General features: G+C 42.8%; 1 protein-coding gene, 1 long non-coding RNA gene and 1 pseudogene across 3 annotated transcripts; all 3 read left to right on the forward strand.

Moving 5' to 3' along the window:
- The first annotated feature begins 1,552 nt into the window (after positions 1-1,552).
- Positions 1,553-11,963, forward strand: LOC311145203. The gene is made up of 3 exons (XR_014614567.1): positions 1,553-1,894; positions 9,494-9,677; positions 9,829-11,963. It is a non-coding gene; the product is annotated as an uncharacterized lncRNA (long non-coding RNA).
- Positions 11,964-16,006: 4,043 nt separating this feature from the next.
- LOC311150538 (uncharacterized protein) lies at positions 16,007-36,730 on the forward strand. Its single transcript, XM_084188018.1, has 3 exons — positions 16,007-16,153; positions 18,174-18,363; positions 31,978-36,730. The coding sequence occupies exons 1-3, from the start codon at positions 16,109-16,111 to the stop codon at positions 33,168-33,170; spliced, it is 1,428 nt and encodes a 475-aa protein (XP_084044144.1). The 5' UTR covers positions 16,007-16,108; the 3' UTR covers positions 33,171-36,730.
- Positions 18,653-19,915, forward strand: LOC311146560 (casein kinase I-like; annotated as a pseudogene). Its single transcript has one exon. The product of its transcript is annotated as a casein kinase I-like (transcript).
- Positions 36,731-58,778: the final 22,048 nt, after the last annotated feature.

The following is a 58,778-nucleotide window of genomic DNA, read 5'->3' on the forward strand; positions in this document are numbered from 1 at the left end:
TCACGTCTGGAGGAAACCTGGCACCATCCCTACGGTGAAGCATGTTGGTGGTAGCATCATGCTGTGGGGATGTTTTTCAGTGGCAGGGACCGAGAGACTAGTCAGGATCGAGGGAAAGATGAACGGAGCAAAGTACAGAGAGATCCTTGATAAAAACCTGCTCCAGAACGCTCAGGACCTCAGACTGGGTCGAAGGTTCACCTTCCAACAGAACAATGACTCTAAGCACACAGCCAAGACAACGCAGGAGTGGCTTCGGGACAAGTCTCTGAATGTCCTTGAGTGGCCCAGCCAAAGCCCGGACTTGAACCCGATCTAACATCTCTGGAGAGACCTGAAAATAGCTTTGCAGCGACGCTCCCCATCCAACCTGACAGAGCTTGAGAGGATCTGCAGAGAAGAATGGGAGAAACTCCCCAAATACAGGTGTGCCAAGCTTGTAGCATCATACCCATGAAGACTCAAGGCTTTAATTGCTGCCAAAGGTGCTTTAACAAAGTACTGAGTAAAGGGTCTGAATACTTATGTAAATATGATATTTTCAGTTTTTTCCAGAAATGTCTAAAAACCTGTTTTTGCTTTGTCATTATGGGGTATTGTGTGTAAATTGATGAGAAAAAAACAACAACAATTTAATCCATTTTAGAATAAGGCTGTAATGTAACAAAATGTGGAAAAAGTGAAGGGGTCTGAATACTTTCCGAATGCACTGTATCCTTGACTCTATCTAAACAAATAACTATTGTTGTTATTATATGTGTATATGTAAATGTTTTATTCTTTCCCCTTTTTCCTTTTTTTCCGTAAAGTATTATTAATATATATAATATATAGTATATTATTAAGTATATATAGTAAGGATTTATACCCCAGTCTACTTGGTGCCGGTAATGCAACATGGATGCCAACCGCCATTAAACCTCACCGATTGTTAGATATTACTGCACTGTCGGAGCTAGAAGCACAAGCATTTCGCTACACCCGCTATAACATCTGCTAAACACGTGTCTGTGACAAATAAAATGTGATTTGATTTGATTTGAAGAAGAAGACAACTTATTTCACAACATGCTCTGCTCTGTGAAGAGCAAGAAAAATGAATGCCTTGACTTCTGCAGAGAATGCATCGCTGTAAATGCTGTATGGCCACTGCAGACATCGTATTGATCATAAATCGGGTTTTACTGGTTCGCTGCATGGATAGCGCAGCGGTAATCCGTCTGGTATTTATGAGGCTACACTCACTGGGCCTCAGCCCAAAAAAATAGTTAGACTCTCCAAGAGAAAGTTGTGTTTGACAGGGGAATGGGGAGTGGATGGTATTTTGGGTGGGGGTGATGGGAATAGTGAGGTTTATATGGAATTATTTTATGTTATTTGAAATTCAGGGTTAGTTAAGAGAATATAGTGGTATAGATGGGTCGTGACCGGACTCACTCTCCAGTACAGTAGGTGGCGGTGTATGCACCTGTAAATTGGTTGCGATTCGCCAATAAAACTTGAAGAAGAAGAAGAAGAAGAAGAAGAAGAAGAAGAAGAAGAAGAAGAAGAAGAAGAAGAAGAAGAAGAAGAAGAAGAAGAAGAAGAAGAAGTTGTTGTTGTTCTTCCAAGTGGCTCTTGGGTAAAAAAGGGTGTTGTTGAACGTTTTCTTGACTTGACTTTTATAGATCAGTTAAACTCTTTATATATAATTTTTCTGAAGTAAGATCAGCCTACATGAGATGTTTATTTGTCACAACTTACATCGTCTTCTGGTATTTAATTAGATGTTTGATTGCTCTGGTCTAATCTTTATCTGAACGCTATGACAAAGGAATAGCGAATAACTGTTGCCTACACATTTCTTGTCATGTGAAGAAACGCTGAAGAAACAGTAGCTTGCTTGATGGATCTGGTAAGTTTGGTTGCCTTTTAACAGTAGTGGATAGCTCTGCTGTGCTGTATAAAATGATACGTTTGGCTAACTTTTAACATTATAGCTCTGCTGTGTGGCATAAAAAGGTGAATTTCGTTAACTAACAGTAGCCTATAGCTCTGCTATGCTGTATCAAATGTATTGGCCTAGTTTTCATAATATTTGATCTTCCGCATCAATGGTTCCATTTGAACTACTCGACAAAAGAAACCATGGCGGTAATTAAAACTTGTTGGGATATTTTGTCCTTCAGCAAAGTAACCTATTAGCCTATCGCACACAGACCCTTACAAAAAAAGATTGCAGTTTTGCAGCTGCAGTAAAAGTGCAGTAACTACAGTCAGTGGTGTAAAGTACTTAAGTACAAATACTTTAAAGTACTACTTAAGTAGTTTTTTTGGGGTATATGTACTTTACTTTACTATTTATATTTTTGACAACTTTTACTAAACTACATTCCTAAAGAAAATTATGTACTTTTTACTCCATACATTTTCCCTGACACCCGAAAGTATTCGTTACATTTTGAATGCTTAGCATGACAGGAAAATTGCCTAATTCACACATTTATCAAGAGAAAATCCCTGGTCATCCCTACTGGCCCTGATCTGACTCACTAAACACATGCTTCGTTTGTAAATGACGTCTGAGTGTTGGAGCATGCCCCTGGCTATCCGTAAACTAAAAAAACAAGAAAATGATGCTGTCTTGTTTGCGATATTTCAGTATATTTAAAACCAAATACTTTTAGACTCTTACTCAAGTAGTATTTTACTGGGTTAATTTTACTTGAGTAATTTTCTAGTAAGGTATCTTTACTTTTACTCAAGTATGACAATTGGGTACTTTTTCCACCACTGACTACTGTCGACTGGTATTTTGGATGCAGTAATTGCAGAATAACTGTAACTGCAGTTATACTGCAATCTGACTGCAATCTTTTTTTGTAAGGGGATTGATACAAGGCAATGGGCAACGAGCAGGTAAAGTCATAATCATGGAGAAATAATTCAGCCTAGCCTACACCTTTTTCTTTAGAATAGCCGGACAGTGAAACAAAAATCACATCAATCATGTAAGTTCAGGTAGGCAGCGGTCTACAACATAAGTAGAAGACACCACAGCAATTTGATATTGCTTTCTGTCAAGTACAAGGAACTGCATGGGCACACATAGCACACATTCAACCTCCCAAAAAACCTACTCACCAAACAGATGTCTGTCATGGGGTGAAAAAAAATAATTGTGAAATTTCAGGCAGAACCTAACCCGAACGTCTATGTTATAGAACATAATAGGTTCTAAGGTTTATAACCCTGACATAATTATTTCAACACTCAAAATCAGCGAATGAGCCCCTTTTCAAATTATGAACAAATTATTATTTTCTATTTTATTGTTTTATTCCATCAAGGTTGTAGTCACGCTGAGTATGCATTAGTTGAAGCTCAATGTAAAATTAAAATCTCCCTACCATCATGGTCCTCTGTAGCTCAGCTGGTAGAGCATGGCGCTTGTAACGCCAGGGTAGTGAGTTCGATCCCCGGGACCACCCATACACAAAAATGTATGCACGCATGACTGTAGGTCGCTTTGGATAAAAGCGTCAGCTAAATGGCATATTATATTATATTAAGCCAATATGACACCAAAACTCGCAAATCAACTTGATTGGAGATACACAATACACTCCCCACCTCTCGTCATGAGCTGTCCAGCCGTTACGGAGAACCATATACCGGATTTCTAACAGGGTCCTTAGCAATTGAGTTTTCAGAGTATTTTCTGTGCCTACCTAGCTCAAATTCTCGACGTCGGATTAAAATGAGACTATAGCATCCATAAAGTGACCATTGGACTTAAAAATGTTTGAATTGACTAAATTTGTAGGTGCAACAATAGTTATTACATTTATAATTTATCGCTCTCATGTGCACATTTGCGTCCGTTAAGAACCAACGATGTGCTACCATTTTGTAGCATTTCTGACAATGCTAACATATTTTCTGCCAAATCTCAGAGTTCTATCTAAGTGGGTCAGCAACTCAGTTGCTCGGCAACAATACAGCGGCTATTAGCTAACATTAGCTTGCTTGTCCAAAGTCCAGCAGCTAGCCTCTGTAGCTAGCTAGCTAACACCAGTCAGCTGAAAGTTAGCTAGCTAGCTAACGAACAGGTAAAGAAAGGTAGCCAGCTATATTTGTTTATGGAAGGTTTGTTACACAAATAACTTCAGCCATTAGCTAGCTAGAGCCAGACAACATCTGAACTCGACACATAAGCTAGCAAATGATACAGTGATGGAAAAAAGTATTTGATCCCCTGCTGATTTTGTACGTTTGCCCACTGACAAAGAAATGATCAGTCTATAATTTTAATGGTAGGTTTATTTGAACAGTGAGAGACAGAATAACAACAACAAAATCCAGAAAAAAGCATGTCAAAAATGTTATGAATTGATTTGCATTTTAATGAGGGAAATAAGTATTTGACCCCTCTGCAAAACATGACTTGGTACTTGGTGGCAAAACCCTTGTTGGCAATCACAGAGATCAGACGTTTCTTGTAGTTGGCCACCAGGTTTGCACACATCTCAGGATTTTGTCCCACTCCTCTTTGCAGATCTTCTCCAAGTCATTAAGGTTTCGAGGCTAACGTTTGGCAACTCTAACCTTCAGCTCCCTCCACAGATTTTCTATGGGATTAAGGTCTGGAGACTGGCTAGGCCACTCCAGGACCTTAATGTGCTTCTTCTTGAGCCACTCCTTTGTTGCCTTGGCCGTGTGTTTTGGGTCATTGTCATGCTGGAATACCCATCCACGACCCATTTTCAATGCCCTGGCTGAGGGAAGGAGGTTCTCACCCAAGATCTGACGGTACATGGCCCCGTCCATCGTCCCTTTTGATGCGGTGAAGTTGTCCTGTCCCCTTAGCAGAAAAACACCCCCAAAGCATAATGTTTCCACCTCCATGTTTGACGGTGGGGATGGTGTTCTTGGGGTCATAGGCAGCATTCCTCCTCCTCCAAACACAGCGAGTTGAGTTGATGCCAAAGAGCTCCATTTTGGTCTCATCTGACCAGAACATTTTCACCAGTTCTCCTCTGAATCATTCAGATGTTCATTGGCAAACTTCAGACGGGTATGTATGCACTTTCTTGAGCAGGGGGACCTTGCGGGCGCTGCAGGATTTAAGTCCTTCACGGCGTAGTGTGTTACCAATTGTTTTCTTGGTGACTATGGTCCCAGCTGCCTTGAGATCATTGACAAGATCCTCCCGTGTAGGTCTGGGCTGATTCCTCACCGTTCTCATGATCATTGCAACTCCACGAGTTGAGATCTTGCATGGAGCCCCAGGCCGAGGGAGATTGACAGTTATTTTGTGTTTCTTCCATTTGCGAATAATCGCACCAACTGTTGTCACCTTCTCACCAAGCTGCTTGGCGATGGTCTTGTAGCCCATTCCAGCCTTGTGTAGGTCTACAATCTTGTCCCTGACATCCTTGGAGAGCTCTTTGGTCTTGGCCATGGTGGAGAGTTTGGAATCTGATTGATTGATTGCTTCTGTGGACATGTGTCTTTTATACAGGTAACAAGCTGAGATTAGGAGCACTCCCTTTAAGAGTATGCTCCTAATCTCAGCTCGTTACATTTATAAAAGACACCTGGGAGCCAGAAATCTTTCTGATTGAGAGGGGGTCAAATACTTATTTCCCTCATTAAAATGTAAATACATTTATAACATTTTTGACATGGTTTTTCTGGATTTTGTTGTTGTTATTCTGTCTCTCACTGTTCAAATAAACCTACCATTAACATTATAGACTGATCATTTCTTTGTCAGTGGGCAAACGTACAAAATCAGCAGGGGATCAAATACTTTTTTCCCTCACTGTAGCTAGTTCACGTCCAAATGCCGGTCGTACATTTTTCCACAAAACATAGCTAGCTAGCGAGCTACATAAGTTCAAAACCTACACCAAACTTTGGCAAATTGTCCAAGCTATGGTAAGAGCTAGCCATATTTCACTGTCAGACAGAACACAACTCAAACTGTAGCTGAGAAAACAAATGCACATGTAAACAGCACGTTGTGCACTGCAGTGTGCAAATGCATGCTTGCTAGCATCAAGAAAAACTCACCCGTTTTGAACATCCAGAATACATTCCAGTATGCTCCTTCTCCTGTCTTGACATTTTAATCAAAATCTGTGCTGATCAACAGTTCCAAACTAACAACTCTGCCATTTGTATTTACATTATAACAGGATCTGGATGCTGGACTAGCCAAACCCTAATTATATAAATGTATAGGATGCATAACTGCAACGCTTTAGGCTAGAAACAAGCTGTAAAAGGCACAAGAAAGACTATTGTACATGGGGATATCTTTGTTTAGTTTCTATGGCTGAGTTATATGACCTTCAAGTATTCAACCTTTAATTCAATGACAACCATTTTCCTTTACTTAGCTTTCAATGAGAATTGAGTCGTATTTTACAATGTAAGACTGTCACAATCAATTGAGCTATTCACCGTCTGAATGCTGCAGACAATTACTTATGACTATCCATGGTCAATTCTAAACATACTTTAATAGTTAGTTCAAAACTGATTTGAGCTATTATAGGGCAACAGCCAGCAGACCAGGGTTTAAACCAGAAACCCTGGCAGTTATGCAAGCATACCACCTGTGCTACTGTAAACTTTTTGGCAGAGGCCAAATTAAAGTTTACAGTAGCACTGCCAATGGCAGACTTGGTTAATGTAATGAAATGTTGTATAATGCACCTTTTTAAAAGAAAATCACCTTCCAGTGTAAAAAGCAGGGAATTTCTATACAAAAAACTAAGTTGTAAGTGAGAAGTAGGGATTGGTCTGAAGCTGAAAAAGAAAGGAAATTCACGAGGTTTGAATCCTAAGCAACCTGCATACACATAGTTGGAAGTACAATAGACCAACGAAGCTACTGTAGTAGGTCAAAGCTGTGGGCTGTAAAACCTTGGTAGTGCATGGGTGGAGTAGGCATTGTGGCACTCGTGAATTTTTTTTTTTTTTTTTTTTTTTACCAATACCTCCTTCTCACTTTTTAAAAAAAAATAGATGTCTTGACTGTGAGGGCACATGAATATAGGAGTGTCTTGTCTACTAAATTGCATAGCGACTGTAAAATAGGCTACTTTAAAGGCAGACTCAGCTAAATGATGCCACAAGCAGCACTGCAGACATTGCAATGAGCGAGATGCAAGACTTCACTCTCACTCAGTCACACACAGTATCTGTGAATGTGCAAGGGTACACTTCACGCTGTTCCAGCATGGTAGCCACTGGACCAAAACAGTGGAGAAGTTTAGCCTCGCGCTTCAACGCTCTTGGTTATTGCGGAAATTGACTCACTATGCTGTTTACTTTGTGCATATAGCCTACGTCATATTGCTGAGTCTACCTTTAAACTCACAATATGCTATTCTGTTCTTATGACTATTTTTGAATGTTTTTAGTTTACTAATGTTTCTTAATTCCTGCTTAAAGATGTATTAGACTGTTTGTATAGGCCTACCTCAAGTCCCGGCAGTGGAAGGGGAGGCTATTTCTTTCCTTTTCCATCTTTCACAGTTTGGAAGGGGAGGGGACATTCGGCCCGTATCTTGAAAGAGGGAGGAGCTCCTCATTCCGGTTCTGCTCCTTGTTCTAGAATCTCTTAATCTCTCCACGTATGAACCCAGAAGTTAATCGAGCGGCTGACCAATTACGTGAGACTTTAGTTCTGGGTTAATCAAGATTCACTCAGGGGTGAAATATGTGTTCAACTCAAATGAATGCTCAATGAAAGGTTCTGAACATAAGACATTACAAGTGTTATAGGTTTTGACATTTGTACTAAGAGTAAAAAAATATATACAGTGGGGGGAAAAAGTATTTAGTCAGCCACCAATTGTGCAAGTTCTCCCACTTAAAAAGATGAGAGAGGCCTGTAATTTTCATCATAGGTACATGTCAACTATGACAGACAAAATGAGAAAACAAAATCCAGAAAATCACATTGTAGGATTTTTTATGAATTTATTTGCAAATTATGGTGGAAAATAAGTATTTGGTCAATAACAAAAGTTTCTCAATACTTTGTTATATACCCTTTGTTGGCAATGACACAGGTCAAACGTTTTCTGTAAGTCTTCACAAGGTTTTCACACACTGTTGCTGGTATTTTGGCCCATTCCTCCATGCAGATCTCCTCTAGAGCAGTGATGTTTTGGGGCTGTCGCTGGGCAACACGGACTTTCAACTCCCTCCAAAGATTTTCTATGGGGTTGAGATCTGGAGACTGGCTAGGCCACTCCAGGACCTTGAAATGCTTCTTACGAAGCCACTCCTTCGTTGCCCGGGCTGTGTGTTTGAGATCATTGTCATGCTGAAAGACCCAGCCACGTTTCATCTTCAATGCCCTTGCTGATGGAAGGAGGTTTTCACTCAAAATCTCACGATACATGGCCCCATTCATTCTTTCCTTTACACGGATCAGTCGTCCTGGTCCCTTTGCAGAAAAACAGCCCCAAAGCATGATGTTTCCACCCCCATGCTTCACAGTAGGTATGGTGTTCTTTGGATGCAACTCAGCATTCTTTGTCCTCCAAACACGACGAGTTGAGTATTTACCAAAAAGTTATATTTTGGTTTCATCTGACCATATGACATTCTCCCAATCCTCTTCTGGATCATCCAAATGCACTCTAGCAAACTTCAGACGGGCCTGGACATGTACTGGCTTAAGCAGGGGGACACGTCTGGCACTGCAGGATTTGAGTCCCTGGCGGCGTAGTGTGTTACTGATAGTAGGCTTTGTTACTTTGGTCCTAGCTCTCTGCAGGTCATTCACTAGGTCCCCCCGTGTGGTTCTGGGATTTTTGCTCACCGTTCTTGTGATCATTTTGACCCCACGGGGTGAGATCTTGCGTGGAGCCCCAGATCGAGGGAGATTATCAGTGGTCTTGTATGTTTTCCATTTCCTAATAATTGCTCCCACAGTTGATTTCTTCAAACCAAGCTGCTTACCTATTGCAGATTCAGTCTTCTCAGCCTGGTGCAGGTCTACAATTTTGTTTCTGGTGTCCTTTGACAGCTCTTTGGTCTTGGCCATAGTGGAGTTTGGAGTGTGACTGTTTGAGGTTGTGGACAAGTGTATTTTATACTGATAACAAGTTCAAACAGGTGCCATTAATACAGGTAACGAGTGGAGGACAGAGGAGCCTCTTAAAGAAGAAGTTACAGGTCTGTGAGAGCCAGAAATCTTGCTTGTTTGTAGGTGACCAAATACTTATTTTCCACCATAATTTGCAAATAAATTCATTAAAAATCCTACAATGTGATTTTCTGGATTTTTTTCTTCTCAATTTTTCTGTCATAGTTGACGTGTACCTATGATGAAAATTACAGGCCTCTCTCATCTTTTTAAGTGGGAGAACTTGCACAATTGGTGGCTGACTAAATACTTTTTTTCCCCACTGTACCACTTCTGTTTGAAAAATGTGCCAAAGTGATCTAATTATATTCTATGTACAATACTTCCTGTGGTCACCAGGACAGAGCTAGCCCGTCCCCCTCCACCCTGCCGGAGTCCCCTGGTCACAACTCTCCCGGTAGCGCCTTACTGCTGGGTCTGAAGAGGGTGTCTGTTTGGCTGGTAGACTGCAGGAAAACATCAGGGCAGAGTGGAACTGTGAGAGAAGGACATGAGGAGGGAGATGGAGATTTTATTTCATCAAGTAAGAACAATGGTGTGTGTGGATAAGACTACAATCTGTTCCTGCAACTTCTGTTAATTGATTGATAAAAAATATACTGGATATTGATGATAATATTTGTTTATGGACCCACATTTCCAAAACGTAGTTATTCAATGTCTTTGTTTCACAGGGGACACCCCTAACCGTCGTTCTCTCAGTGGGAGGGACTTATCATCTGGAGAGCCTCAACAACATCATGCTGACGAGACAGAGAAGAGTCTCTCCCGATCAGAACACCCCAAGAAACACCAGCAGAGACGTACAGGGAAGAAACCTCACCACTGCTGCTCTGACTTTGGGAAGAGTTTCACTACACGAAGGTCCTTAATTCACCAGCGGATTTCCACAGGAGAGAAACCATACCGCTGCCCTCAGTGCGGGAAGACTTTTGCTGCATCTAATACCTTAAAGTCTCATCTAAGAATCCATACAGGAGAGAAACCGTACTGCTGCTCTCAGTGTGGAAAGAGTTTTGCTGCATCTAACACCTTAAAATCTCATCTGAGAATCCATACAGGAGAGAAACCGTACAGCTGCTCTCAGTGTGGGAAGAGTTTCACTTGTCCAGGGGGTCTTAAAGTACATAGAAGAAGCCATACAGGAGAGAAACCTTACAGATGCTCACAGTGTGGAAAGAGTTTCACTGCTTCTCACACCTTAAAATTCCATCTGAGAATTCATACAGGGGAGAAGCCTTACCCCTGCCTTGATTGTGGGAAAGGCTTTGTTAACTTGGGAGCTCTAACCATACACCAGCGTGTACACACTGGAGAGAAGCCTTATAGCTGTGAACAGTGTGGAAAGAGCTTTGCTGTATCAGAAAAACTAACTATACACCAGCGCATACACACTGGAGAGAAACCTTATAGCTGTGATCAGTGTGGGCAATGCTTTGCTCGGTCAGGAGAGCTGACTACACACCAGATAACACACACTGGAGTGAAGCCTTATAGCTGTCACCAGTGTGGGAGGAGCTTTGCTCTAGCTTCCACCCTGACTACACACCAGCGAACACACACTGGAGAAAAACCTTATAGCTGTTATCATTGTGGGAAGAGCTGTGCTCGAGCTTCCTCCCTGACGAGACACCATCGAACACACACTGGAGAGAGAACTTATGTTTGTCTATGTGGAAAGAGCTTTGCTCTAGCTTCCACCCTGAATAGACACCAGCGAACACACACTGGAGAGAAGCCTTATAGCTGTCATCAGTGTGGGAAGAGCTTTGCTCGAGCTTCCTCCCTAACCAGACACCAACGAACACACACTGGAGAGAAGCCTTACAGCTGTGATCAGTGTGGGAAGACCTTTGCTCTATCAGAACACCTGAATAGACACCTGCGAACACACACAGGAGAGAAGCCTTATAGCTGTGATCAGTGTGGGAAGAGCTTTGCTCTAACTGACAGCCTGACTACACACCAGCGAACACACACTGGAGAGAAGCCCTATAGCTGTGATCAATGTGGGAAAAGCTTCAGTCAATCAGGGACCCTGAATTCACACCAGCGAACACACACTGGAGAGAAACCTTATGTCTGTCTATGTGGGAAGAGCTTTGCTCTATCAGGACATCTTAATTCACACCAGCGAACACACACTGGAGAGAAACCTTATGTCTGTCAATGTGGAAAGAGCTTTTCTCATTTAGGGCCAATGAAAAAACACCAGAAAACAGAAATGTGCCGTATTTGATCTCCCTCCTATCCAACACCAGTTCCAGATCCCTAAATAAAGGATCAATAGAAAACATCTAGTAAACAGTCATATCCATCTCCCATTCTTAAACAGTTGACTTAGTCTGATCACCATGGTAACCTCTGAGGAGCATAATATGCAGCTCTGATCTAGGATCAGGTCCCCTGTGTCTGTGTAATATCACACATTTGTGATCTAAATTGATACATGTTATCATAGAAAATGTCATAGTGAACCTGTGTGTTAATAATTGTATCTTCTTTCATATACTCATGATACTATTATTATTAAATGTCATTATGTAGAATAATGTTTCAACAATAGTAGGTGTGTATTCAATTGATCAATAAATTCAATCCATTATCTTCTGAACAACGTCTGCTTATCACTTTAATTTGATATTTTATTTATGTAAATTATTTATTTCCAAAATTGATTAAAATGCTCGTAAAACTATAATAAATTATACTTTACATAATAATATCCATGAACAACAATATAAACGCAACTTGTAAAGTATTGGTCCCATGTTTCATGAGCTGAAATAAAAGATCCCAGAAATTTGACATACACAAAAATATTATTTCTCTCATTTTGTGCACAAATTTGTTTACATCCCTATTAGTGAGCATTTCTCCTTTGCCAAGATAATCCATCCACCTGACAGGTATGGCAGATCAAGAAGCTGATAAACCTTTCCCACCTAGACAAAAGGAACACCTACGTGAGAATGCTGTTCATTGACTACAGCTCAGGGTTCAACACCATAGTGCCCTCCAAGCTCATCACTAAGTTAAGGACCCTGGGACTGAACACCTCCCTCTGCAACTGGATTCTGGACGTCCTGACAGGCCTCCCCCAGGTGGAAATGGTAGGCAACAACACATCCGCCACGCTGACCCACAACACGGGAGCTCCTCAACACGGGAGCTCGTCAGGGGTGTGTGCTCAATCCCCTCCTGTACTCTGTTCACCCACGGCTGGGTGGCCGCGCATGACTCCAAAACCATCATTTAAGTTTGCAGATGACACGACGGTGGTAGGCCTGATCACCGACAATGATACGACAGCCTATAGGGAAGAGGTCAGAGACCTGGCAGTGTGATGCCAGGACAACAACCTCTCCCTCAACGTGGCCAAGACAAAGGAGCTTATCGTGGACTACAGGAAACTAAGGGACGAATTCATCAACAGGGCTGTAGTGGAGCGGGTCAAGAGCGTCAAGTTCCTCAGTGTCCACATCAGTAAGGACCTATCATGGTCCAAACGCACAAACACAGTCTTGAAGAGGGCACAACGCCCCTTCCCCCTCAGGAGGCTGAAAATATTTGTCATGGGCCCTCAGATCCTCAAAAAGTTATACAGCTGCACCATTGAGAGCATCTTGACAGGCTGCATCCCCGCTTGGTATGGCAACTGCTCGGCATCCAACCGCAAGGTGCTACAGAGGGTAATGCATACTGCCCAGTACATCATTAGGGCCAAAGTTTCCTGCCATCCAGGACTTCTATACCAGGCGGTGTCAGAGGAAGGCCTTAAAAATTGTCAAGACTCCAGCCACCCAAGTCATAGACTGTTCCCTCTGCTACCGCACGGCAAGCGGTACCGGAGCGCCAAGTCTGGGACCAAAAGGCTCCTGAACAGCTTCTACCCCCAAGCCATAAGACTGCTGAACAGTTAATCAAGTAGCTACCCAGACTATTTACAGTGCATTTGGAAAGCATTCAGACCCCTTGACTTTTTCCACATTGTGTTACGTTACAGCCTTATTCTAAAATTGATTAAATTGTTTTTTGTCCTCATCAATCTACACATAATACCCCATAATGACAAAGCAAAAACAGTTTTTTTTTTTTTTACATTTTTGCAAATTTATTAAAAATAAGTATTCAGACCCTTTACTCAGTGCTTTGTTGAAGCACCTTCGGCAGCGAATATAGACTTGAGTCTTCTTGGGTATGACGCTACAAGCTTGGCACACTTGTATTTGGGGAGTTTCTCCCATTCTTCTCTGCAGATCTTCTCAAGCTCTGTCAGGTTGGATGGGGATCGTCGCTGCACAGCTATTTTCAGGTCTCTCCAGAGATGTTAGATCGGGTTCAAGTCCGGGCTCTGGCCACTCGAGGACATTGAGACTTGTCTCCTGCGTTGTCTTGGCTGTGTGCGTAGGGTTGTTGTCCTGTTGGAAGGTGAACCTTCGCCCCAGTGTGAGGTCCTGAGCGCTCTGGAGCAGGTTTTCATCAAGGATCTCTCTGTACTTTGCTCCGTTCATCTTTCCCTCGATCCTGACTAGTCTCCCACTCCCTGCCGCTGAAAAACATCCCCACAGCATGATGCTGCCACCACCATGCTTTACCATAGGGATGGTGCCAGGTTTCCTCCAGACGTGACGCTTAGCATTCAGGGCAAAGAGTTCAATCTTGGTTTCATCAGACCAGAGAATCTTGTTCCTCATGGTCTGAGAGTCCTTTAGGTGCCTTTTAGCAAACTCCAAGCGGGCTGTCATGTGCCTTTTACTGAGGAGTGGCTTCCATCTGGCCACTCTACCATAAAGGCCTGATTGGTGCAGTGCTGCAGAGATGGTTGTCCTTCTGGAAGGTTCTCAATTTCCACAGAGGAATTCTGAAGCTCTGTCAGAGTGACCATCGGGTTCATGGTCACCTCCCTGACCAAGGCCCTTCTTCCCCGATTGGTTAGTTTGGCCGGGCAGCCAGCTCTAGGAAGAGTCTTGGTTTTTCCAAACTTCTTCCATTTAAGAATGATGGAGGCCACTGTGTTCTTGGGGACCTTCAATGCTGCAGACATTTTTTGGTACCCTTCCCCAGATCTGTGCCTCAACACAATCCTGTCTCGGAGCTCTGCTGACAATTCCTTCGACCTCATGGCTTGGTTTTTGCTCTGACATGCACTGTCAACTGTGGGACCTTTTATATAGACAGGTGTGTGCCTTTCCAAACCATGTCCAATCAATTGAATTTACCACAGGTGGACTCTCAAGGATGATCAATGGAAACGGGATGCACCTGAGCTCAATTTTGAGTTTCATAGTAAAGGGTCTGAATACTTATATAAATAAGGTATTTCTGTTTGTTTTTAATACATTTGCAAAAATTTCTAAAAACCTGTTTTCACTTTGTCATTATGTGGTATTGTGTGTCGATTGAAGAGGGGGAAAAAATAATTTAATCAATTTTAGAATACGTCTGTAAAGTAACAAAATGTGGAAAAAGTCAAGGGGTCTGAATACTTTCCGAAGGCACTGTTCATCTACCCCCTTTATTAGTATTTATCAACAGAATTCTCACTAGACCCTACTCACATACTCACGTCAACACACACACACACACACACACACTTGGGCGCCCCACACAGACACACTTTCATACTCTTCAAATATGCTGCTGCTACTCTGTTTATCCTGATTGACTAGTCACTTTTACCCCTATTGCATTACCTCAACTACCTGGCACCCCTGCACATTGACTCAGTACTGCTAGTCCTTATAGCCTCATTAATACCTCAACTACCTGGTACCCCTGCACATTGACTCAGTACTGGTACTCCTTGTATATAGCCTCATTATTGTTTTTATTGTGTTACTATTTCCTTTTTTATTTAGCAAATATTTGTCTTACGTTTTTAACCCTGCATTGTTGGGAATGGGCTCGTAAGTAAGCAATTCACTCTAAAGTATACAACTTTCTATTTGGCGCATGTGACCAATAAGATTTGATTTGAGTAGTAGAGGGCTAAGTGAGGCTCCTGAGAGGATCCCTGTGAGTAGGCCGAGGCCAATCGAGAGTGATTGGATTAATATGTGATGTGCTTCACTAAGGTTGGTTTCTTAGCGTTCATAGCCATGGTTATCAACTGTACCACAGAAATTGAATTTAAGTCACAGAAAATATGTTGTGGTGGCAACTGCAAAGTAAACATAGTGGGCAGAACAAGCAAGATGTGGACAGAGCCTAGCACGAGCTAACGACAGTCTATTGGCTCGTTCTAGCATGTATTTGCATATTTACGTTAGGGAACGCCTACTCTGAAATGAGCGTGTGCAAGAACTAAATTCGCCCTTGCACTCCTAAACAACGCACGTTTTTGAAACTTTGGCAAATGGTAAAGTCTACAAAACGTAGTCCTCTCTGTTTGTAACAGATTCTAGTTTTGGAAACAGAAACCTGTATTGAGATCAAATATTCCATCGATGAAAAGAATTGCAAAATGTAGGCCAAAATCCTTTTCGCTCCATCTTCTCCCACTTCCAGCCACTAGGCTTCCGCTCACCACCATATTTGGTAGTGAGTGGGAACGCCAACCGGATGCTTCACATTTATACCTCCAGTGAAATATCTTTCTCATGGTTCAGTCTGTGGCTGGACTCTCGAAGAGAACTCTGTTCCAAGTGTCTGTCAGGTAGACGATAACAGAGAACAGGATTCTTGGTGAATAGGGTGTTGTTGAATGTTTTCTTTACTTGACTTTTATAGATCAGGTAAAATCTTACCCAGGATCTTACTGAAGTAAGATTAGCCTACATGAGACGTTTGTCACAATTTGAATCAAGTTGTGATATTTAAATAGACGTTTGATTGCTCTGGTCTAGCTGTTTCAGTATAGACTTGAGACTCTGGAATTGTCTCCGGCAACTCCATAATAATTATCTGAACGCTGTGACGAACAACGTAACTATAGCGTACACATTTCTTGTCATGGAAAGAAACGTTGAAGATAGAATAGCTTCCACATTGGATCGGGTAAGTTTGGTTGCCTTCTGTTAACAATATAGGCCTACTGTGGTCAGTGTGGTGTACAAAATGGCTAGGCCTAGTTTTCATGTTTGATCGTCCACATCCATGCGTTCCATTTGAACAGCTAGACAGTGGTGGAAAATACTCAAATGTCATACTTGAGTAAAGATACCTTATTACAAATGACTCGAGTAAAAGTGAAAGTCACCCAGTAAAATACTACTTGAGTAAAAGTATTTGGTTTTAAATATACTTAAGTATCAAAAGTAAATGTAATTGGATAAATATACTTACATTACGATACATTTCACATATATTAAGCAAACCAGATGGTACGATATCCTTTTTTATTTAATTTACTGATAGCCAGGGGCACACTCCAACACTCAGACATAATTTACTTACAAAGCATTTGTGTTTAGTGAGTCCGCCAGATCAAAGGCAGGGATGACCAGGGATGTTCTCTTGATAAGTGTGTGAATTGGGCTATTTTCCTGTGCTGCTAATCATTCGAAATTTAACAAGTGCTTTTGGGAGTCATGGAAAATGTATGGAGTAAAAAGTACATTATTTTCTTTAGAAATTGTCAAAAATGTAAAGTTGAGCAACCACTTGTTTATAGGAAACCATGCACAAAATGAATTGTGACCAAATGTGTAGGAAGAGATCATGATTTTATGGTTATCACTAGTTGCCAAAGTCAAAATTGGCTATATCGTAAAAATTCCTGAAAAATGTAGAGAGAATACTATATTTCCCTTAAGTAGGGATGCTGAATGTAAAAGATTGCTAAACTTACCCCACTCACCCCTACTTTAAAGTAGTCCTCCAGCGATTTTGTTTTTTAAATGTTATTGTTGAAAAGCAGTATCCCAAGTATAAATACTGTAAAGTACACACTTTACTGATGTCATCGGCCTCCCCCTTGCTTGAGGAACAATAGAGGAGCAATAGAGAACAAAAGAGGAAAGCCACCCACCCCACTTGTGCTACCTGGACCACCTATTGAGATGTGCCTTTTGTTAAGTCAGGTGTTAAATGAGGTGAAAGGGAGACAGGAGTGGCACTTTAAGTATTTTACACCACTTCAGCTAGACAAAAGATACCAGGCTATATCACAACCAGCTGTGATCGGGAGACCTATAGGGCGGCGCACAATTGGCCCAGTGTCATCCGGGTTAGGGGAGGGTTTGGCCGGGGTAGGCCGTCGTTGTAAATAAGAATTTGTTCTTAACTGACTTGCCTAGTTTAATAAAGGTTAAATAAATTTTTTTGTAAAGAATCCAAACTAGTCCATGTTATTACCTCATATTCCAGCGATAATGCCTTGCGTTACTACGCCTGGGAAGAAAACAGTTCAATTTGCTCAACTTGCCATTGGCTCAACTTACCCAAGGCAAACATTTGTAATATATTAGCCCACACAGCTACAAGGATGCACTTTCAAGCTAGGTTTAGGACCTCATATTGAAGCTTATAGAGACCCCAACTAATGTATAGAACAATCTTAAAAGTATCGACTTTAGTTAAGATACAAGCACCATAAAACCTCTAATACAAATTCAGTTGTGAAAATCTGTTTTTTGGACCTAACTTGCTTACCACTTTTTTAATGTGGTTTCTTCCTTCACAGACTCCATGAAATGATGACCGCTTCCTAAATATTTTGTGAAATTATTAATTTTGTGTATGGTTTCCCAGAAACAAGGCTGGCTCAACATACCCCACTCTCCCCTACAGTAATATAGATAAAAACATGCCATTATTTCCAAAGTTATTATAGTACACATACATTTATTTGTAGGCCTACCATAGTATGCACCACGGTGTACTATGGTAAACTAGGCTATAGTGAGAAAATGTCTTATGGGACAGTCAATACTACAAACTTCTATAGTAAGTGCCATTAGTTTTTCTCAATTGCATTTTTTGGAACAATGTTGTCCAGAGATTTAGACTAAACACTAAAGTAATCAAACGTTTCTTCTAATGATATTCTATGTATAATACTTCCTGCGGTCACCAGGACAGAGCTAGCCCATCCCCCTCCAACCGCCGGGAGTTCCCGGGTCGCAACTCTCCCGGTAGCGCCTTACTGCTGGATCTGAAGAGGGTGTCTGTGCTACTGGTCGACTGCAGGAAAACACCAGGGCAGACTGGAACTGTGAGAGGACGACACGAGGAGGAGGGAGAAGATGGAGATTTGATTTCATCAAGTAAGAACAATGTTGATAATACGAACAAAGGAGAATCACATAAAAAAAATAACTTTCATCGGAAATTTGACAAACAAGAACAACATTGCCCCTCTCGCGGAGGTGGTTCAAACAGATTATCGAACGGGGCTTCGCAGGACCACTGGTGTCATTTCGATACCTCGACGCTAGCTGGCTAGCGACGAGGCACTGGGCGACGGATAAACAAGGCACATTAGAAGTGTTTTCAGACTAATTATTTGGCAATTTTCGTGATATGTTGGGTTTATTTTTGTCAATATTATTTAACTAGCTAGCTAGTGAATAACGCATGAAAAGAAACAAAGTCTGTTCTAGCTCGCTAACATTACATTGTTTCAAGTACATAGCACACGACCAACCAGGACTGTATGTTCACGTTAATGTTCTGATAACGAGCTGGCCAAGTAGGGGAACCGACGGAGTAGTCCCAGAGAATACTATTTTAAACTGATTGGGGTTGCTCGTGATTTTGAGGATATGGCAAGCAGCAGCGGCTCAAAAGCCGAATTCATTGTCGGTGGAAAATACAAACTTGTCAGAAAAATTGGATCTGGATCATTTGGTGACATATACCTGGCGATCAACATCACAAATGGAGAGGAGGTAGCTGTAAAATTGGAATCTCAGAAAGCCAGACACCCACAGTTGTTATATGAAAGCAAGCTGTACAAAATATTACAAGGAGGAGTTGGAATCCCACACATACGGTGGTAAGGCCAAGAAAAGGACTACAATGTCCTAGTGATGGACCTGCTGGGACCCAGTCTGGAAGACCTCTTCAACTTCTGCTCGCGCAGGTTCACAATGAAAACTGTACTAATGCTCGCAGACCAGATGATCAGCAGAATCGAGTATGTGCATACAAAGACCTTCATTGACAGAGATATCAAGCCAGACAACTTTTTAATGGGTATTGGCCATCACTGTAACAAGTTGTTCCTCATCGACTTTGGTCTGGCCAAAAAATACCGGGACAACAGGACACGACAGCACATACCCTACCGAGAAGACAAGAATCTCACCGGCACAGCACGCTATGCCAGCATCAACGCGCACCTGGGCATCGAGCAGAGTCGCCGAGATGACATGGAGTCGCTAGGCTACGTCCGATGTACTTCAACAGAACCAGCCTGCCCTGGCAGGGACTAAAGGCTGCCACAAAGAAACCGAAGTACGAGAAGATTAGCGAGAGTTCGCCATGTACCTGAACTACTGCCGTGGGCTGCGGTTCGAGGAGGCGCCTGACTACATGTACCTGCGTCAGCTGTTCCGCATTCTCTTCAGGACCTTGAACCACCAGTACGACTACACGTTTGACTGGACGATGCTAAAGCAGAAAGCAGCCCAGCAGGCTGCGTCGTCACGGGGACAGGGGCAACCGGCACAAACCCCCACAGGTTTCTGAGCAGTAAGACAATGAAATGAAGCAGAGCAGAGTGGCCGTAGCAGGATTTGCCTTCCAATCACACCCCGGCATCCAGGATCAAATTCACCAGAACCTGCCAGGCATTGTGGGCAACCCTTTTTTCCTGTTAAATAACTTTCCTTCCATATACTATATACAGTGGGGAAAAAAAGTATTTAGTCAGCCACCAATTGTGCAAGTTCTCCCACTTAAAAAGATGAGAGGCCTGTAATTTTCATCATAGGTACACGTCAACTATGACAGACAAAATGAGAAAAAAATTCCAGAAAATCACATTGTAGGATTTTTTATGAATATATTTGCAAATTATGGTGGAAAATAAGTATTTGGTCAATAACAAAAGTTTCTCAATACTTTGTTATATACCCTTTGTTGGCAATGACACAGGTCAAACGTTTTCTGTAAGTCTTCACAAGGTTTTCACACACCATGCAGATCTCCTCTAGAGCAGTGATGTTTTGGGGCTGTCACTGGGCAACACGGACTTTCAACTCCCTCCAAATATTTTCTATGGGGTTGAGATCTGGAGACTGGCTAGGCCACTCCAGGACCTTGAAATGCTTCTTACGAAGCCACTCCTTCGTTGCCCGGGCGGTGTGTTTGGGATCATTGTCATGCTAAAAGACCCAGCCACGTTTCATCTTCAATGCCCTTGCTGATGGAAGGAGGTTTTCACTCAAAATCTCACGATACATGGCCCCATTCATTCTTTCCTTTACACGGATCAGTCGTCCTGGTCCCTTTGCAGAAAAACAGCCCCAAAGCATGATGTTTCCACCCCCATGCTTCACAGTAGGTATGGTGTTCTTTGGATGCAACTCAGCATTCTTTGTCCTCCAAACACGACGAGTTGAGTTTTTACCAAAAAGTTATATTTTGGTTTCATCTGACCATATGACATTCTCCCAATCCTCTTCTGGATCATCCAAATGCACTCCAGCAAACTTCAGACGGGCCTGGACATGTACTGGCTTAAGCAGGGGGACACGTCTGGCACTGCAGGATTTGAGACCCTGGCGGCGTAGTGTGTTACTGATGGTAGGCTTTGTTACTTTGGTCCCAGCTCTCTGCAGGTCATTCACTAGGTCCCCCCGTGTGGTTCTGGGATTTTTGCTCACCGTTCTTGTGATCATTTTGACCCCACGGGGTGAGATCTTGCGTGGAGCCCCAGATCGAGGGAGATTATCAGTGGTCTTGTATGTCTTCCATTTCCTAATAATTGCTCCCACAGTTGATTTCTTCAAACCAAGCTGCTTACCTATTGCAGAATCAGTCTTCCCAGCCTGGTGCAGGTCTACAATTTTGTTTCTGGTGTCCTTTGACAGCTCTTTGGTCTTGGCCATTGTGGAGTTTCGAGTGTGACTGTTTGAGGTTGTGGACAGGTGTCTTTTATACTGATAACAAGTTCAAACAGGTGCCATTAATACAGGTAACAAGTGGAGGACAGAGGAGCCTCTTAAAGAAGAAGTTACAGGTCTGTGAGAGCCAGAAATCTTGCTTGTTTGTAGGTGACCAAATACTTATTTTCCACCATAATTTGCAAATAAATTCATTAAAAATCCTACAATGTGAATTTCTGGATTTTTTTTCTCAATTTGTCTGTCATAGTTGACGTGAACCTACGATGAAAATTACAGGCCTCTCTCATCTTTTTAAGTGGGAGAACTTGCACAATTGGTGGCTGACTAAATACTTTTTTTCCCCACTGTATGTAATCGCTCTATATAGATAACATGCTCTGCATATATCTATATATTGGTATGTATATACTATATCCACACAGGAAGCAGGCTTGGTATGGAATTTTCCGAAGCTGTATCCTTTGTCCTGTCCCTGAAGATTTTTTGTGTTACTTCAAAACGGAAAACTAAGAAATGGTTGGCTCACTGCGGATGTAATTGTGCACTTTTCCCTTGATACTTTCTCCCTCTGAGAGCTGCTGTTTGGGTGCCTCCCACACCTCATGGCTGCCTGTCAGAGCAGCTTTGCCCCCATTCCCTCTGTCACCGAGCGTGGCATGACGACCCAGACACGTCAGTCAGATTGAACATTTGAAACAACCATTATCTCTTCCTTATTCAACTTTTTTCCCCTCATTCTCAAGCAAAATGAAAGATGTAAACTGAAACAGTGTCCTTTATGAATGAATCCTGGGTATTTACTAAGCTAACATTGGATTTATTTTGTTTTCATCAAAAAGGTAATTAAGATTCTGCCTGCTGATATGTGCTAGAAGAGCTTCTAATGTGAAGATGAAAACACTAGGTTTCTCTTTAGAACGCTGCATTAATATTGTACTTGGTATTCTGAAGTCTTGAACAATGAATAAAAAAGATGAACTCCACAAAAGCATATTCATTATAAATTATGCACGACTTGACTAAACCTGTTTGTAAATTGCTTAGAAAAATTATGCATCAATTAAATTAATGGCCTCAATGTTCTGTTTTTGAGACCGACAAACGTGCTCACTCCACCCGCCCTTCCAGTTATACACTGCTCAAAAAAATAAAGGGAACACTAAAATAACACATCCTAGATCTGAATGAATGAAATAATCTTATGAAATACTTTTTTCTTTACATAGTTGAATGTGCTGACAACAAAATCACACAAAAATTATCAATGGAAATCAAATGTATCAACCCATGGAGGTCTGGATTTGGAGTCACCCTCAAAATTAAAGTGGAAAACCACACTACAGGCTGATCCAACTTTGATGTAATGTCCTTAAAACAAGTCAAAATGAGGCTCAGTAGTGTGTGTGGCCTCCACGTGCCTGTATGACCTCCCTACAACGCCTGGGCATGCTCCTGATGAGGTGGCGGATGGTCTCCTGAGGGATCTCCTCCCAGACCTGGACTAAAGAACCCGCCAACTCCTGGACAGTCTGTGGTGCAACGTGGCGTTGGTGGATGGAGTGAGACATAATGTCCCAGATGAGCTCAATTTGATTCAGGTCTGGGGAACGGGCGGGCCAGTCCATAGCATCAACGCCGCCTTCTTGCAGGAACTGCTGACACACTCCAGCCACATGAGGTCTAGCATTTTCTTGCATTAGGAGGAACCCAGGGCCAACCGCACCAGCATATGGTCTCACAAGGGGTCTGAGGATCTCATCTCGGTACCTAATGGCAGTCAGGCTACCTCTGGCGAGCACATGGAGGGCTGTGCGGCCCCCCCAAAGAAATGCCACCCCACACCATGACTGACCCACCGCCAAACCGGTCATGCTGGAGGATGTTGCAGGCAGCAGAACGTTCTCCACGGCGTCTCCAGACTCTGTCACGTCTGTCACGTGCTCAGTGTGAACCTGCTTTCATCTGTGAAGAGCACAGGGCGCCAGTGGCGAATTTGCCAATCTTGGTGTTCTCTGGCAAATGCCAAACGTCCTGCACGGTGTTGGGCTTGTAAAAACAACCCCCACCTGTGGACGTCGGGCCCTCATGGAGTCTGTTTCTGACCGTTTTGAGCAGACACATCCACATTTGTGGCCTGCTGGAGGTCATTTTGCAGGGCTCTGGCAGTGCTCCTCCTGCTCCTCCTTGCACAAAGGCGGAGGTAGCAGTCCTGCTGCTGGGTTGTTGCCCTCCTACGGCCTCCTCCACGTCTCCTGATGTACTGACCTGTCTCCTGGTAGCGCCTCCATGCTCTGGACACTACGCTGACAGACACAGCAAACCTTCTTCCCACAGCTCGCATTGATGTGCCATCCTGGGTGAGCTGCACTACCTGAGCCACTTGTGTGGGTTGTAGACTCCGTCTCATGCTACCACTAGAGTGAAAGCACCGCCAGCATTCAAAAGTGACCAAAACATCAGCCAGGAAGCATAGGAACTGAGAAGTGGTCTGTGGTCACCACCTGCAAAACCAGTCCTTTATTGGGGGTGTCTTGCTAATTGCCTATAATTTCCACCTGTTGTCTATTCCATTTGCACAACAGCATGTGAAATTTTTCTGTCAATCAGTGTTGCTTCCTAAGTGAACAGTTTGATTTCACAGAAGTGTGATTGACTTGGAGTTACATTGTGTTGTTTAAGTGTTCCCTTAATTTTTTTGGGCAGTGTATATACAGTGGGGAAAAAAAGGATTTAGTCAGCCACCAATTGTGCAAGTTCTCCCACTTAAAAAGATGAGAGGCCTGTAATTTTCATCATAGGTACACGTCAACTATGACAGACAAAAAGAGAAAAAAAAATCCAGAAAATCACATTGTAGGATTTTTAATGAATTTATTTGCAAATTATGGTGGAAAATAAATAAGTATTTGGTCAATAACAAAAGTTTCTCAATACTTTGTTATATAGCCTTTGTTGGCAATGACACAGGTCAAATGTTTTCTGTAAGTCTTCACAAGGTTTTCACACACTGTTGCTTGTATTTTGGCCCATTCCTCCATGCAGATCTCCTCTAGAGCAGAGATGTTTTGGGGCTGTCGCTGGGCAACACAGACTTTCAACTCTTTCCAAAGATTTTCTATGGGGTTGAGATCTGGAGACTGGCTAGGCCACTCCAGGACCTTGAAATGCTTCTTACGAAGCCACTCCTTCGTTGCCCGGGCGGTGTGTTTGGGATCATTGTCATGCTGAAAGACCGAGCCACGTTTCATCTTCAATGCCCTTTCTGATGGAAGGAGGTTTTCACTCAAAATCTCACGATACATGGCCCCATTCATTCTTTCCTTTACACGGATCAGTCGTCCTGGTCCCTTTGCAGAAAAACAGCCCCAAAGCATGATGTTTCCACCCCCATGCTCCACAGTAGGTATGGTGTTCTTTGGATGCAACTCAGCATTCTTTGTCCTCCAAACACGACGAGTTGAGTTTTTACCAAAAAGTTATATTTTGGTTTCATCTGACCATATGACATTCTCCCAATCCTCTTCTGGATCATCCAAATGCACTCTAGCAAACTTCAGACGGGCCTGGACATGTACTGGCTTAAGCAGGGGGACACGTCTGGCACTGCAGGATTTGAGTCCCTGGCGGCGTAGTGTGTTACTGATGGTAGGCTTTGTTACTTTGGTCCCAGCTCTCTGCAGGTCATTCACTAGGTCCCCCCGTGTGGTTCTGGGATTTTTGCTCACCGTTCTTGTGATCATTTTGACCCCACGGGGTGAGATCTTGCGTGGAGCCCCAGATCGAGGGAGATTATCAGTGGTCTTGTATGTCTTCCATTTCCTAATAATTGCTCCCACAGTTGATTTCTTCAAACCAAGCTGCTTACCTATTGCAGATTCAGTCTTCCCAGCCTGGTGCAGGTCTACAATTTTGTTTCTTGTGTCCTTTGACAGCTCTTTGGTCTTGGCCATAGTGGATTTTGGAGTGTGACTGTTTGAGGTTGTGGACAGGTGTCTTTTATACTGATAACAAGTTCAAACAGGTGCCATTAATACAGGTAACAAGTGGAGGACAGAGGAGCCTCTTAAAGAAGAAGTTACAGGTCTGTGAGAGCCAGAAATCTTGCTTGTTTGTAGGTGACCAAACACTTATTTTCCACCATAATTTGCAAATAAATTCATTAAAAATCCTACAATGTGAGTTTCTGGATTTTTTTTTCTAATTTTGTCTGTCATAGTTGACGTGTACCTATGATGAAAAATACAGGCCTCTCATCTTTTTAAGTGGGAGAACTTGCACAATTGGTGGCTGACTAAATACTTTTTTCCCCCACTGTGTGTGTGTGTGTGTGTATATATATATATATATATATATACACACTTTCAAAAGAAATCAGAACTTTTTTTCAGTTTTATAGAGTTGTCTTTCCCTGTATTGAATTGATCATTTTGGGGAAAGGGTGTTTTTGTTGCTTCTTCCTACGGGGAAGCAGATCCTGTTGTAAAATACTCTGGGACTTTCTCTCTGCAACTACATATTGCTGCTGCTTAGAGTAGCAACCGTTTCCTCATTTTCGTTTTTTTTTATTGCAAAGAAAGTGTTGGAGGGTTTATTTTCTATATACGTTTGAGTCTTGTAAGGCAATAACCATTTGGATTTCTGTCAGCCTTTAGTCACAACAGATGCACCCCAGGGGCTGTCCCCCCTCCCCCACATTATTCTCCCTGACCCAGCATTAGCTATTTTACAGCTGGACATCCTATAAAAGTGTAATTTATTCCCTTTTAGCTTGTCAGAATAAATTCTAATGACTTGTCAGAACCACTGTCCCAGTCTGTAATTTGAAGAACACACAGACTTCTGCCTTAGGCCTGGATGATGATAGCTGTTGGGGGAAAAAACAAGCATTTTATGCTTTCCATTTGCTTGTCTTTACACATTTACCTGTTGACTACCACACAACCCTAGTATTGTGTGCATTTGGAAACTTGAGACATCGGCAGGATTGGGGATAGATAAGGAAATACTTTTGTTCAAAGATATCACACTCAAAGATTGCTTGAGACAAAGGGACACATTTGTGGAAATGGTCTAAAAAGGTATTGCTATCTAGAAAATTCAATTCCTGTGAAATTATATTGTTGGGGTGGTGGGTGGTTGTAGGTGCTTGTGGTGGTGTTTTGAAAAAAAATCTTCCAGGATTTATATCTGTAAATATTAAAATGGCTTCAAAAAAAAAAAAAAGTAAGAACAATGTTGTGTGTGGATTAGACTACAATCTGCTTCTCTAACTGTTAATTGATTGATAAACAATATACAGTGAAGGAAAAAAGTATTTGATCCCATGCTGATTTTGTACGTTTGCCCACTGACAAAGAAATTATCAGTCTATAATTTTAATGGTAGGTTTATTTGAACAGTGAGAGACAGAATAACAACAAAAAAATCCAGACAACCGCATGTCAAAAATGTTATAAATTGATTTGCATTTTAATGAGGGAAATAAGTATTTCACCCCCTCTCAATCAAAAAGATTTCTGGCTCCCAGGTGTCTTTTATACAGGTAACAAGCTGAGATTAGGAGCACACTCTTAAAGGGAGTGCTCCTAATCTCAGCTTGTTACCTGTATAAAAGACACCTGTCCACAGAATCAATCAATCAGATTCCAAACTCTCCACCATGGCCAAGACCAAAGAGCTCTCCAAGGATGTAAGGGACAAGATTGTAGACCTACACAAGGCTGGAATGGGCTACAAGACCATCGCCAAGCAGCTTGGTGAGAAGGTGACAACAGTTGGTGCGACTATTCGCAAATGGAAGAAACACAAAATAACTGTAAATCTCCCTCGGCCTGGGGCTCCATGCAAGATCTCACCTCGTGGAGTTGCAATGATCATGAGAACGGTGAGGAATCAGCCCAGAACTACACAGGATGATCTTGTCAATGATCTCAAGGCAGCTGGGACCATAGTCACCAAGAAAACAATTGGAAACACACTACGTCGTGAAGGACTGAAATCCTGCAGCGCCCACAAGGTCCCCCTGCTCAAGAAAGCACATATACAGGGCCGTCTAAAGTTTGCCAATGAACATCTGAATGATTCAGAGGAGAACTGGGTGAAAGTGTTGTGGTCAGATGAGACCAAAATGGAGCTCTTTGGCATCAACTCAACTCGCTGTGTTTGGAGGAGGAGGAATGCTGCCTATGACCCCAAGAACACCATCCCCACCGTCAAACATGGAGGTGGAAACATTATGCTTTGGGGGAGTTTTTCTGCTAAAGGGACAGGACAACTTCACCGCATCAAAGGGACGATGGACGGGCCATGTACCGTCAAATCTTGGGTGAGAACCTCCTTCCCTCAGCCAGGGCATTGAAAATGGGTCGTGGATGGGTATTCCAGCATGACAATGACCCAAAACACACGGCCAAGGCAACAAAGGAGTGGCTCAAGAAGAAGCACATTAAGGTCCTGGAGTGGCCTAGCCAGTCTCCAGACCTTAATCCCATAGAAAATCTGTGGAGGGAGCTGAATGTTCGAGTTGCCAAACGTCAGCCTTGAAACCTTAATGACTTGGAGAAGATCTGCAAAGAGGAGTGGAACAAAATCCCTCCTGAGATGTGTGCAAACCTGGTGGCCAACTACAAGAAACATCTGACCTCTGTGATTGCCAACAAGGGTTTTGCCACCAAGTACTAAGTCATGTTTTGCAGAGGGGTCAAATACTTATTTCCCTCATTAAAATGAAAATCAATTTATAACATTTTTGACATGCGTTTTTATGGATTTTGTTGTTGTTATTCTGTCTCTCACTGTTAAAATAAACCTACCATTAAAATTATAGACTGATCATGTCTTTGTCAGTGGGCAAACGTACAAAATCTGCAGGGGATCAAATACTTTTTTCCCGCACTGTATATACAGGTAACTGCCAAAATAAAGGAAACACCAACATAGTGCCTTAATAGAGCAGAACACCTTAAATGCGCCTTGGTATAGATTTTACAAGTGTCTAACTGTATTGGAGGGATGCGACACCATTCTTCCACGAGAAATTCAATCATTTGGTGTTTTGTTAATGGTGGTGGAAAACGCTGTCTCAGGCGCCGCTCCATAATCTCTCATAAGTGTTCCGTTAGGTTGAGATCTGGTGACTGAGACGGCCATGGCATATGGTTTACGTCATTCCCTTTCAGTCAGGAAACTCGGTCCAACACAGCTGTGGGCAGTTCGAGCGCTAGCGCCCTCTAATGAAGAACATTAGAATCACGCCTGACAAGGCCAATATACACCGTTCTTCACCGGAAGCCCCGCCTATCAAGGCACGGAGTCATTCCTTCAATTTTTTCCGCTCTTCACCTCAAGCTGAGCAGAACAATTTCACACATTTCTTCTAAACAAACATTGGAACACAATTTATCAGGCTTTATTCCAACTTAACTGTCCCACTAACTAGGGCATGCTCATCGTTCAGGAAGTTGTGTGTTAAGTTTGTAGCTAGTTTTGTGAAGTTTCCTACCAAAATGTTTGCTAGTTATTCTTCTGCCTTTTTAGCGTGGCTAACTGGTTGTAAGGAAGATGGCTAGGACGAACGAGTCGCTGAAGGCTGTAAGCCAGATTTGAGTTCACAACCTTGCCCCCAATCATGCGGTTTCACCATGTCTCTGAATAATACTCACGAGTTTAGTCTTGTATGTGTCTGCTGGGTGGATGCTCAGGCTGGCCTGGATCGATCCGGCTCGTGTGACCACTGTCGCCAGTTGCGTTTAAGCACTCTAGAGAAACGTGTCGCCTTCCATAGAAGGCTTGGTGGTTCCGAATGTGATTTTCCTCCCCTGGGTGCCTGTATCTCGGCGGAGTCTGAGTTGCGGGATGCAGGGGTGGATCTGGGCTCATGGTGGGATCAGATGGAGCTAGCCTCCCACATGGTGATATAGAGCCAGCTGATATCGCGTTCTCTTTCGGCATCATACAGGGCTCCCGTTCGGATGACGACGTGGTGTCTCTGGCCGGTTCTGGGAGGGGGCCAATACCCCTATACCATCTACACTCACCATTTCTAGCCTCGGCCTGCGCCATCTTCAGATTAGCCTTTACGTTGGTTGCCCTGCCCCCTGGTGAACAATGTATGATCACTGGATGATTATTTTTAAGTCTGATATTGTGGGTAATGGAGTCGTCAATGACTCAGGTTTTCAATTTGTCCAAGCTAATGGTGAGAGGCTTCGGTGGCTCAGACCCCGTAACGGGTGGAGGAGAGACCTGAGAGGGCTTGGGCTCTGACTCCGACTCATTGTTTAGTGGGGAAAACCGGTTGACAGTTTCTATCGGTTTAGCATGCCGAAAGCCTTTATTTCCAGAAGCCTGGAGAAAATTGTCTGTCTGCGGGGACTGTGCAGGGGGATTGACACTACTACCTGTATTTACTGGTGGCATAGACGGTGTATCATCCTTTCCTACACTTAAATTGCCCTTCCCTAACGATTGCGTCTGAAGCCGCGCTTGCAACTTGGCTATCCTCACCATAAGGCGATAGTTCTCCTGTATATTAAGAGTACAGCGACTGCAATAAGAAGGCATAATGTTACTTCGCTTTTTTGGGGAGTCGGAGGAGGTCCTGCAGATCTATGTCCAGATAAAAAAAGTTGTGTGAGGACAAAACTAAGACCTTGGGAAACTTGTTAAATACAAAGTTTGATTAAATAGTTATTAAGAGTCAAAAGCGAAAAAGTTTGTCAGGTAGGCCAAGTAGCAACAAACAGTACAGCAGTATGGAGACAACGTGGAAGTGCATTGCATTGCATCACCAGAACCTCAAACCTGCTTCGTAGTATACCCCTCAGACTCGGCTGCATTCAGCCAAGCTTATGCTGCATGGGTATTCGCACTTCATGGGTATGGAGGGGGCGGGGCTTGTTGCAATGCCTCCGTTGGATGGGAAGCTAGCTGTCTACCTAGCCTCGTTGGCTAACAAAGGGATGGCTAATTCCAACTCATCCCTCCCGAATAAGTTTGTTGTTATTCAGGGGCGCAGCTTGACAAGGTGTACCAGGGTCAGGGGGTGGCTGCCCAGTCCCTGAACATGGTCACAATGCTGCATATTTACCAGACTGAGCTATTGGCTGACTTGTTCACAGCTCTGGCTGCCGGGGAGCCCCACACAGAGCTCCTAGATGAGATTCGTGCTACGGCCGATTTCACCCTGGATTATGCAAACGGTTTAGGCTACAATTCCTTGTGCGTCCCCAACGTTTTGCGCCGCCATCACGTCGGATCTTCCACAGGCCTAAGCACCCATTTTGAGGGAGGAAATCTCTTCTCTTCTCCAGAAGCAGGCAATTTCTCCAGGATGGCTGGTACGGCCAGTATTTCCTGGTTCCCAAGAGGGGCGTGACTTTGTGTCCCATTTTAGACCTGCATCCCCTAAACAGGCATCTTAAGGTCTACAAGTTCAGAACCAATCGCCCATTTGTTTGGTTCACTGGTGGCCATATATCCCCCTCACAGAAAGTTCCTGCGTTTTCTAGTCCTCCCTTTCAGTCTTTCCCTCTCACCTCGCACTTTTACCAAAGTTGTGGAGGCAGGGTTTAGTACCTATGCTGTGTCTGGGGCTCAGGATACTAGATGATTAGCTAGTGGTAGCGGAGTTGAGGGATCAGGTGGTGTTACACCCATGCTGGTTTCCCATGTTCAGTCTCTGGGTTTCATAGTGAATCGGGAGAAGAGCAGTTTGACTCCATCCCAGTGCATTCCATTTCTGAATCTATAGTTAGACTCCGTCGAGAGTCGTGCGTTTATGTCCCCTCGGCTAGGTCACCAGTGCCTACCCCTGTTAGGGATGATGGCTTCTAAGATAGCGGTGGTTCCCCTCAGGCTGTTGCTGATGCAACTTTTCCAGTAGGGGGTATTAGGCACTCGCTTGAATGCATCGCGCCACTTCAACCGGTCACTCCGGGTGCCCTGTCATACCTACAGTTCCTGGCTCAGTGAAGGGACCCGCGGCTGTTGTCGCTGGGGAACGCCTATGGGTCAAGTTGTATCCCACAAGGTGATCATGACAACAAGTCCCCCCAGGGGTGGGGTGCATTTTACAAGGGCAGCTCAATTTGGGGGTTGTGGGCAGTGTCGCAGAGCGCTCTGCGCATCAATTACCTGGAGCTGTTAACGGTGTACATAGTGCTCAGGCGTTTTCTCCTGTGGCAACTCCCGTTGCGCAGGGACTTGTCCCAGGCGCACAGTCAGGTCTGGCACCCACGGCCAGAAATGTGGAGTCTCTGGGCTTCTTCCGTGAAAGCTCCAATCTGATGGCGAGGGGTTGACCTTTACCCCCGAACGTTGTTGTTACTATACAGTCCTCAAGGTCACGCTCTACGAGAGCATTGTATGGATATAAGTGGCGAGCGCTTGGGCTTTGGTGCCGAAATTAAGGAGTCGTTTATTTTCAGAGCTCTCTGGTGGACATTTTAATTCTCCTGCAGGAGCTTTTTTGAGCAGGGCCGTTCATTCCCCACCCTGAAGGTGTATGTAGCAGCTATTTCAGCGTGTAAGTGTGCACTCGTGCCCTGTGGATTGGGGCATTGTCATCAACCATAGGTTGAAGGTGAACACTCAGAATGGCTCTGTATTTATTGGCGTTTACCATGCCCTCTTAGGGGTTGAGTGGACATAAACCATGGCAGGAAAAATCACCACAACACCATAAGTGCTGCCAGAACCCTCATTTACTCAACAATTTCCTTTATTTTGGCAGTTTATATTGATGGTAATATTTGTTTATGGACCCATAATTGTAAAACCTATTTATTCAATGTCTTTCCTTCACAGGGGACACCCCTAACCGTCGTTCTCTCAGTGGGAGAGTCTTATCATCTGGGGAGCCTCAACAGCATCATGTTGCTGACGAGGCAAAGAAGAGCCTCTACATATCAGAACAACACAAGAAACACCAGCAGAGACATATAGGGAAGAAACCTCACCACTGCTGCTCTGACTGTGGGAAGAGTTTCACTAGACGGAGTGGCTTCATTATTCACCAGCGGATTCACACCGGAGAGAAACCGTACTGCTGCTCTCAGTGTGGGAAGAGTTTCACCTGTCCAGGAGGTCTTAAATTACACCAAAGAATCCATACAGGAGAGAATCCATACAGATGTTCACAGTGTGGGAAGAGTTTCGCTGCTTCTAACACCTTAAAATCTCATCTGCGAATTCATACTGGGGAGAGGCCTTACCCGTGCCTTGATTGTGGGAAAAGCTTTGTTAATGCAGGAGCCCTAACCATTCACAAGCGTGTACACACTGGAGAGAAGCCTTATAGCTGTGATCAGTGTGGAAAGAGCTTTTCTCTATCAGAAAATCTAACTATACACCGGCGCATACACACTGGAGAGAAACCTTATGTCTGTTATCAGTGTGGGAAGAGCTTCACTCAGTCAGGAGACCTGACTACACACCAGCGAACACACACTGGCGAGAAGCCTTATAGCTGTGATTTGTGTGGGAAGAGCTTTGCTCTAGCTTCGTCCCTGACTAGACACCAGCGAACACACACTGGAGAGAAGCCTTATAGCTGTGATCGGTGTGGGAAAAGCTTTGCTCGAGCTTCCAACCTGACTACACACCAGCGAACACACACTGGAGAGACACCTTACAGCTGTGATCAGTGTGGGAAGAGCTTCAATCAGTCAAGAGATCTGATTACACACCAGCGAACACACACTGGACAGAGGCCTTATAGCTGTGATCAGTGTGGGAAGAGATTTAGTCAATCAGGGAACCTGACTAGACACCAGCGAATACACACTGGACAGAGGCTTTATAGCTGTGATCAGTGTGGGAAGAGTTTTAGTCAATCAGGGAACCTGACTAGACACCAGCGAACACACACTGGAGAGAAACCTTATGCCTGTCTATGTGGAAAGAGCTTTGTTCATTTAGGGCCAATGAAAAAACACCAGAAAGCACAAACGTGCCGTCTTTCATCTCCCTCCTATCTGGCACCGGTTCCAGATCCCTAAATAAAGGTTCAATAGTAAACATCTAGTGAACAGTAATAGCCATCTCCCATTTTTAAACAGTTGACTTAGTCTGATCACCATGGTAACCTGTTTGGAACATAGATGCAGTAAAGAAGTTAATCGAACTCGACCAAAACAATGGAATTGCCATGGAAATGCGTGGGAGAAAGGGCCGTGGGGGAATAGTCCCGAATCTCCTCATTGCCCCCCAGCAAAATTTGCCCACGTTTAGACTATTGTTTGTGTGTATTTCACCCTATATTGAGGTACAAATCGGAGTATAATGCTTGTATGGATGTCAACCCCAACAACAAATGTTAATTTCATCGTCACCAATCAACTGCATTACAGTTAAAAACCACCACTGATGTCTGTATGCTAGCTATGTGGGAGTTAGCATTTAGAAGGCACTTCTCAACCTGAAAAGGGGACTACTTTTAAATGTTATCCTTCAAAAACAGCCAAATATATCCAAATCGGACTTAAGTAACCACATTGCGGGCCTGTTACAATACATTCAGTGCATTCGGAAAGTATTCAGACCCCTTTACTTTTTCCACATTTTGTTACGTTGCAACCTTATTCTAAAACACACAATACCACATAATGACGAAGCGAAAATAGGTTTAGAAATGTTTGCAAATTTATTACAAATAAACAACAGATGCCTTATTTACATACAGGGCCTTCGGAAAGTATTCAGACCCATTGACTTTTCCCACATTTTGTTACGTTACAGCCTTATTCTAAAATTGATTAAATAAATACAAAATCTCAGCAATCTACACACAATACCCCATAATGACAAAGCGAAAACTGGTTTTTAGACATTTGCAAATGTATAAAAAATAAAAAACTGGAATACCTTATTTACATAAGTATTCAGACCCTTGCTATGAGACTCAAAATTGAGCTCAGGTGCATCCTGGTCCCACATTTTTATGTTATAGCCTTATTCTAAAATTGATTAAATAGAATTTTCCCCTCATCAATCTACACACAATACCCGATAATGACAAAGCAAAAACAGGTTTTTAGAATGTTTTGCAAAGTTATTAAAAATAAAAAATGGAAATATCACATTTACCTACAGTGCCTTTCAGGAAGTATTTCAGACCCCTTGACCTTTTCCACATTTTGTTAGGTTACTGCCTTTTTCTAAAATGTTTAAATCGTTTTTTTCCCTCATCAATCTACACACATTACCCCATAATGACAAAGCAAATCATTTTAATTTTTTTTAAGCTAATTTGTGTAAATGTGATATTTCAGTTGTTTATTTTTTAAATAATAATAACAATATCTGGACTCTCTAAGAGAACGTTGTCAGAGAGGAAGAGCCAAAGAGAAAGGACCAACTCGAGAGAAAATCTGTCTGTCTCCCTCCGGCAGGTGGCGTTTGTTCGTTTTTCCCCCACCAAGCAAGGAGTTTTTGTATGGAGGTCAATGAGAGTGTTGAATTTGGCCATCCAAAAAACGAAAGGCTTATTTGCTACGTGAGGTTTATTTGATCTAATAGAAGTTTCTTAACCGGCACTCATAGGACTGCTACAAGCCCTTGGCAGGCCATCTAGCCATGAGCTAATTTGAAAGACAATAGCAAGGAATTTCTCTCATCTCAAATTCGGCCTGCCACCTTCCAGCAAACCACAGCCAGCCAGAGGCTGCAAGCTGTTTTTGTTGTTTCTAATTAATACCTTAGATTTGTTCTGATTTTTATTTTATTTGCCAATTTTAAAAACACAATACAACCACACGTGGACATGCGGACAAAGATGAATGATATATTGATTATGCCAAAAATAGCCTACATTGTTGCCATTCATTTACATACTATATATCTGAGGCAATAGAAACAGTTATTTTCTAGCAATATATGACACTCCCTAAACCGCCTCTCCCACTTGAAGAGAAGTGTTGATGACTATGTACAGTAGGTGGCGGCACCTCTTAAACAACACAGAAGAAGCCGAAAAGAATCAACAGGAAGTTCTTTGTTACCATCTTCTATCGAGTTTTCAAACCAAATAAAAATCCACAGGTTTTTGCAGGATCTTTCTGATGTAAGACAGTCTACATGAGACGTTTATTTTGATCGAGTTTTGATATTTAAAAAGGTGTGGTCTAGCTTTTTATTTATCTGAACGCTGTGACAACGAAAGTAACTGTAGCGTATACATTTGTTGTCATGTTTTTTATTTGAAGAAATGTTGAAGAATGAATACAGTAGCCTCCACGATGGATCGGGGTAAGTTTAGTTGACTTTTATGAACAGTATGCTTACTGTGGTGTATAAAATGTCTAGGTGTAGTTTTCATCATTTTTGATCTTCCACATCCATGCGTTAGATTTGAACAGTTAGACAAAATAAACCATGGTGGTAATTTCAGCCAAGTAGCCTACTAGGATATCGCACACAGATTGATGATACAAGCAATGCACAGCCAGGAGGTAAAGTCAGAACCAGGGAGAAATAATTAGGCATAAGCTACACCAATGATGTATATAAACCCTGGATTGCTGATGCTATGTATTGGCCATTGAGAGGCTTTGAAGCCACCGGTTAACTTCTTTGAGCTATTTTCTGAGCACCTTCTCACTTTGTTTCTCCAGATGTCCGTTCGACCACACAATGTTTTCACACTCATTTGTGGCGCCCAAATAAAACAATTACAGTTGAAAATACTTGATCCTTGTTGCTAGGCTACCAGTTAGAGCTTTTATCTTGTGTTTGTGCGCCCTTTATGCAGTGGGAATACAACAATGATAGCTAATCTCAAATATGTAATATTTGTCAAATTGTTGAGCATGTCCTCAACTCAAATAAGTATCAGAAATGGTCCTTATTTAGCATGTCAAGATCCTGATGTGGACCTCAGTCAAGAGAATATGCATTGTATGTGCTGAGAAAATATACTATGTAGTCCTACTGTCAGTATGTGTCATCATATTGAGAAAGTAAGGTGTCCACATAGGCCTATCTCAGGATATATAATGAGTCAATATCTGGCCAAACCATGTATGATATCTGGAGGGAATCCCAAAATGATTTGTGCATAAAATAAAAAATATGGATTTAATATTTGTCTAATTATTGAGCCTTTGCTGAAAACTGCATCAGAAATCATCCTTATTTTCAGCATATCAAGATCCATATATGGACCTCAACCAAGAGAAGCTTCATGTCTTCAATGTGCTGAGAAAACACAGATATGCATTGTATACAGTCAGTATTTGTCAACATGAAGAGAGAAAATAGGATGTCACATATCTCAGGATATTGAATGATTCCATATCCGACCATAGGAAATGTCCATATGTGATATTCGGAGTAATCCCAATATCATACATGTCTAAAAGACACATCTGGATTCAGAATTTCTGTTAAATTAAAATCTCCCTACCATCATATCCAAGCCATTATGACTCCAACGTTGATGAAAACTCGCAAATCAACTTGATTGGAGATACACAACACACTCCCCACCTCTCGTCATGAGCTGTCCAGCCGTTACGGAGTACCATATACCGGATTTCTAACAGGGTCCTTAGCAATTTAGTTTTCAGAGTTTTTTTCTGTGCCTACCTAGCTCAAATTCTAGATGTCAGATTAAAATGGGAATATACAGTCTGCTGACTGTTGCCCTCTAATAGCTCAAATATGTTTTGAACTAAATATTAAAGTATGTTTAGAATTGACCATGGATAGTCAAAGGTAATTGTCTGCAGTTTTCAGAAAGTGAATAGCTCAATTGATTGTGACGGTCTTGCATTGTAAAATATTACTCAATTCCCATTGAATGCTAAGTAAAGGAAAAATCGTTGTCATTGAATTAAAGGTTGTATACCTTGTGGGTCATTTTTGGTTGACTACTCTATCTCACTTAGGGGCCGACAACATAAAAAACAACTATATTAATGATGCATGTTGTAGAACGAAACACCTATAAGACAACATAACAAACCAATTATATTAATTATGCATGTTGTAGAATGAAACGGCTATATGCCTTAAATGCTTATGGATTAAGAACCAATTAAAGGGTTAAAACAGAGCAGAGACATTTCTTTAGTGCAAATGCTGTGCTTTTGATAATGGATGGTGACTTTTATCAATATAGTCGGCTCTATTTACTCTCAAATTTCGAAAATGCAAATTAGCATGAAAGTAGACATCATGAAAGACTACAAATCCCTGCAAGCTCCTGCACATCATCTCTAGATAACACCTTTGCTAACAGGTATTGTGTCATTTTAAAACTTGCCCATGACAGGTCACAGAATTGTAAATTTAAAGAAATGCAGCCAATGTATTAATTAGAACATCTAGCTAACATTAGATAGTTAATCCAGATATTCTTACCTTTAATGCTAGGTCACTGATTGCAAGATATTAGCACTTGTATTTTAATAAATGCATAACAGTAAAACTAGACACTTGAATCTGATAGTATTCCGAGTGGTGACGCAAGGCTCGCTACTTGGCTATATTCACTAATACAATTACGGGCCTTTAGCATTCACATAATATTAATGCAGACACCTATTGTTGAAACATAATTCTACATAATGACATTTAATAATAATAGTATCATGAGTATATGAAAGATACAATTATCAACATCCCTGCCACAGGTTCACTGATATTTTTATTGATAACAATTATCTATTTAGATCACAATAGTTGATATTACATAGACACAGGGGAGACCTGATCCTAGATCAGAGCTGCATATTATGCTCCAGCATGGTTACCATGGTGATCAGACTAAATCAAATCAAATTTTATTTGCCACATGCGCCGAATACAACAGGTGTAGACCTTACTGTGAAATGTTTACTTACAAGCCCTTAACCAACAATGCAGTTTTAAGAAAAATAAGTGTTAAGTAAAGAAATCGATAAGTAAAAAAAAATTCAATAATAATAATTACAGAGCAGCAGTAAAATAAAATAACAGTAGGGAGGCTATATACAGGGGGTACAGGTACAGAGTCAATGTGCGGGGGCACAGGTTAGCCGAGGTAATATATACATGTGGGTAGAGTTAAAGTGACTATGCATAGATAATAAACAGAGAGTAGCAGCAGCATAAAAGAGGGGGTGGGGGGGAATGCAAATAGTCTGGGTAGCCATGATTAACTGTTCATAAGTCTTATGGCTTGGGGGTAGAAGCTGTTAAGAAGCCTTTTGGGCCTAGACTTGGCGCTCCGTTACCACTTGCCGTGCGGTAGCAGAGAGAACAGTCTATGACTAGGGTGGCTGGAGTCTGACATTTTTTAGGGCCTTTCTCTGACACCGCCTGGTATATAGGTCCTGGATGGCAGGAAGTTTGGCCCCAGTGATGTACTGGGCCGTACAAACTACCCTCTGTAGTGCCTTGCGGTCAGAGGCCGAGCAGTTGCCATACCAGGCAGGGATGCAACCAGTCAGAATGCTCTCGATGGTGCAGCTGTATAACTTTAAGGATCTGAGGACCCATGCCAAATCTTTTCAGTGTCCTGAGGGGGAATAGGCTTTGTTGTGCCCTCTTCACGACTGTCTTGTTGTGTTTGGACCATGATAGTTTGTTGGTGATGTGGACACCAAGGAACTTGAAGCTCTTAACCTGTTCCACTACAGCCCCGTCGATGAGAATGGGGGCGTGCTCAGTCCTCTTTTTTTTTCCTGTCACGTTGAGGGAGAGGTTGTTGTCCTGGCACCAACAACCAGGTCTCTGACCTCCTCCCTATAGGCTGTTTCATCGTTGTCGGTGATCAGGCCTACCACTGTTGTGTCGTCGGCAAACTTAATGATGGTGTTGGAGTCGTGCCTGGCCATGCAGTCATGGGTGAACAGGGAGTACAGGAGGGGACTGAGCACGGACCCCTGAGGGGCCCCCGTGTTGAGGATCAGCGTGGCGGATGTGTTGTTACCTACCCTTACCACCTAGGGGCGGCCCGTCAGGAAGTCCAGAATCCAGTTGTAGAGGGAGGTGTTTAGTCCCAGGGTCCTTAGCTCAGTGATGAGCTTTGAGGGCACCATGGTGTTGAACACTGAGCTGTAGTCAATGAATAGCATTCTCACATAGGTGTTCCTTTTGTCCAGGTGGGAAAGGGCAGTGTTGAGTGCAATAGAGATTGCTTAATCTGTGGATCTATTAGGGTGGTATGCAAATTGGAGTGTGTCTAGGGTTTCTGGGATAATGGTGTTGATGTGAGCCATGACCAGCCTTTCAAAGCACTTCATGGCTACAGACGTCAGTGCTATGGATCAGTAGTCATTTAGGCAGGTTATCTTAGTGTTCTTGGGCACAGGGACTATGGTGGTCTGCTTGAAACATGTTGGTATTACAGACTCAGTCAGAGACACGTTGAACATTTCAGTGAAGACACTTGCCAGTTGGTCCGAGCATTCTCAGAATACATGTCCTGGTAATCCGTCTGGCCTTGCGAATGTTGACCATCTTAAAAGTCTTACTCACATTGGCTAGGGAGAGAGTGATCACATAGTCATCCGGAACAGCTGATGCTCTCATGCATGCTTCAGTGTTGCTTGCCTCGAAGCGAGGCAACTGTTTAAGAATGGGATGGATATGATTGTTCACTAGATGTTTTCTATTGATCCTTTATTTAGGTATCTGGAACTGGTGCCGGATAGGAGGGAGATGAAATACGACCCATTTTTGCTTACTGGTGTTTTCTCATTGGCCCTAAATGGACAAAGCTCTTCCCACATATAGCTATCTAAGGTCGCTCTCCAGTGTGTGTTCGCTGGTGTCTAGTCAAGGAGGAAGCTACAGCAAAGCTCTTCCTACATTGACCACAGCTATAAGGCTTCTCTCCTGTGTGTATGCGCTGGTGAATAGTTAGGTCTTTTGATACAGCAAAGCTATTTCCACACTGATCACAGCTATAAGGCTTTTCTCCAGTGTGTGTTCGCTGGTGTGTAGTCAGGTGGGAAGCTACAGCAAAGCTCTTCCCACATAGACAGACATAAGGTCTCTCCTCAGTGTGTGTTCGCTGGTGTGTAGTCAGGGAGGAAGCTACAGCAAAGCTCTTCCCACACTTATCACAGTTATAAGGCTTTTCTCCTGTGTGTGTTCGCTGGTGTATAGTCAGCTCTCCTGACCGAGCAAAGCTCTTCCCACACTGACCACAGCTACAGTGGGGGAAAAAAGTATTTAGTCAGCCACCAAATGTGCAAGTTCTCCCACTTAAAAAGGTGAGAGAGGCCTGTAATTTTCATCATAGGTACACGTCAACTATGACAGACAAAATGAGATATTTTTTTCCAGAAAATCACATTGTAGGATTTTTTATGAATTTATTTGCAAGTTATGGTGGAAAATAAGTATTTGGTCAATAACAAACGTTTCTCAATACTTTGTTATATACCCTTTGTTGGCAATGACACAGGTCAAACATTTTCTGTAAGTCTTCACAAGGTTTTCACACACTGTTGCTGGTATTTTGGCCCATTCCTCCATGCAGATCTCCTCTAAAGCAGTGATGTTTTGGGGCTGTCGCTGGGCAACACGGACTTTCAACTCCCTCCAAAGATTTTCTATGGGGTTGAGATCTGGAGACTGGCTAGGCCACTCCAGGACCTTGAAATGCTTCTTACGAAGCCACTCCTTCGTTGCCCGGGTGGTGTGTTTGGGATCATTGTCATGCTGAAAGACCCAGCCATGTTTCATATTCAATGCCCTTGCTGATGGAAGGAGGTTTTCACTCAAAATCTCACGATACATGGCCCCATTCATTCTTTCCTTTACACCAGGGGTGTCAAAGTCAAATGGACGGAGGGCCAAATAAAAAATTTAGCTACAAGCCGAGGGCCGGACTGTTCGAATGTTCATTGAAAAAATTTTAAATGACGCATATAGTCTAGTGAACCTAATTGAACCTACTGAAAACCTAACAAATATATTCCAATATGATCAGATAAATAAAGCAATATTTTCTTATGGCTCTGTCAGTAATCTTTAATTTTCAACAGACACAAAAGACAAATTTCCTTTATATAAAAATCCCCATAACATGAACATTAAATGAAAGAAACCGGTATTCAAGGCACCATCAGTAGCCTATATTTTCTATTTTAGCAAAAGTGGGCTAAATTTACTTCAAAGAAAAAAACAATAATAGCAATTTTCTATCATCCACTCAACTGAAATATTTTTAAAATATAATTGGATTGAAATACAATAAAATAAAGTGCAAAAATCTATTAATCAAAAACAACACTTTGTTTAAGGAGAAGTAACATGCAGTGAAAACAAATATTAAACTTTAACTTTTAAACTTGAACTGAGTAAAAACTCTAAATATGTGATCTCCTCACGAAGCTCGAAACATCTTTGAAGCACCTTTCCCTGGCTTAGCCATCGCACCTCTGTGTGATAAGGCAAATCACCATGCTCCGTTTCTAACTCCGTCAGAAATGCCTTGAACTGGCGGTGATTCAAACCTTTGGCTCTGATAAAGTTAACTGTGCGCGTGATGATGCTCATTACATGCTCCATTTTCAAGGCTTTACCGCACAACGCTTCCTGGTGTATGATACAATGATAAGCTGTCAGCTCACCTGTCGCGTTTTCCTCTTGCATCTTTTCCCGTATCTTCGCCACCAGTCCGCTCCTGTGTCCACACATCGCAGGTGCTCCGTCGGTTGTCAAACCCACGAGTTTTTCCCAAGGCAGCTCCATCTCATTTACACATCTTGACACCTCTTCATACAAATCATGCCCCGTAGTTGTGCCATGCATAGGACGTAAAGCCAAAAACTCCTCTGTCACGCTTAGGCTGGAGTCCACTCCGCGGATGAAAATTGACAACTGGGCAATGTCAGAAATGTCGGTGCTCTCATCCACAGCCAAGGAATATGCAATGAAATCTTTTCCCTTTTTCACAAGCTGCTCTTTTAGATTGATGGACAACTGGTCTACTCTCTCGGCAATGGTGTTTCTGCTCAGACTCACATTTAAAAAGAGTTGCCTTTTTTCTGGGCAAACTTCGTCACAAACTTTAATCATGCAGTTTTTGATGAAATCCCCCTCCGTAAATGGCCGGGCTGATTTAGCGATCTCTTCTGCCAAAATAAAACTGGCCTTGACAGCAGCCTGGCCTTGTGATTTGGCTTTTTTGAACAGAGCCTGTCGAGATTTGAGGCCTCGTTTTAATTCCTCTGCCTTTTGTAGCCTTTGTTCCATGTCCATATTCTTGTTTTTGTCCGCGTGTTTCGTTTCATAATGTCGTCTCAGATTATACTCTTTCAGTACCGCCACACTTTCTCCACACAGAAGACACACAGGTTTTCCAGCTACCTCCGTGAACATATACTCCGACTCCCACCTTGTTTGAAACCCCCGGTTCTCAGTGTCCACCTTCCGTTTTGCCATTTTTGATGGGTATCTGAAAGTTAATTTTACTGTGATGCTGACGACTGCTGTGCCAATAAATATTGAAATGAAGCAGCCTACTGCTCGGTGCGTCACCGTTGCATTGTGGGAAATGTAGTATTGGTGCGTGTAAAAGATCTGCGGGCTGCCGGCTTGCTGCGGTCTGCGGGCCGGTTCTAATAATAAATCAAGATCATCCCAGGGGCCGTAAAAAACCTTCTCGCGGGCCGGATGTGGCCCGCGGGCCTTGACTCTGACATATGTGCTTTACACGGATCAGTCGTCCTGGTCCCTTTGCAGAAAAACAGCCCCAAAGCATGATGTTTCCACCCCCATGCTTCACAGTAGGTATGGTGTTCTTTGGATGCAACTCAGCATTCTTTGTCCTCCAAACACGACGAGTTGAGTTTTTACCAAAAAGTTCTATTTTGGTTTCATCTGACCATTTGACATTCTCCCAATCCTCTTCTGGATCATCCAAATGCACTCTAGCAAACTTCAGACGGGCCTGGACATGTACTGGCTTAAGCAGGGGGACACGTCTCATCCTGCAGGATTTGAGTACCTGGCGGCGTAGTGTGTTACTGATGGTAGGCTTTGTTACTTTGGTCCCAGCTCTCTGCAGGTCATTCACTAGGTCCCCCCGTGTGGTTCTGGGATTTTTGCTCACCGTTCTTGTGATCATTTTGACCCCACGGGGTGAGATCTTGCTTGGAGCCCCAGATCGAGGGAGATTTTCAGTGGTCTTATATGTCTTCCATTTCCTAATAATTGCTCCCACAGTTGATTTCTTCAAACCAAGCTGCTTACCTATTGCAGATTCAGTCTTCCCAGCCTGGTGCAGGTCTACAATTTTGTTTCTGGTGTCCTTTGACAGCTCTTTGGTCTTGGCCATAGTAGAGTTTGGAGTGTGACTGTTTGAGGTTGTGGACAGGTGTCTTTTATACTGATAACAAGTTCAAACAGGTGCCATTAATACAGGTAATGAGTGGAGGACAGAGGAGCCTCTTAAAGAAGAAGTTACAGGTCTATGAGAGCCAGAAATCTTGCTTGTTTGTAGGTGACCAAATACTTATTTTCCACCATAATTTGCAAATAAATTCATAAAAAATCCTACAATGTGATTTTCTGGAGAAAAAAAATCTCAATTTGTCTGTCATAGTTGACGTGTACCTATGATGAAAATTACAGGCCTCTCTCATCTTTTTAAGTTGGAGAACTTGCACAATTGGTGGCTGACTAAATACTTTTTTCCCCCACTGTATAAGGCTTCTCTCCTGTGTGTATGCGCTGGTGTATAGTTAGTTTGTCTAATACAGCAAAGCTCTTTCCGCACTGATGACAGCTAAAAGGTTTCTCTCCAGTGTGTATTAGCTGGTGTGTAGTCAGGTTGCCTGACTGATTGAAGCGTTTCCCACACTGATCACAGCTATAAGGCTTAACTCCAGTGTGTGTTCGCTGGTGTGCAGTCAGGGTGGAAGCTAGAGCAAAGCTCTTCCCACATAGACAGACATAAGTTCTCTCTCCAGTATGTGTATGATGGTGTCTAGTCAAGGAGGAAGCTACAGCAAAACTCTTTCCACACTGATCACAGCTATAAGGTCTCTCTCCAGTGTGTATTACCTGGTGTCTATTCAGGATGGAAGCTACTGCAAAGCTCTTCCCACACTGATCACAGCTAAAAGGTTTCTCTCCAGTGTGTATGCGCTGGTGTATAGTTAGTTTTTCTGATACAGCAAAGCTCTTTCCACACTGATCACAGCTATACGGCTTCTCTCCTGTGTGTGTTCGCTGCTGTCTATTCAGAGAGGAAGCTACAGCAAAGCTCTTCCCACACTGATAACAGCTATAAGGCTTCTCTCCTGTGTGTACACACCTGTGTTTGGTTAGAGTTCCCGAATTAGCAAAGCTTTTACCACAATCAAGGCAGGGGTAAGGCTTCTCCCCTGTATGAAATCTCAGATGAAATTTTAAGGTTTGAGAAGCAGTGAAACTCTTTCCACACTGAGAGCAGCAGTGCGGTTTCTCTCCGGTGTGAATCCGCTGGTGAATTATGAAGGACCTCAGTGTAGTGAAACTCTTCCCACAGTCAGAGCAGCAGTGGTGAGATTTATTCCCTGCATGTCTCTGCTGGTGTTTCTTGGGGTGTTTGTTGAGGTGTTCTGATTGGGAGATACTCTTCTCTGTCTTGTTAGCAACATGTTGTTGTTGAGTCTCCACAGATGAAAAGTCCCTCCCACATAGAGAGAGCGACAGTTAGGGGTGTCCCCTGCTAAACAAAGACGTTGAATAACTAGGTTTTGGAAATATGGGTCCATAAAGAAATATCAACAATATATCAACATACACTCAGTGGACAGTTTATTAGGTAAACTACCTCCATGAAAATAGATCGCTATTTGCTACAGTGAGTCAAGTGACCCAAGCGACTGAGCGTGGTATGATTGTCCGTGCCAGGTGCGCCGGATCCAGTATCTCAGAAACGGCGGCCCTCCTAGACTTTTCACGCACAACAGTATCTAGGGTTTACCAAGAATGGTGCAGCAAAAAAAACAACATTCAGTCAACGGCAGTCCTGTTGGTGAAAACAGCTCATTGACGAGAGAGGTCGAAGGAGAATGGCAAGAATCGTGCAAGCTAACAGGCGGGCCACAAACGGCGCAGTACATCCGTGGTGAACAGAGCAGCATCTTGGAACACACAACTCGTCGATCCTTGTCACTGATGGGCTATCGAAGCAGACGACCACACCGGGTTCCACTCCTATCAGCTAAAAACAAGAAGAAGCGGCTCCAGTGGGCACGCGATGACAAACACTTGAAAATTAAGGAGTGGAAAAACATGACCTAGGCCGATGAATCCTGGTTTCTGTTGATACTATGGATGATTTTCTAGTACATATGTTGTAGAATGAAACACCTATATGCCGTAAATGCTTATGGATTAAGAACCAATTAAAGGGTTAAAACAGAGCAGAGACATTTCTTTAGTGCAAATGCTGTGCTTTTGATAATGGATGGTTCCCTCTAGCTCCCTGCAGGTGGTCTGGGTATGTCAATGACATGTGATGTAGATAAAACTTCTCGTTGTAGCTGTGTGGAGATAGGAGTAACAATGGAACTAGTGTTGTCACTTGTTTGTGCTTATGACCTGACACACATAGTCACATGCACATAGTCACAAGGAAAAACCAGGTCCAGGAAGGATGGCTGTTGGGAAAGGCTTAAATGTATGTGGTTGAGAATGGGTTATGGACATGACATGTTTAAACCATGTTTAAGTATTAATTTATATGTTTTATAATGTGTTATGAAATGATAAGGGTAAAACAGAATTAACATGATTGATACTTTGTACTCCAGATGCATGCCTGTAAAGTGAATATAGTCAATACAGTGTGTGACTGTTCCTTAAAAGCAGAGAGTGTGCCACGCCACCAATAATGAGATAAGGGACAGAAGCCTCGTCTAGAGAAATGCATGTAGCCCTCGTGAGTAAACAATAGATGGCATTGAAAGAGGTTAATCATTCACATAAGGAAGAGTAATTATGTATGTTGTATAAACATGACTATGCATTTGTGTCTGTATAAAAGGAGAGCTCCGAGTCAGGGAAACAGGTGCTCTGCAGACCATCTTGGCTTATGTTACTTTGTGTAATAAAGTCTATCTTCATTCGACAAAAACTCTGGAAGAACTTTTGATTTTTAACAAGTATAGTGATAATTATCCACGACAACCTGAAGGTCATATAACTCAGCCATAGAAACTAAACAAAGATATCCCCATGTACAATAGTGTCATGTCTTTCTTGTGCCTTTACAGCTTGTTTCTAGCGTAAAGCGTTGCAGTTATGCATCCTATACAATTATACACTGCTCAAAAAAATAAAGGGAACACTTAAACAACACAATGTAACTCCAAGTCAATCACACTTCTGTGAAATCAAACTGTCCACTTAGGAAGCAACACTGATTGACAATAAATTTCACATGCTGTTTTGCAAATGGAATAGACAACAGGTGGAAATTATAGGCAATTAGCAAGACACCCCCAATAAAGAAGTGGTTCTGCAGGTGGTGACCACAGACCACTTCTCAGTTCCTATGCTTCCTGGCTGATGTTTTGGTCACTTTTGAATGCTGGCGGTGCTTTCACTCTAGTGGTAGCATGAGACGGAGTCTACAACCCACACAAGTGGCTCAGGTAGTGCAGCTCATCCAGGATGGCACATCAATGCGAGCTGTGGCAAGAAGGTTTGCTGTGTCTGTCAGCGTAGTGTCCAGAGCATGGAGGCGCTACCATGAGACAGGCCAGTACATCAGGAGACGTGGAGGAGGCCGTAGGAGGGCAACAACCCAGCAGCAGGACAGCCCTCCATGTGCTCGCCAGAGGTAGCCTGACTGCCATTAGGTACCGAGATGAGATCCTCAGACCCCTTGTGAGACCATATGCTGGTGAAGTTGGCCCTGGGTTCCTCTTAATGCAAGACAATGCTAGACCTCATGTGGCTGGAGTGTGTCAGCAGTTCCTGCAAGAGGAAGGCATTGATGCTATGGACTGGCCCGCCCGTTCCCCAGACCTGAATCCAATTGAGCACATCTGGGACATCATGTCTCACTCCATCCACCAACGCCACGTTGCACCACAGACTGTCCAGGAGTTGGCGGATGCTTTAGTCCAGGTCTGGGAGGAGATCCCTCAGGAGACCATCCGCCACCTCATCAGGTGCATGCCCAGGCGTTGTAGGGAGGTCATACAGGCACGTGGAGGCCACACACACTACTGAGCCTCATTTTGACTTGTTTTAAGGACATTACATCAAAGTTGGATCAGCCTGTAGTGTGGTTTTCCACTTTAATTTTGAGGGTGACTCCAAATCCAGACCTCCATGGGTTGATACATTTGATTTCCATTGATAATTTTTGTGTGATTTTGTTGTCAGCACATTCAACTATGTAAAGAAAAAAGTAAAGAAAAAAGTATTTAATAAGATTATTTCATTCATTCAGATCTAGGATGTGTTGTTTAAGTGTTCCTTTTATTTTTTTGATCAGTGTATAATCAGGGTTTGGGGGAAATTAGCCCCGTCTCCCACCCCAAAACTGGAATAGCGTGCACTGCAGAGTTGTTGCCAAATATCCAACACATGGGCTAGTCCACCATCCAGATCAGAGCTGTAAAAACAATCAAGCCTGTCTAATGGCAGAATTGTTCGTTTGGCACTGTTGATCTAAACCGATTTGGATAAAAATGTCAACAAGACAGGAGAAAGAGCATTCTCAAATATTTTCTGGATGTTTGAAACTGGTGAGTTTGTCCTGATGCTAGCAAGCATGCATTTGCTCACTGCAGTGGACAACATGCTGTTTACATGTGCATTTGTTTTCTCAGCTACAGTTTGAGTTGTGTCCGACAGTGAAATATGGCTAGCTCTTACCATAGCTTGGACTATAGAGCTAGCTAGTGTTGCAAAAGCCAATTGCATTGCATGCACTGTACGGTAGCAGCGTAACAATTTGCCCAAAGTTTGGTGTTGGTTTTGAACTGATGTAGTTAGCTAGCTAGCTATGTTTTGTGGAGAAATGTAGGACTTGCATTTGGAAGTGAAATAGCTATCATTAGCTACCTTCTGTGTCGAGGTCAGCTGTTGTTGTCTGGCTCTAGCTACCTAATGGCTTTGTTATTTGTGTAACAAACCTTCCATAAACCAAAATAGCTAGGTACCTTTCTTTGCCCGTTCAAGCTAATGTTAGCTAATAGTAGCTGTATTGTTGCAGAGCAACAGAGTTGCTGACCCGTTTATATGGAACTATGAGATACGGCTGAAAAAAAAAAAAATGTTAGCATTGTCAGTAATGCTAGAAAAAAGGTTGCTCATCATTGGTTGCTAATGGACTGAAATGTGAGAGTGAGAAATTATAAAATCTGTTGCAGCTACAAACTTAGTCAATCCGACCTTTTTAAAATCAAATTTGGAAAGTAGTCTGACCCCTGTCAAAGTCGCGTCAATTCAAATCTGGTATTAGGAACAAAAGAGGTCAGCACGACTTCTAAGATATACTAGTTATTTTAATTAATGCAAAAACCTTCAATGGTAAATATGATGTTTCGTATATACGGGCTCTTTGTAATACCTCGCAGGGCATTATCAGAGAACTCCAAGACATTGTTTCAGATTCAATACTCAAATACTCTGACAGAGGGAATTTCCCACTTCTCTGCTGGCCAATCAGAGTAAAGAACTGAGTGTGGTTTAAACTCTACTCAGCCAATCCGTTGGTTCAGGGGTTGGTCTCATCTCCTCGGCGCCATTTGTTGCACACTTCAGCCAGGCACAAGATTATCATAACAACCTATCATAGTGAGAAGAGCCAGCTCCCTTAGACATCATTCCTACGTCCAAGGAAGGCTCATAGATCACAAAGAACCAGTATAGTCTAGCATTTGAAGACACATCCTTATCTTATTTTACCCCCTAAGACAGCTCTTCACATCAATCACAGCCTTGCCAGGTGTCACAGCCTACATTAGCCCAGTCAAGACTGCATTCTTTCTAAGTTAGTCATCCCATCAATTTAGGAGAATAATAAATCCCCAATACCCCTTCACTTTTTCCATGTTTTGTTACGTTACAGCCTTATTCTAAAATTGATTAAATATTTGTTTTGCCTCATCAATCTACACACAATACCCCATAATGACAAAGCGAAAACAGGTTTTTAGAACATTTTGCAAATATATTAAAAATTAAAAACAGATTTATGTAAGTATTCTGACCCTTTTTTCCAAATATAGATACACTCTATGTTTTTGAATAAAATCAAATATATGCACTGAGTTTGTCTGATGCTTTAAGTGCACTGTTCGATGAAATAATTAAGACACACAAATGACTGAAGGTCGTCAGATGAATGGCGCACGTTGGTAATCTCTCTCCTCCCTGCTGCAGCGAACGGGCACCACAGCACGTCATTCCTTACGAATTTCTCTGACTGAAAAGTTGTTACCAAAATCACTCATTTTTTTTTCAAAAACATTCCCTATTCCCTCAGCCTCAACCCTTGCTCTCTTTACGTGAAACAGGTATGCATTGAATGCACGTGACCAGTAGGACCTGACCTATAGCCTATCATAATCACATCAATAAATTGGTTATAAAACTCAGAACACAGTAACACAGCAAAATGGATCCGGAGGACATGAAAAACAGAATCTGAAAACGGGGGAATGTTTACTGGTTGCTCAGGAGGGAAAGGGGAAGTCAAATGTGTGGAAGACATTTTGACTTAGTTGTGGAAACTACTGCAGATCCCGAAAAAGCAGCAAGCACGCACCGTGAGTATTATGTGTGCCAAACAGGTGCTGTTAGATGTAGCATGTTTTACGACCATTTGGAGCAGTGTAAACAGCACTAAATAAATTATAAGTGTACCAATATATAAAATATATAAAGCCAGCAAAGACTAAAAACAGTTAGTGAATTGCGGTTTATTTATTGTTTAGGCTAATTATTCAAAGCTCCCTTTGTTACTTTATTTTAAAACTAAAATGCTTGATTGCAAAGCATGAATGACTCATCTGTGTGATGAAATGAACGAATGATTGTTTGCGTGTATATTATGTGTGACAAACAGATTTTGATTATTTTACTTTCGGTTTTGTACAACAGCTTCAAACAGCTGAAAATACAATAGTTTGGGTTATGGAAAATATATTTCACAGCGGTTTAGATGCTACAATGATTATCTACTGTATACTTGCTTGTTTTGTCACAAATAGAAATTAGGCGAACTATAATTTTTTTGCAACCAGGAAATGGTGGAGCAATTTCTGCATTGTGCATCTTTTTAAATTACGTTTTATAGTGTTACATAATGTTTTATAGTGTTACATAATGTTTTATAGTGTCACATAATGTTTTATAGTGTTACATAATGTTTTAGTGTTACATAATGTTTTATAGTGTTACATAATGTTTTTGTTTGTTTGTTGGTAGGCTTACATGTATTATTATTATTTTAGTCACCCACATGGCCCTCACACTATCTCCACTTCTGCCTAGATACTATGTTAACGAATCCCTAATTGTCTTTCTGTCCTCCCAAAGTGTGCACTTGTTCACTTCCCTTCACTGATTTATAATAATAATAATAATATGCCATTTAGCAGACGCTTTTATCCAAAGCATACATTTTTACGAATGGGTGGTCCCGGGGATCGAACCCACTACCCTGGCTTTACAAGCGCCATGCTCTACCAATTGAGCTATAGAGGACCGATTTGAAAGGAAATGACTGGTATAAAACATATGGTGGATACTCCCACTAGCCCATGACTTTTCTCTGTTAGTTGCGATTTTCACAAGTATGTGGTACATTTTCACAACTCGAAGCACAAAAATAGGTTTCAAAACTCTTAGGCCATTTTCAATTGATTGCTTTTGAAAATATTTTCCAGTCATTTGTTAACAAAACATGTAACTATAATTTCATCAAACTGCTAAACTGAACTACAAAGGCAAAATGTTATAGTGTCTAGTTTACATACAGTTTGAAAACTGTATGAATTGACATTAATTTAATTTAGGTTGGAAGGTAAAACCAAATAATTTATGGATTTGGCTGTAAAAACTACATTATCCTTCTTCAGCCAGTGTGCTTCTATACAGTAGGGCAAAGTGGGTCACTGTGCTAGCATTTGAAAAGATGGTGTAGTGTACAATGCACTGCTGAAATACTTGGGTGGTAAATTGCAGTTTATTCCACTCATTATCTGAATATTGTTACACTGTAAGCTGATTTTTGATGATGATGCTGTTACAGTAACAAGTCACATAGAAAAGTCTCTCCACGTATGAACCCAGAAGTTAATCGAGCTGCTGACCAATTACGTGAGACTTTAGTTCTGGGTTAATCAAGATTAACTCAGGGTGAAAAGTAGTGAACGATGGCACACTTCAGGAGAAATGAGATATTTTAAGGATGCACCCAATCAATCAGAGGTTTAGACTACAGTAATCAAATGTTTGGTGTAATGATATTCTATGTACAATACTTCCTGTGGTCACCAGGACAGAGCTAGCCCGTCCTCCTCCACCCTGCTGGAGTCCCCTGGTCACAACTCTCCTGGTAGCGCCTTACTGCTGGGTCTGAAGAGGGTGTCTGTGCGGCTGGTCGACTGCAGGAAAACACCAGGGCAGAGTGGAACTGTAAGAGAAGGACACGAGGAGGGAGAGGGAGATTTGATTTCATCAAGTAAGAACAATGGGGTGTGTGGATTAGACTACAATCTGATTCTGCAACTTCTGTTAATTGATTTATAAACAGTAAAACACTCAGTGGCCAGTAAATTGTCGATTCAATAAACTGGACACTGAGTGTATATTGAAAAGGCGGCAGGTAGTCTAGTGGTTAAGAGCGTTGGGACACTTATCGAAAGTTTGCTGGTTCATATCTCTGAGCTGACTAGGTGGAAAATCTGTCATTGTGCCCTTGAGCAAGGTACGTAACCCTAATTGCTCCTGCAAGTCGCTCTGGATAAGAGTGTCTGCTAAATAACAATTTTTTAAAAATTGTAATAGTATTTGTTTATGGACCCATATTTCCAAAACGTAGGTATTCAATGTCTTTGTTTCACAGGGGACACCCCTAACCGTCGTTCTCTCAGTGGGAGGGGCTTATCATCTGGGGAGCCTCAACAACATCATGTTGCTGACGAGACAGACAAAGAAGAGTCTCTCCAGATCAGAACATCTCAAGAAACCCCAGCAGAGACGTATAGGGAAGAAACCTCACCACTGCTGCTCTGACTGTGGGAAGAGTTTCACTAGCTGGAGTGGCTTCATTATTCACCAGCGTATTCACACAGGGGAGAGGCCTTACCCCTGCCTTGAATGTGTGAAAAGCTTTGCTTATTTGGGATCCCTAAACATACACAAGCTAACACACACTGGAGTGAAGCCTTACAGCTGTGATCAGTGTGGGAAGAGCTTTGCTGTATCAAAAGCCCTAACTATACACCAGCGCATACACACAGGAGAGAACCCTTATAGCTGTGGTCAGTGTGGAAAGAGCTTTGCTGTAGCTTCTGTGCTGACTTCACACCGGCGCATACACACTGGAGAGAAACCTTATGTCTGTCTATGTGGAAAGAGCTTTGCTCAGTTAGGGACAATGAAAAGTCACCAGAAAACAAAAACGTGCCGTATTTCATCTCCCTCCTATACGGCACCGGTTCCAGATCCCTAAATAAAAAACCTCTAGTGAACAGTCATATCCATCTCCCATTCTTAAACAGTTGACTTAGTCTGATCACCATGGTAACCTCTGTGGAGCCTAAATTTAGCTGTGATCTAGGATCAGGTCTCCTGTGTCTATGTAATATCACACATTGTGATCTAAGTGGATAAATGTTATCATAGAATATGTCATAGTGAACCTGTGTGTGTGTGTGCTCATAAAACTAATCAATGATACATTGGGTAATAATATCCATGAGGTCAAGGCAAGAACTATTCATACTGTGTCTTGTAATAACTTTTAGATTTGTAATGTAATATCTTGTACCGCAGAAATGGAACGTAAATCACAGAAAATAGATGCTGTGGTGGCAGCTGCAGAGAAGTATATGATATTTGACTTCAGAAGAGTTACAGGGTATTTTGAGTGGGGTGTCCTTTCCTCCCAGGCCATTGGGATGGTGGAGGAGCAGATCGGGTCAAAGTAGTGGAATGGGGTAGTGGGTTTTCAATGAGTGTAGGTGGCAGCTGCTGAGAAGTACCTGGGTGTACAATATTTTACTGCAGAAGAGTAATAAGATGTTTTGAGATATATACAGTATCTCACAAAGTGAGTACATGATAGATTAATTTGTGTATTAAAAATAATTACTAAAGGATTTCACCCCAAATACAGTAGACATGTGTATACGATATTCGAATTATCATGTAGTGTCAACCCACTAACAGAGGGGGTACTAAACATTCAAGGGTAAAGGAGAAGGCGGGAAAGGTGGGAGGAGCATAGTGCCTTTGTTTGTCAAGAAGTATAAAAACAGTATGTATGTGTTTTTAGCGCCAGAGCTCTCTCCATGAATAAAAATACAGATAAGACTTGTGGGTTGTGGACCTTGAATCATTGATGATTAAAACCAGAGCCTTACAACCTCTGGTAATGATTCAAGCTTAGGTTGAATTAGAGATAGAAATTCACATGACAGATTGGTCCTTCTGAGCGGAGCTTAATACATCTTTATCGTTCTAAAGACACCGAAACCCGTGCACGGGCGGGTGATAGCATCCGTAAAAGAGTCCTGGCCTTCGACGTTAAGGTTATAAACAGGCCGGTGATTACTGTTTATGAACGATAAGGACGTTAACAAGTTTGAAAAAACATTTTAATCCAGACTGCAAAGAAAAGGTCAGTAATTTTTATTCATGGATTTTGGTAAAATTATTTGAACTTGTATGAGAATAGTGATTCTTGTGAGAGGGCAGAAAATAGTTACCAAAGTCAAAGGAAGTAATAATTATTACGAAACAGGGAGGGTCCGCAATTGACCCTAGGTAAATAGCTATTACCAGAATAATCTAGTCCGAAATGACAAGGGGTGAAGGCCATCACCAATGTAAACTAGTTTTTTATTGAGACTGTATTGGGTACAGTACTACGATAAACAGGGAAAGGGATGATTTTCGTCGTGTGCTATAGATAAACGGGTCAAAAGTCGCGTATTCGACTGGGGATTTGCTAGAACTCTGTGTGTTTCATGAAACTAGAGCAGTTACGACCTCTAGGTTACAAATAGGTTTAGCAAATGACTGTATAATGTTGTGTACGTGTGAGACTTGAGTATCCATCAGTATACGTGATAATCGTTTCAAGGAAGGAGCTAAATTATTAAGTCGCGTGAGAAAAAATGGTTATCTGACTCTTCTCATGAAACCGGAGTTTTAAATAAAAGCTCTGGGTTAGGGGTTAAATAATTTTAAATGGTTAATTACAAGAGCAGATCATACATTGGCTCAAGAGACGCACAAAAATAATAAGCTTCTAGAAGAATAATTCTGGGAATTATTACTAAAGGGGGGAATTTTTTAGTTTTCCACCATGGGAAATAAATCTTCCCGGGAATTAAAAGGGTGGATTGATAGATTAATTTGTGTATTAAAAATAATGACTAAAGGATTTCACCCCAAATACAGTAGAAATGTGTATACGATATTCGAATTATCATGTAGTGTCAACCCACTAACTGAGGGGGTACTAAACATTCAAGGGTAAAGGAGAAGGCGGGAAAGGTGGGAGGAGCATAGTGCCTTTGTTTGTCAAGAAGTATAAAAACAGTATGTATGTGTTTTTAGCGCCAGAGCTCTCTCCATGAATAAAAATACAGATAAGACTTGTGGATTGTGGACCTTGAATCATTGATGATTAAAACCAGAGCCTTACAACCTCTGGTAATGATTCAAGCTTAGGTTGAATTAGAGATAGAAATTCACATGACAGTACACCCCTCACATTTTTGTAAATATTTGAGTATATCTTTTCATGTGACAACACTGAAGAAATGACACTTTGCTACAATGTAAAGTAGTGAGTGTACAGCTTGTATAACAGTGTAAATGTGCTGTCCCCTCAAAATAACTCAACACACAGCCATTAATGTCTAAACCGCTGGCAACAAAAGTGAAAATGTGAAAATGTCCAAATTGGGCCCAATTAGCCATTTTCCCTCCCCGGTGTCATGTGACTCGTTAGTGTTACAAGGTCTCATGTGTGAATGGGGAGCAGGTGTGTTAAATTTGGTGTCATCGCTCTCACACCCCCTCATACTGGTCACTGGAAGTTCAACATGGCACCTCATGGCAAAGAACTCTCTGAGGATCTGTAAAAAAGAATTGTTGCTCTACATAAAGATGGCCTGGGCTATAAGAATATTGCCAAGACCCTGAAACTGAGCTGCAGCACGGTGGCCAAGACCATATAGTGGTTTAACAGGACAGGTTCCACTCAGAACAGGCCTCGCCATGGTCGAATAAAGAAGTTGAGTGCACGTGCTCAGTGTCATATCCAGAGGTTGTCTTTGGGAAATAGACATATAAGTGCTGCCAGCATTGCTGCAGAGGTTGAAGGCGTGGGGGTCAGCCTGTCAGTGCTCAGACCATACACCGCACACTGCATCAAATTGGTCTGCATGGCTGTCGTCCCAGAAGGAAGCCTCTTCTAAAGATGATGCACAAGAAAGCCCGCAAATAGTTTGCTGAAGACAAGCAGACTAAGGACATGGATTACTGGAACCATGTCCTGTGGTCTGACGAGACCAAGATAAATGTATTTGGTTCAGATGGTGTCAAGCGTGTGTGGCGGCAACCAGGTGAGGAGTACAAAGACAAGTGTGTCTTGCCTACAGTCAAGCATGGTGGTGGGAGTGTCATTGTCTGGGGCTGCATGAGTGCTGCCGGCACTGGGGAGCTACAGTTCATTGAGGGAACCATGAATGCCAACATGTACTGTGACATACTGAAGCAGAGCATGATCCCCTCCCTTCGGAGACTGGGCCGCAGGGCAGTATTCCAACATGATAACGACCCCAAACACACCTCCAAGACGACCACTGCCTTGCTAAAGAAGCTGAAGGTAAAGGTGATGGACTGGCCAAGCATGTCTCCAGACCTAAACCCTATTGAGCATATGTGGTGCATCCTCAAACGGAAGGTGGAGAAGTGCAAGGTCTCTAACATCCACCAGCTCCGTGATGTCTTCATGGAGGAGTGGAAGAGGACTCCAGTGGCAACCTGTGAAGCTCTGGTGAACTCCATGCCCAAGAGGGTTAAGGCAGTGCTGGAAAATGATGGTGGCCACACAAAATATTGACACTTTGGGCCCAATTTGGACATTTTCACTTAGGGGTGGTGTACTCACTTTTGTGAGATACTGTATATATACATTGTAGAATTATAGTGAAGACATCAAAACTGTGAAATAACACATATGGATTCATGGCGCAGCGGTCTAAGGCACTGCATCTTAGTTGAGACGTCACTACAGAACCCCTGGTTTGATTTCAGGCTGTATCACAACCGGCCGTGATTGGGAGTTGTCACGCCCTGGCTCTGGGGACTCTTATATGTTGAGCCAGGGTGTTAGTTTCTATGTTTAGTGTTCTATGTTCATGTTCTAGTTCATGTGTTTCTATGTTGGCCACGGTGGTTCCCAATCAGAGGCAGCTGTGGCTTGTTGTCTCTGATTGGGAACCATACTTAGGCAGCCTGTTTTGCACTTGTCATTTGTGGGATCTTGTTCCGGAGAGGTTTGTGTTTTGTTAACCTTAGGACTTCACGTATCGTTTTGTTGTTTTGTTATTGTTATTAAGTACTCATTAAAAGATGTACGCATATCACGCTGCGCCTTGGTCCGTTGCTTATGACAATCGTGACAGAAGATCCCACCAATTAAGGACCAAGCAGCGTGTCCAGGAGCAAACGCCGGAGGTAACGCTAGTGGATGTCCTCCTCGGTTGGGGGAAGATCACCGAGGAGGAGGCCGTCCGCTACCGGAGGGCACACGGCATGGACGACGGGGCTGCTGGAGGCAGCTACAGGGCGAGTTTGTGGACTAGGAGAGGAGGCCACCGGGTTTGGGGGGCTGGAAGGGAGGTTGGCGGAGCCTAGAGGTAGAGCAGAGCCAACTCCCCGTACTCAGGCTAGGCAGAGTGAGACTGGGCAGGTTCCGAGGTATGCGGAGCTGCGTACTGTGCCGCGAGTGGTCCGGCACAGTCCTGTACGTCCTGTGCTAGCACCACGCACGGGTCGTGCTAAGGTGGGCATGCAGCCAGGACGGAGTGTGCCGGCTCAACGCTCATGGCCTCCAGTACCCCTTCTCGGTCCCGGATATCCTGCGCCAGTGCCACGTGCTGTAGTGCCAGTACGAGTGCACTGCCCTGTACGTCCTGTGCTGATGCCTCACAGAGAGTGTGTAGTAATAGGCATTCAGCCAGGACGGGTTGTGTCAGCTCTTCGCTCCAGACCTCCAGTCCGTCTCCACAGCCCGGTCCGGCCTGTTCCTGCTCCCAGCACCAAGCCTGTGGTGCGCGTCGCCAGCCCGGCCCGGCCTGTTCCTACTCCCCGCACCAAGCCAGTGGTGCGCGTCGTCAGCCCGGTCCGGCCTGTTCCTGCTCCCCGCACCAAGCCAGTGGTGCGCGTCGCCAGCCCGGCCCGGCCTGTTCCTGCTCCCCGCACCAAGCCAGTGGTGCGCGTCGTCAGCCCGGTCCGGCCTGTTCCTGCTCCCCGCACCAAGCCAGTGGTGCGCGTCGCCAGCCCGGCCCGGCCTGTTCCTGCTCCCCGCACTAAGTTAGTGGTGCGTGTTCCCAGTACGGCCCAACCCGTTCCTGCTCCCCGCACTAAGTTAGTAGTGCGTGTTCCCAGTACTGCCCAACCCGTTCCTGCTCCCCGCACTAAGTTAGTGGTGCGTGTTCCCAGTCCGGCCCGACCCGTTCCTGCTCCCCGCACTAAGTTAGTGGTGCGTGTTCCCAGTCCGGCCCGACCCGTTCCTGCTCCCCGCACTAAGTTAGTGACAGGAGTCCCGGTTTGGCCGGTGTAGGCCGTCATTGTAAATAAGAATTTGTTCTTAACTGACTTGCCTAGTTAAATAAAGGTAAAATAAAATAAAAAATAAAGTAGTAACCAAGAAAGTGTTAAACACTTTTTTATATTTGAGCTTCTTCAAAGAAGCCACCATTTGCCTTGATGACAGCTTTGCACACTCTTGTTATTCTCTCAACCAGCACCATGAGGTAGTCACCTGGAATGCATTTCAATTAACAGGTGTGCCTTCTTAAAAGTTAATTTGTGGAATTTCTTTCCTTCTTAATGCGTTTGAGCCAATCAGTTGTATTGTGACAAGATAGGGTTGGTATACAGAAGAAAGCCCTATTTGGTGAAAGACCAAGTCCATATTATGGCAAGAATCGCTCATACAAGCAAAGAGAAACAACAGTCCATCATTAATTTAAGACATGAAGGTCAGTCAATCAGGAAAACTTCAAGAACTTTAAAAGTTTCTTCAAGTGCAGTCCCAAAAACCATCAAGCGCTATGATGAAACTGGCTCTCATGAGGACCACCACAGGAAAGGAAGACCCAGAGTTACCTCTGCTGCAGAGGATAAGTTATAATAATATAATTGGTCATTTAGCAGACGCTCTTATCCAGAGCGACTTACAGGAG

This window comes from Coregonus lavaretus, assembly GCF_964263955.1.
Source record: "Coregonus lavaretus genome assembly, chromosome: 2".
In the NCBI taxonomy this organism is placed as follows: Eukaryota; Metazoa; Chordata; class Actinopteri; order Salmoniformes; family Salmonidae; genus Coregonus; species Coregonus lavaretus.

Coding starts and splice junctions, on each gene's coding strand:
- LOC311150538 (XM_084188018.1), top strand. CDS start 16,109: ATGGAAAGAAACGTTGAAGATAGAATAGCTTCCACATTGGATCGG. Junction 16,154..18,173: donor TAGCTTCCACATTGGATCGG/GTAAGTTTGGTT, acceptor TGCGGTCACCAG/GACAGAGCTAGCCCATCCCC. Junction 18,364..31,977: donor TGGAGATTTGATTTCATCAA/GTAAGAACAATG, acceptor TTTCCTTCACAG/GGGACACCCCTAACCGTCGT.